The sequence below is a fragment of the Falco rusticolus genome, chromosome 13 (genome assembly GCF_015220075.1).
Source record: "Falco rusticolus isolate bFalRus1 chromosome 13, bFalRus1.pri, whole genome shotgun sequence".
In the NCBI taxonomy this organism is placed as follows: Eukaryota; Metazoa; Chordata; class Aves; order Falconiformes; family Falconidae; genus Falco; species Falco rusticolus.
The window spans coordinates 10,476,574-10,547,876 of NC_051199.1; the positions used below are offsets into that span (position 1 = coordinate 10,476,574).

Below are 71,303 nucleotides of genomic sequence, written 5' to 3' on the forward strand. Positions count from 1 at the left end.
AGTGGGAGGTAACCTCTTCAAGATGTTTTTAGGATTTGCTTATGAGCTATCAAGTGTTGCTTGGTTACAGTTCCACACATCTGTAGAACAGAAGTTGTATTTACATTTTAGAAGAGAGGAAAATGTTTCCCTGTGTAATATTTAATATATTAGAATGTACACAAGACTCATTTGTTTGGCTTTCCCAGGCAAATAATTGGGCTGGCTGATTTTGTCTGCCCACAACTACAGGCCTGGGTGAGTTGCATTTAGGTGATGCATATTGATTTATTTTATGTTATACGAATACAGAAGTGTTGGAAAATATTTATTGATTTAGGGAAGTGCCCACCCTGCTCCCAGGTTACTTGTGTACCTGAGAAGTTCTGCCTAAGAGCTCTTACTTTGTATGAAACTGTGAAATGTGAAGCTTTGCTAAAATTACAAGCAAGCAAAAGTCACACATCTAATTAATATTTTTAAGTATCATGACTAGGGTTATATTTCTGATATGTCTTGCTTGAACTGTCTCTGATGGGATGAAATTTGCTCACCGATGTGCTTTCCCTTCCAGTGATGTGAGACATCAGCCTTTATCTAAGCAGCAGTCTTGGTGGCGTCAGTGGGAATTTTGCCTGGTTTAGAGGATCTTTGTGGAAGCTCTTCAACCCATTTTTCAATGCTATGGTTTACCAGGACTGTTAGCATTCTGATATACCTTCCTGTCCACACACTGACTGCTGTCTTTCAGAGCCCCAACTTTCTGAAACATTTTTCTCCAAGTCTTCAGTATCTATCTGTACATAGATATGAACAGACAAGGGAGAGTGGGGGGGGTGGGGGGTGGGAAAGGAGAAAGTAAAACTTAAACATTGTGGTTTGGGTTTTTTTTCCTCTTTTCTTTTTATTTTTCTTCCCCCAAATGTGATATAATTGGTGGTTTTGGCTTATCCTGCCTGCAGGACCTAATGGCTGAAAACCTGGAGCAGGGAGAGACCTGGAGAGGTTTGCAAAGCCACTGTTTTCTTTTTATAAAGTACTAAAATCTTCCTGGTAAAAGAATGAATGTAACCTTACAGGAACTCAGCAGTGCTTTTGGCACTGTCTTGCCTGAGGACTTTCAGTTACCAAATAAATCAGTGCGCACAACAGCACAAGAGCAAAGTGAAACTTAATCTTTACCTGCTTGTTCAAACAGGCTGAGGCACTGCTGATTACTTTCAGCCCTGCAGTCACGTCCGCCAGGGCTAAGAGCAGATAACATATGTTTATTTGATAGCTGAACCACATTGTACTCTCATTAGCTGAGAATGATTCATGAGGTCTGAGAAGACTTTTCCAACTCTTTAAACTTTAGAGTAGCTAAACCCGTGCCTGAAATACATGTGAACCCTGGACTCATTTTAAAAACAATACTCCTTGTTCCATGTCCTGTGCCTCTTCTTGCTGAAGTTGCATTTATCATTTTCACTGTCTTTCCCAGTGCTGCAAATGGGGACTGATGAGCAGGGAGAAGCCATAGGAAAGTGTTCGGTGGCTATGAATGACATCGTGCTTCACGCTGGGAAGGCACCGGTGTGCCCAGCACAGGACTGGACAGCACAGCAGGAGGATACTGGCTGGATAGGAACATACTGCTGAGCAGTAGCGCACACACCCCCCAAGTTTGCAGTCCAGGATGCCTTTCTAGATCCTGCTTTCTAGAAAATGCCAAGGATGGAGAGCACCAATGGACCAGGGAGCGCAACACCCCTTCCCTCCCACTGAGGTGCCCACCATCTTGCTGCTGCATGAGCCTTGCCTCTCTTTGTGCACAGCAGGCAAGCTCCAGCAGGCAGGGCAGGCATCAGTCACTCGTCGAAAGCACATTGTGGGGTGTCTGCTGGGTCAGCTCTTAGCTTAGAAAGCCTTTCATTCAGACTCTTCCCGAACACTAATACCCATTTCTAGAGTGTGCCTTCAGCTGTATGTTATTTTCTACACACCGGTGTGTATTTCTGCCATGATCTCTTAAGATTCCTATTCCTAAATGTTTTTCTTCAACAAGAATAAACTGCAGAATAGTAAAAGAAAAAAGTCAGAAGGTAAGGATATGTTTTACTGATGAACAGAATAATGTAAAATTTGTAATTTCTTTTAAATAGGTACAGAATATCAAGGCTGTTTATGACATTACTAATAATTAACTGTCCTGCGTTTCCAGGCTTGAAAATTGAATATCGATTCTGATTTCTGGAAGCATTGTAAGATTGCAAGTTAATAAAGCTATAAAGCAGCTTGCAGTGTTTAATAAATAGATGTAATTACCCCAAGAAAATGGGATTACTGTTATAAAAAGAACTTGAAAGGCTATAAGTATCACCGGAGATCCTGGGTTACATTCTACAATAAGTCACAATTGGGATATCTGTTCATCTATAATGCTGGCATGTCAGTAAGGAGAAAACAGCAAGGCTTATAACAATATTTTCCTTTAGAATAGAGGTTTTCAGAAGGCAGCAATAACTTGAATCTGCTGTTACCTGATGTTTAAATCCATCTTTACTGAGAAAAACCTCTTGAAGAATTGTTCTTTTCTGGAGGTGAATAGAATATAAAGGTGTGGGCAAACTTTGTAATGTTTATCTTTTGCTAAAATGTATCAAATATGTGGTTCCCTTCCTTGATACAGTGGTAGATGACATTCCTTTCACAGAGGCAACAAATGGAGTTCAAAAGAGGCTGAAGATTGCTCAAGGCGATACAAAAAGGTGACAAAATTAACTGGGATGCGGGAAATCAGTGTTGATGTAAATGGTGTTGGACAGAAGGTTAGGAAGATGTTCCCATACGTTTCTGTGTTGGAAAGACAGACTGGTAAAATTAGGAACTTTAGTGACATGCTATGAAAAGCAAACATTGTTAGGGAAGAAATTATCAAGTTGCAGCACTAAAATTGGGGAAATGAAAAGATAAATAATTTCATAAAAATCTTCAGTTGTGTTAGGCTTTCCAGAAAAAAAGATCTGTTTCTCGGAGTTTGTTGAGTAGTTGGAGAGCTGTGTTCCACTGAACGTATATGCCTTTTCTACCCACTGATTTCTCAGAATCCAAAATGCTGGATAGCTATACAAGCTCCTAGGGCAGATTTAAAAAAAAAAAAAAAAAAAAATTACATGTCTGAACTGAAATAAGTGTATTGGTCATTGTCTCTGGAAATCGTGGAGAATCTGAATATGCAAGAAATTTGTCACTGTTCTGCATAAAAGGAGATATGGGTTTCCTGGGTTTGTATTTCAACGTGTATGCTCATCATTAGCCCCAGCTCAGCAGTGTCGTTACTCCTCACGTGTTAATGAGCACCACGCACTGTGTTCCTGCTTGCTCTCCTTGTGGCTGCACACCCCCTTATTTACCAGGTCCAGACTGGAGCTGCGCAGTCACATGGTGGTGCCTACAGCTTTCCAGGTGGAGCTTCACAGCTCCCAGAGGCCAGCAGCGACCATCTCAGAAACCCACGGCCACAAACGTGGGGGGTGACAGCTGCCCCCGCTGAGTGCTCCTGCACAAGCTGGTGCTGGGGGGCTCTGAAGCGCGTGATTCTGTTGACCTCTAGTGGCTGTAGCGAAGAGAGGGCCAGGTCTTCAGGTGGGTGAAGCTGGTGGAGCTCTCCCAGTCAACTTGCCCTGCAGAGCTAACTCGCTGATGGCACAGCACAGCCGCTCTCTCAATACATTACTCGTCACTTTCTGTAGGATAATACCTGGATGTAAGTGCACGTTTTGCAGTTAATCTGTTTCTGGTTTATGGAGGCTTTTCCCAGAAAGGATTTGCTTTCCATAGGAAATGTTGCAGCTGTCTGCCCTAGGGCAGCATTCTATAAAGGCTGTAAGTCACATCTTCGTGTGCTCCTTGCCCTCCATGAGCTTGCTTTAGTGATACCCCACAATGTGCTTTGGTTGTTTTGCATCTATGATGAACGCTCTTCTATCTTCAGGAGCACCTTGAGCAAGGCTGCTCGGGAAGCCATCCTCATAGAGGAGAAAGGGAGCAGGACGTGCCTGAGCTAAGCTCTCACCAATGATTGCATTAGAAACAGGAACTTGATGAGATTTGGTTTGCATACTTTGGGTGTGCGTTTCTCTTCTGATCAAGGTATTGAAGTATTTATTAGGACAGGAAAGATTTCTGACCATCTCACATGCTTCTGTGAAACAGCTCTTTATGGAGAGTTTTCCCTTTTCGTGAGAAGCAGGTAGCACCTCCTGGGGTTGCTGATAGTGCAGGCAAGCTCAAAGGATCATTTGTGGTCCTTTGTGGAAGTGACAGCTCTCCTACACAGTGATGACCTCAAGGCAGCCCTCAGCTGGGCTGAAGCTGGAGGTTGGCCCTGTCCTTATGTCGTGCAAGCGGACATTCAGCCTCACCAGAGTCTGTATAGACTGTCAGAGGGCAGCAACGTTCACCCCAACTTTATCTCATAACTCAGCTGTAATTGAATCCAGTCCTGAAAGCCTCAGTTTGGAAACTGTGAAAAATGGGCTGTCTCTCTCTCATCTCTAACCAAAAGTGGGCATAAATAATTGATAATAGATCAAATTTGCTGAAATATATAAAGGATGTCATCTGTCTTCTTGCCAGTTATTATGTTGAATAACCAAAAGGTTTTAGTGGAGACAGATGACAACATTTAACATCAGTCGCTTTGTGCACATTATCCTTATCGTTGCCTGTAATTTGAAAATTGTGCTGGGGGCTAAAGAAGATTAGCAATAGGAAAATGAATACCAGGGAAACCAGAACAGCTCTCTGAAATGGAAGAAAATGGAATAATGTGTCTAGCACATGTCACGATAGCCCTGAGGAAGCTTCACAGCTTGTCTTCCAGCTGGGAGCCTGCCAGTGCTTGTGCAGGGTCTAGCAGGGACTTCAAGGCTGCTGTGCATGCCTCGGCTGTGTCCAAGTTCCTCTTGTAAAGAAACTGCAGTGCTGGCATCATCACTCTTTTGAAGAGGAGGCAGGTCTTCACTGGCCTCCAGATACTTAAGGCTACAAAATAGATGAACTAGAGATTATATGCCTGATAATTTGGGGATTTTTCAGTTATATCATTTGGCTTAAATAAAATATTACCTCTTCTCGCACACCTGTTGTCTTAAGAAGAAAAGAGTAAGGTGTGGAAGACAATGGCAGTATCTTAGATACGGTATGAGTCTGACACCAGTTAATGTCAATGAAGTGATGAGGCAATTCCCTTTCTTCTTGTCAGCCTTTTCATGTAATTACTAGCTATTTTGTGACTTGATTTCCATGTTTAGTTTAGGTGCTCATGACCTTTAAACGGTAGGAATCAGGCATTGTGCATAAGCATTACTTTGTTATATTTGGTCTCCTTTGCAAATCGGTAACATGCATTTAGCTTTTCTGATCTTAATACATCTTTGAGTAAAGAGCTGCTAGTCTGGGGGTTTTGTTTGTGGTCGTTAGTATCACAGCAGCATCTCTTACTTTGAACTTATGATTTAATATATCAGCTTAGTCAGTGAAATCCTGTCTCTCTTGAAAACAATGGTAAGAGTCTCCTTTGCATTAGCTGGTTGGATTTCAGCCTTTGGCTTTAACAGCTGCTGTAACACATTTTATGATACACTTAACCTTCCATGCTCCTCCCGTTAGACCTCTGGATTGGAAGTCGAGTATGTCCAGCAATTGGTAAGCACATTGCTAAAAGTTCTTGAAAGCCTCTGAATTTAAAAACAGATACAAGAGGGCGATTGCAAATTCACCCAGCCAAAAAGCACATTTTAGGGATGGCACTAGTTTTGTTTAAGCAAGAGGCCTGCAACTTGTGTTTTTCTATCATCAATGGTATAATATTCTTGTTGCCTTCTGCTGTAAACAGTTTTGCTCTAATAAATGTCAGAGTTTGTGTTTACATTTAAGAAGAAAAGGAGTATGATTTTTATTGCTAAACCACTTTCTGTGGCCTGACTTTGGCAGACTGCCTCCCTAGTACGCAATCTGGGTTGAAACTAAAAACCTTGACCAATGTAACGAGGTTATTAACTTCTGCTTCCAGTACTCTTATTGCTTCTTTAAAAGGTGTGCAGTCAAATGAAAACAATAATGTTAATTCAAAGCCACAGCTGCTATTTTCAAGAGGAAGCTCAAAGATAGTTGTAAAGAAACCTGTACGTTCTGCTTATTATTAACAAATCCACAGTTCTGGAAAGCTGTGTGAAACTTCTGCTGAATTTAATCTTGCTTCTGAAGCTGTCTTCCTAGAATATGTAAATCCAAGAAACTGAAAAAGAGAAGGAAGGAATGGAGCAAGTCAAACTCATTTGTGGTTATTGTTGGAGTTACAGTTTGCAGGTGCTCTGATCGGAGAAATAGGGTACAGAAATGTCAGGTCATTGGTAAATCAGAGGTGTACGAGTACTGCTACTGCCTCTTAACTCTCCACTGCTGTGTTTTACGACTAGTGATGCGAAGCATAGATTTAACTAGGAGGAAGCTATATTCATCCCTTTGTAAACAGTAACACTATTACCAACCCTCAATTCAATATTGCATATTTGAAACTTTCCTTATGAATACTTTTTATGCTGAAAATAATTATTTCCTAAAGTAGATACAAATCACTTTTGTTCTTTCTAGCTGTGGAATGTTTCATGGGTGAACTGAATTCTCCATGTAAGGTTGAGCTACGCTTCTTTGTGATGTCACCATTTAGGGCATGCAAATGGCTTAAAGTATTATGCAAAAGTCTGTATTCTCTTTACTTTTTATTCTGAAATAACAATCTTAATAACCTCATCAGTGGCTATTACTATGTTTTGTGCATAACAGTCCCTTTGTGCATTATTACATTCAAGTAGAGCTGAACTTCCCTAGTCCATAAAAAGTGTTCATATTTATTTATTCAGAGCATCACAAATCATCTACTCTTGAATCTCACTGAACACACCTCTATTGGCCTCAGCTTGACTTAAGTTTTATTCCTTTTTTTTTAAAAAAAAAATTATTCTACAGTCTTTTTCTATCCTGATCTGCTAAATAATGGTCTAATAAGGAAAAAGTTGTGCCAAACAATTACTTGATTTGTTTAAAAAACCCCACCAACAACTGCTGATTCCTGGCCTGGCGTGTTATGTTACATTACACTGGAGCATTCATTTCTCTTCTTTCTTGTTTCTTAATTTTGTGGGCAAAGGCTGGAAGGAGTCCTATCTCTAAGCATGGTGCAATACATGTCCAAAGCAATATTCCCACCCACTTCAGTGGGAAGAGCCAGATGTTTAAATGTCTGCTTGACTGAGGTGGTAACACTGAGGTTGACTTCTTTTCCTTGGAGGGGAAGCATTTGGGGAGGAATCCAAAACCAGATGAATTAAATAGCAAATCTCCCATGGAGAGGCTGTTGGTATTTAAAGATGGGATTCTGTTGACAGTAACACAAGATCCTATTTTTTGTTTATTTTGAATACAGAAGTTTCAAATTTAATTGGTTCTGTTATAAGGTAGAGTTCAATTGCAGAGAGACATTTTGTTAATGCAGATGTTGTGTGTGTTTTTTATATCCATGTCCTTGAAATGTGGTTGTTATAGCAACCGGCTTAACTATTAAACAGGTTTTAGTCTTGTATCTGCTTCACAGCATATAGTGTAATTAGGTTTTTGCAGCATCTTTAAATATCATGCTAGCTAGGAAAGTATAGGAGTATCACTTACCTCCCTCAGTAAATTAGCTATAGGTTATTGTTTCCCCAAAGGCATTTTCTCTAAAATGTGTGCACTATTAGTCTGCCTAATTTCCTCCTGCCTAAGAGAGAATGTGAAAAATTAAAATATGCAATCTACATATGCAATGTTAAAATGTGCAAAAATGGTTAGATTTCAAAGGGCTCGCAACAATGACAATTCCAAAAACCAGATTCCAACTGTAGCCTTTTAGCATTTGAAAGTCTTAGCCAAACTCTGCATCTGCACTTCATAATTCCCTGCTCAGTGCCAGCTATCGCTGTGCCCGCATTGCTCCACGCCTGTTCTGCAGGCTGTGTTCCCAGCTCAGGACGGTTAGACAAACAGTCTGGTGGTGAAACGAGTACTTTTGAGGTGGCATTTCGGATCTGCTTTTCCCTAAAATTCTCTTGAAATTAAACTCTTCTCTGCTGTGCAAGCTTTTCAGCCCAAAATTAACCTATTAACAGAATTACTTGTGTTAGCATTTGGTGGTGGGAGTGATCTCAAAAATCTGTTTTCCCTCTCGGCCACAAATACACAGGAAGGGGAAGGTGGGGGAGTGAAGGGAGAAACATTCAATTTCTGTTTGCATTGACAGATGTTCCCCAGACCACAATAACGCAGCTGTGGCAAACTTTTGACAAGAGGTAGCTTGGTTCCCCAGGTTGATGCTGAGCTCCCCTTGCTGCCCCTGTGCAGGGACTCAGGTGGGGCTGGCTGCACCTCTGGTGCTGAGGTACCCTGGCAAAAGGGCAAATCCTGCACCTCTGGATATAGTGACAACCAGGGATGACAGCCTAAAGAAGGCTTTCCCGGGCACCGCGTCCTGTGATCCCGAGTCAGTGCCACACACGGGTGATGAGGTGGCAGGTATAGGGAGCTGAGCTGTGGTGAAATGCAACGTTCAACTATCAGAAAATGGGCAGTATGAGGTGCTGAAGTGATTTCTGGGGGCAGCAGCTCTCCAGGTACTGCAGCTCCTTGGGGCTGTGGAGTCCTCTTTCCATCTGATGTCCACCTTGCAGAGCACTGGGCTTTCTTCTGGCTTGCAGGTTTGGGGATATTTTGGTCTGTTGGGTTTTTTTTTTTTCTTCTTCCTTTGAAACCTCTGGAAAAGGAAAATACTGTTCAATGTGAAATAATTACTTGCAAGAGGAACTGAGTTTGTACAACAGCTTAACATATTGTGGGGCTTTTTGAGGCAGCTTTGCTGTTGTTCTTTCTTCGTAAGTGAAGCATTTAACTTCTCTGACTGCATATTATTGCAGCATCTTGACACCAAGTCTTGTGATTAAGGATTTGTCTTTTGGAGCCTGGATCCAAGGTCTGATGAATGCCATAATAAAAGCCCATTACAGTCCTGGGGACAGTGGGGCAAGCCAGATGGGGGTGGCAGAGTTTGGGGGTACTGTTTTTTAAATTAAGAAGCCTGCAGCCTAATCGTTGTTACAGTTTCTATTTGAATGATCACATCAACAAGCTTAGCAAAAGCAATTCTGCATTACGATCAGATAACTGCCAGTGCAAACAGAACAGCAAGTTTTAGCCATGTGAGCATTTTAGCATCTTATTTGCCTGTGGCACTGTGGTAATTGAGCATATACAAATGATCTGCAATTAAATTTGCATACTTTTGCACAAACTATTTTTTTTTTCTGGAACATATGATCCAGAACTTCACCAGATATTGATAGCCTTGTTATTAGGTAGTATTGATTTGCAAGAAAAATAAATGCTATTGATGAATTTTAATTAATTCTAATAAGTGAACTTTTCTTCAGTAAACTTCCTGTGTTAAAAGGTAGTAATAGGGGATCTATTAATGTAACACCTGCAGGACTGTATGCTTATGGCACAGTGCCTGCAATACATTTCAGTAATAAGGTTCCAAAATTAACAATTTTGCACGATCTGCATGGCTATAACTCATTTATTGCCATGTGCACCACCCAGATCTGTCAAGAGTTAAGTGCTAAACCTGCAGTCCAGTTTTTAGTGGTATGAAGGACAATCAGTCTTCTGAGACGATGTGTTTAGTTTGAGGGAAAATTGAATCTAGGATGAAAGAAACAACTTTTTTTTTTTTTTTGTCTTTCCATTTTACTTGTGTTAAAAATAGATAGGAAATCTCAGTCATGCCTTTAATGACTCTCTGCAAATTGATACCATAAGTTTGTAATTAGTGTTCTGTCAGTTTAAAAAGCAGCCATTGCCAGAACTCATATGACAAGTTGCACAATATGACCTTTTATTTTTAAAACAGTAGTTTTTCAACCCAGCCTCCAAGCTCTGAAACTTCTGGTTTCAGAAATCTGTTCGATTTGGCTTGCAACTCTCTCTGCTGCTCTCTGCCCATTACCTTACTGTAACCCATTCTACAGAAGAGTGTGGTAGTGGATATTTATTTTTCTACTCGTTAATTGGCTGTAGAAATCCGGCTGGTGTCTCCTCACCAGCCACCCCAAGCATGTCTGTGTGCTGGGGTCAGCAGCACAGCAGTTGTCCTGTCACCTCCACCCTTGGCTGATGGTGTGCTGCACGTCTTTGCTGGAGCAGCCTTGAAAACATGTGTGGCAAAGGCAGCTCACTTTTTTTTGGAGAACATCCTGCTTTAGGCTGCCCTGAGAAGCAGCCCAGCTGTTAGCAGCACTCGCCGTACCCATCTGGAGGTGTAGGAGCCCACCAAGTGGCACACCTCCCCTGCCCTGCCTCCTTAAGGCACCGCCTATGCATCCTGCTCTCCTCTCCTGTGCCCTGAGACAGCAAAGAAACATCTACCGCTGGTTGTGACAAGTGATTCAGCAGGAGCTCAGGTGACTCATTTAGCTACCGAGGAGATTAAAATCAGTTCCTGCTTCGGAAAACGACAAACTGCCCTTTTGTGTCACTCATTAATCTACAGCAAGTGCTGGAAAAAACCAGCCCGTGTTTGTTAACGTGGCCGCGAGAGGGAGCTGAGAAATCCCACGGATGCCACAGGGATGTGTGGCCATGGACCGACACAGGTATTTTGAATTCAATCATTAGGAAACAGCTGACTGTTTCTTAACTCAGATCAACTTCTTGTGCACTTTCTTAAGTTTGGGGATTTTTCCTGAAGGTTTCTGAAGTTGTTAGTAGATCTAATGGACAAGTTGAGCCAACCGTACTCAGGCTTCATTTGTGATTATCCTGTTTATTCTATTTCAGTTAAAATTTAACCAAATTCTGCTCTTAGAAAAAAAATATTATGAACTCCTGGAAAATACTGAAATTTCAAACAGGGCATATATTAGTCATTGACTCAGCATATACGTGTACCCTTTCTTTCCCTAGAATTTGGCTATATATATATAGAGGGGGACGTATGCAATGCTACTTCCATTTCTTTTAAACTCATATGGAGCTCCAGAGGAAGGGCAAAACTCAGGTGCCCCAGTCTTTATTTGTCTTTAGTAACACATTGCAAAACAACTATCTGGAGAGCACATGAGAAGGCAGCTCTTATCACCGATGAAACCAGCCACTGCTTGGTGGACAACAGAGATCTATTTTTTTTTCCCAGGCTAGCAGGCCTTCCTGAGCTGCCCGTGCAGAGAGGATAGACTGTCCTCAGATCTGTGTGACATAGGAAGCAGGACACAGCAGCGGTGCAGCGTGTAACCTGTGTTTCATCGCTGAAAGGACCTCTAGGCTGACATATTTTCTGTAAATTATAACTGAAAATTTAATCACACCTTAAGAAATTAAAAAACACAGTCATAAAACTTTTTGAATAGCAGAGAGGGTCTGTGCAGCTGGTATACTGGAGGGAATAATTTCTGGTAATTAATCAGCAATTTTAAACCAAGAGGGGTGTTTGTTGCGTTCTTTTTGTGGGGATTTTTACCTTCTTTTTTATGTGCTGGTGGTACAGGTTAGCTAACGTTTTTTCATCACCATATACATTTCTTGAGGGATGTTGGAAAGGAAAATGTTCCTGAAGCAAAAAGTGCGCTAAGTCTTCAACTTTTCATGTATGCATGAAACTCTGGAGCAATTTCAAAGGCTTTCTTTTTTCAACTTACATCTCTAAAAGACTAGTCGGCTTCACCCTGAGATTATTCTCATCTTTGTGTCTGATCTATTTCCTTCCCTGGCATTCCCTGTTTGCTCCTGGTTTGCAGTGCAGCTGAAAAGTTGGCTGGCTTACATGTGATTCCCAGCATGATGATGTTACTCAACCATCCTGTAAAGAAGGAACGGTCATGGTGCTATATGTCTGTTTATTGAACGATCAGGAAGATGCCTTAAAAGCCTTTATTTCCTCTGGCTGCAGCCTTGACACAAGTCAGTCGACTCATTAAATAACCATTTGAATGATACACACTTAGGGGGTGTATTTCCTCATCTCCTGCCAAGCCAAGAAGTTTCTCGGTGTGTTTTAGTTGGATGTGGCTGAAGGCTCTGAAATGGGGGTGGGTGGGTGGTGTGAATGGCGTGGGGGAAGGCAGAGTTCACCCACTGGCATCTTGAAAAAGCTGCAGCTAAAGAGCACTGGAGTTCAGCTGGTCCTCACATGTCCTGGTACCTAGGCCGCACTGTGTGCCCTGTTCTGGCAACAGGCAGGAACTTGGGTTGGTCTTACATCACACTGCCTCTGACAAGCGGTTACACTCACTAGATGTGTGGTGTCACTGTGTCCCGGGACCAGAATAGCCCTTCCTTTTCCATAGGCCATGTTGCCATGGTGAGAACATGGATACAGCTTGTTGCAACAGGGTACCCTGGCCCCCAACTCATTTATTCTTTCTCCTGTGCCTATGTGGTGCCTTCTCGTGACTGGTCATTTAGCTGCATCCCTGAATTCATCCCTCCATTAAGCAGATTCCCATACAGTTTCCCCAATCAGGTTTGAGGTCTGTACAGGAGGACGTGCTGGATTTGTCTTCAGCTGTGTAATCTGTAACTCCCATTTCAATGAACACGCCAGTGAGACTGGATGACATGGCACAGAGGATCCAGGTTGTTGTCATTTCCTCATCATCCAAGAGTGACTTCTGCTGATTAATGCCGGAGAAATTACATGAACTTTTTGCTAAGAAAAATGTGCCATGCTGATAGAATTTTCAGTCTTGTTCAAATGTCAGGCAATCTGCTTGCAGAAATTAGTGTTCTCATCGCTTGACTCCTCAGCCTTAATAACCAACATAAATATTGAACCAACCTTTTAAAACTGAGATTACTCATTTAAATCCAATTAGAAAAGATGGTGATGGTAAGGAGACAAACGTCAAGGAGTTTGTGGGGCTGAGTTATATGTCAGACACATTAAGCTTTTAAATCTGGTCATTTCCTGTCAATTACAAGTCTGGAGCTGTTCGTGGAGCAGTTGTGGTGGCCTAGATGTTACAGGTTGATGCGAGCTTTTGTATTTCCTTACGAAGTGCACCATTAGGAGAGAACATCTTGTGCTCCTCTGTTTCTGGTTGCTAAGTACCCGTTCTTCACAGTTGTACCTCGAGGGAGAAATTTAATAACGCTGCGATGTTTACTCTCTTTCCTACAGACCCACAAGATTTCCAGAAATGGGAAGGAATATATGTCTTTAAGGTCAAACTGTGCTTTAATCAGTCGAAGTTGGATAGAAGCGTGTTATTGAACTGGTTTCCCAGCTGGTCTGGTGATATGCATGCATTGAAATTAGCTAACATTGGCCAGTTAAGGTGTTGGACTAATATTAATCTGACCCTTTGGGAAGTACACTTTTGCAGACAAATACTGTATTGGGGGGAAATGGAACGACAGAGAGAGAAAAAATGTGATTTTTAATTCTAAATCGCTGTCTTTCCTGTACTAATAGCTTATATCTCTGAAGATAACTTGCCTTGAAGGTTAAGACCTGGGCAAATATCAACTCTGTTATGTAGTAACAGTGCAAAAAAACCCCCTCGTCTTTCTGAAAGAAAAACTTAAACTATTGCTATTGCAATGAATGTAAGGGATCTGTGCTTTTGGATCTGTGGAAAGGCTAAAAGCCAGCTACAATTTATGTTCTGTTTCCTCTTATTAAGAACTCTAATTCTGTTGACCGCGGCTGCGATGTTGTAGAATTTAACACTTTTACACTGATAACTTCCACTCTGACATGCCAAATCTTTATCTGCTGGTTTGATTTCTCAGTTACTTAGGGAGGTATGGAGAACGTCTGTGTGGTAGACAAAACTGGAATGTGTCATCTGAGTTTCCTGTTTGTTGGATGAAATCTTTGCCTGCTTTGACTGACACATTTTTTGTCTAGAGAATTTGCGAATTTTAAAAAGTTTACCTCTTTCCTGGATGTTTATGTCTTGCCCTTGTGTTTCTAGAGAGCTTACCCAAGAACCCCTCTTACAAAACTGTTTGAAATCATGACATGTTCACATCTGGAGCTGGCCAAGGCCATTTTAGTCTGAGTCCACCTTTCCTTACATTCTTGTGTATCAAAAAGGTGCAGTCCGTTTCTCCCCTACATATTTGCAGGAACAGTTATCGCTACTTCTCCAAATTAAATTAGAGCAAGTCTGTACTTTTTGGTTTGCCTCAAAATCTGCATGACAAAATAGCTCCCTAAAGGAAACAAGAGCTTTTTTGGTTTGTTTTTCAGGATGAAACAAGGGAACAAATGGCTGTCTTGCAATGCGGGGATCTGCAATGGAAGAGGCACTTATGGCCAGGAGGAGGGAAACGCAGTGCTCGGAACAGAATGAGACAATTGTGCTGGATGAACTGTGCATTTAAACATGACCGTCTTCAAGCAGAGTCAGAAACCACATGAGATATTTGAATTTCATCAGAGTACTCTTTTTTTTCTTTCTTTCTTTTTTTTTTTTCTTTTTTTTCCTCCCCTCTCTCTTGCGTATTTCATTTTTCCTCTCAGGGTCTCTTCACTCTCAGCTGAAGAGTTTGGGATTTTTTTAGAAAGCTGACAAAGAGTTCCTATTCAACTTTGTTATTGAGAACATCAGAACTATGTGAAACTACATAGGAACACTGTGCTCCTTCGCTTTGTGTAGGTAATTAACTGCCTCAGCTATGTTTGGACTTCTTTCAAACTCCAGAATTATTTAAGATATGATAGATGATCAGGTATTTTCACCATTAACAATAATGTACACCTACCAGTAGCAATGAAATTCTTAATTTCCTAGCTGGGTTGGTTCAGTATGTCTGATTTTGCTACCCAAAGTAGGATATTGTGGTAAGCATGTGCCCCTTCACAAAAGGGCTGTGTTCAATACCCGATTTAAGTTCTAAGAACCCTGTCCTAGGGAACACTGCCAAAGCCTTTTGCAGGGCTGTCCTGTGTCCCAGAGGAAGGGAAATCCATGGTGCCTTTCCTTTTGCTGAGCAAGTTCTTAATCTTGGGAAATCTTTGCAAGCATTTGTGATAGCTTGAAATGGTCCCACTTTGGGTGATTTGATGAGATGTTTTATATTCAGAATAGGTTGAGCACTTCCTTTCCTCTGAAACAGCATCTAAGCATCAGTTGGAGATGAGATAATAATTAAGGTGATCTTTTCCACTCCAGCAGTCAAAACACCTTTCCAAGCCCTTTTTTAAAGTACTGTCTATAAAGCACTTAAAAGCTCATAAACACAACAAAGACTTAAATATAACCACTGTTGTCTCCCTATTGCTTTTTTCCCAGTGTCTTGAATTGCATGTTCTAATCTTCTGAATCTCTCCTCATAAGCCCTTCCCACAAATGTCCTTTGCACAGTTAAAAACAGTCTACTGCTTTACCATCATATCCTTACATCTTGCTGTGTATTAGCTCATAACTGTAATTTACAACTGATCTTTTAGGCTTCCCAGTGGGATCAAAGACTATTTCCTAACTATCAAAATAGTTTCCCAAAAGCTTCCTTGCTTTGCTGTGAATTCGATGCCACCATAATGAAACTGGTTTATTATTTCATTTCTTTTCCATTTTGTGGGATTTTTTTCCAAGTGATCTATGTTGCTTGTCTTACGGATGCAAATGGCAGGCAGTGCGGACCTACGCTTCACTTGTTGTATGGGTGTGTACCTCTGCAGCTGGGAGAATGAGCAGATGTATGGGTCCTGAGAAGCTCGCGTTCACTTATGCCATACCTTATTTTCAGCATAGGCCTGGATCAAGGGTTGACCTGTAAGTTAGAAACATGGTGTCCTGAAGAAAATGCATGTCCCAATGGGAAAAAGGGAGAAGTAAGATATTGCAGCGGAATGCCTCTTTTGTATTCTCTGTGTTTACCTAACTGTTGTGCAAAAGCCAGGCAAATCTACAATCTAATCCTTTCTTGAGAGAGATGGACAGAATAAAGATAGGTGTTAGGCTGTGAAGAAAAAGAGCAGTGACTTGGATCAATCCAAAAGCATTTACCCACTCTGAACAGCAGAGATAAGAACAAAAGTGATAAAGAAACCTAAATCCCACATCAACAGCACGGTATTAGAAGGGTGATTAAGATTATGGACCTAAGGGAATGTGTACATTGCAATACTGAACGTGAAGTACCTAAGTTTTAGGCTACCTAGAAAAACTGACGGGCTTGACTGACCTATGCAGGCTCCGTGTAGTGCACTGATGAAGCAGAGGACCACAGATCAATAGCCATTGGTGCTGGGATGTGCAGGTCACCATCTCTAGAGCTTTGCGTTGTGCTGGAGCAAAGCTTGCATGGCAGGGCTGTCTGGCAAGCTGCTCTTCACTAGGCTGGACAATGATCAATTTGCCTGATGGATAACGGGGCAGCCCCACAGCATGCGACCAAGCGGCAGCAGCAAAAGGACACTGCTCTGGAGCGAAGTTAAGTTTGGATTTAAATTTTGACTCTTGGTTGCAAAATGTGCTCTTTGTGGTAAAAAGGATGCAAGTTCACTTTTGATTCTTCCCCCAAATTCTATACCGTATCTGTAGAAAATTTTTGCTTGTAATGAACCTGTGCAAATTCCACAGCCAGGTAATACTCATCAACTTCTTAGATCCTTTATGCAAATGTACATGTACCATACCCTGGTTGGATCTATTTATAAGCTAATGCTGCTGCTTTGTACTTACATGCTCAGATATGGCAGCCAAGTGTAATGAACTGATTCATTAATTAACCAGAAAATTTTTACTTCTGGTGACATACTTCAGCTTTGCTGTGGAAAGAGAGAGCAACAGAAAATTGTTTCGATTTCTAAGGAGGCTGGAGTAAAACTGTTCTGAAAATGTATTTTCTAGCATTTACTATACCCTTGAATGATTAATTGAGGCCAGTTGGCAGTTTTTTCTCCAAAGAGATGACAAAACTGATAAAATTTCGTAAGCTCCCACTTCATATTTCTGATTCTTGTGACTATTCTTGGAATGAAGGCTAATTATACCATTAAAATGTCAACTATTTCTGTCTTCTCGAAGGAAAATGCTGTTATCCACACAAACTCACTAACATCTCTGGATCCCAACGATGTGTTATTGGGTAGGTGTGACCCACAGTGAGCACACATTTGCAAGTCTGTCTAAATTAAGGAGAGCAGACTAAAGATAAGAGAATGCAAGCAGCATGGCATGGTCTCTTCTTCCTCCCCTGACTGGCCAGGCTTGAGTACACTCTCGGTGTCAGTGTAGGGACCAAGAGAACATTCCCTGAATGCCTAGTCGTGTGCTGTCATGGAAAGATTAAATGTCTCTTGGTGTGCTATAGTGCATGAGTACATGCGAGGGCCACAACTTGAAGGGAGAGACTGAATGCTCTTTCCTTTGTTCTGGATGCAATTATGCAAGCACTTTTTTTTGTTCCTTGCACCACCTCTAAAATTTGGTGAAAAATAACTTCCCAGTATCGACAGAAAGGTAGGGCATGCTTCCAGTTCTTCGGATTGCCTCAAATAAGCCACGACATTGTGGCTGATGCAGTCATGAGGGTTTTGGCTTCTATGACAATGGGACATTCTTTGACTGTTAGGGAGGGATGGGATCCATCTGTCTACAAGAGGCAAGTGATCTTTGCTAGGAGGCTGGCTAACTTAGTGAGGTGGGCTTTAAACTGAAGGACTTGGGGGGAGCGGTCCAAAGTGGCAATGGTCACGCCATCACACCCAACCGGAGAATAAGCAACACCAACCAGAGCAGCAATATATGTTCCTTAGCTGCCTCCCAAGGTGAGTACCAGAAGGCTGGTCACCTGAGGGGTGTGCATGGCTATGGTGGATCCTCTTGCAGCCTTCCCGGGAGACCTGCTCAATTACTTCTCTGAAATGTCTGTACACGTGTAGCTTAGGGAATAACCAGGAAGAATTAGAGATCTGTGTGCAGCCGTAGGGCCATGATCTCACCGTAATTACAGAGACATGGTGGGATAGCTCGTATGAGTGGAACGCTGTCATGGATGGATGTGTACTTTTTAGGGAAGCCAGACCAGCAAGGAGAGGTGGTGAAGTTACTTTTTATGTGAAGGAGCAAATGGAATGTACTGAGCTTTCCTTAGGGGTGGGTGAAGAACATGTTGAGAGCTTATGGGTAAAGACTAAGGGGTAGGCCAATATGGGTGACACCATTGTAGGTGTTTACTACAGGCCACCTGATCAGGAAAAGGAAGTCAATGAGGCCTTCTACAGGCACCTGGAGGTAGCCTCATGATCACAGGCCCTGCTTCTCGTGGTGGACTTCAGCCACCCTGGTATGTGCTGGAAAGACAGCACAGCTGGGCACACATGGTCCAGGAGGTTTCTGCAGAGCATTGATGGTAACGTTTTGATGCAGGTAGTGGAGGAATCAACAAGATGAGGTGTGCTTCTGCACCGTGTATTAACAAAAAAAGAAGGACTTGTTGGGGGTGTGAAGGCTGGGGGCACCTGTGGCTGCAGTGACCATGAGATGGTGGCGTTAAGGATCCTACATGCAGGAAGCAGGGCCACAAGTAGGGTTACAACCCTGGACTTCAGGAGAGTGAAATTTGGCCTCTTCAAGCACCTGCTTGGAGGAATCCCATTAGGGGTCTGGAAGGTAGGGGGCTTTAAGAGAGCAGGCTAATATTCAAGCATCACTTCCCAGAAGTCCATCGGTGCATCCCTATAGGTAAGAAATCGAGCAAAGGGGGCAGGAGGCCTGCATGGTTAAGCAAGGAGCTTCTGGCAAAACTCAAACAGAGTAAGAAGGTTTATGGGATGTGGAAAAAGGAACAGGCCACTGGGGAAGAATATAAGAATGTTGTCAGAACGTGCAGGGAGATGATGAAGAAGGTTAAAGTCCATTTGGAATTATATGTGGTGAGGGATGTCATGGACAACAAGAAAAGCTTCTTCAAGTACATCAGTAGTAAAAGGACAACTGGGGAAAATGTGGGCCCGCTGCTGAGTGAGGTGGGTGCCCTGGTGGCAGAGGACACCAAGAAGGTGGAGTTACTGAATGCCTTCCTTGCTTCAATCTTCAGTGCTAAGTCCAGCCCTCAGGAATCCCAGACCCCGGAGGCAAGAGAGGAGGTCTGGAGAAAGGAGAAGTTCCCTTGGCTGAGGAGGATCGCATTGGAGATCACTTAAGCAAACTTGACACCATAAATCTATGGGCAGCAATGGGATGCACAGCAAGTGCTGAAGGAGCTGGCAGATGTTATTGCTAAGCCACCCTCCATCATCTTTGAAAGGTCATGGAGGGACAGGAGAGATGCCCAAGGACTGGAGGAAAGCCAATGTCACTCCAGTCTTCAAGAAAAGCAAGAAGGAGGACCCAGGAAAATGCAGGCCAGCCAGCCTTACCTCCCCCCTGGAAAGGTGGTGGAACAGCTCATCCTGGAGGTGATTTCTAAGCATGTGGAGGAAAAGGTTATCGGGAGCAGTTGACATGGATTCACCAAGGGGCAATCACGACTGTCCAACCTGATAGCCTTCTATGACGGAATGCCTGGCTGGGTAGACAAGGGGAGCGCAGTGGGATGTTGTCTACCTTGACCTCAGCGAGGATTTTTCTGCAGACCTGTCAGGTAAAACGGGTCATGAAACAATGCCATACAGCTACCTTAGTGTGGGCCAGTGAGGTGTTTCAGCTATTTTGGTAGGCTTAGGAGTGAAGCTGTGATTTACAACCCTGTTCGTGACACACATATCCTCTTCAGTTCCTGTTTTTTCTGTTTCTTATGTAGCTCTCCTGTTCTTACTGTATTTGCAGATGATATCCCTTACCTGTGTAGATGGAAACACACATGAACAAATGCTACATATTGATGTAATGAGGCTATTAAAAATAAGTTATCACCTTCGGAAGCCTGGAAGATTATTTGAATTGAGAGGATGGACCCAGATGGATGCAAGCTCCATCTTTTAAAACACAGGGAAGTATGTGCAAAGTCTCAGGAACAAAGAGCCTAAAAGGTAAGCCCATCATGTAGTGACTACTGTGAGGCTACTTGAGGGGACAAGTTAATGACAGTATCTGCATCTCTTGAAAGTGTTCGTGTTTTTTCTGTTGCAGTGGTACACAAGCTTGATTTCTTAAAAGCATGAGGTATGAAAAAATTCTGACTTGTTCTATCAGACACGTTCACATAATAATTGCGTGTACTTAATGACCTGCTCTCTCTTCCCACCTCAGACCTAGAGCAAACAGCAAATCACTGGGTGGTTTGGAGAGGCATGGAGAGGTACAAGTGTGCAGCCATTTGCTGTGCAAAAGCGGGAGTCAGGCTGTCCTGTTGGCTCTCTGCTGTTCCAGCTTACCCTCCCAGACCTGCTGCTGGTTTACGTCTAGCCGCCTTTGTGGTGGCTGCTGTTGCAATGGCACAAAGTGTCTTCTGTCACAGGCACAGAACGAAGCATCTGCTATGAGAGAAACATCAAGAACAGCATATTGAAACTCTGTGTTGTTAAAAACTGTTCAGCTGCTCTCTAGAAAGGTGCAAAGGGACCCTGCTCTTAAGGATGAAAGCAGGCACAAGGGCAGCCCGGAGAGGAGAAATAATGTCTTTCATTGATGTTTCTGGGTGAGTCATTCCCCCTCGGTCTGACTCAGCACTGAGCACTGCCACGCTCCCCAGAACATCTCACAACTGACATCAGTCACTGCCCAAGACAAAACATGCTCAATCTGCAGGGCACCATGGTGAAAGCTTAGTTGGGTGACTTTAGCCAAGCACCTGTGCAGGGGAGCAAGTGGCTGTGGACCCTGACATCTTTCTGCATGTAAGCACCTGACAAAGTCTTGCTGACACCTGGCTGAAGAGAGTGCGTAAGTACCCTGGTGTCTCATGGCCTGCTTTCCTAAGAAGAAAAGAGTGGGACACACGTTCCTGAAACCTTCTAACACAGGATCAAAGCCTAAACCAAACCATTACCTGGGTTTTCGAGAATTTGCTTGAACAGCTTGACAGAAAAATGCTCAAATGAGAGAGGAAAAACTTTTTGTGATGCATAAACACATTGCTGCTAGTTCCAAGGAGCGATCTGGATCTTCCCTATTTGCTGAAGGAGGCTGCATTGTGCTGCAAACCGCTACCCAGGGAGGCTGTGCCGGCTGCCCAGCTCCTGTACAGCAGGAGCTGCTCTCGTGCTTCAGCAATGCCGTTGCTATGGCTTTGCCCCAGTGTAAATGAGATCAGAAACTGGCTCCCTGCCACTGTGATATGGTTTTTGTGAGAACTGAACTGAATTATGCTTGTCATTGTTTGCTTGAGGTTTTTTCACTAGCAAGATTAGCAATAACGCTGCTCACAAAATCCTCACCTTGAGAAAGATTCAGTGTTGATGTTCCTTTGAAAAAGGAAAACTAAAGGAACTAAAATCAGAGAACCAAACAGTCCATAAATTTGGACACTGTGTCTCAGAGTGTGTTTTCAGTGCTTTCATCTTCAGTGGCATGTTTGATAACTTCCGTTATCACCTGGCTAAGCAGAGGGCTGGGAGGCAGGAGGTCCAAAATCAACCACCCAGATCTGCCACAGAGATCCTGGGTAGATGAGGATAAATGGTTGAATCTCTTGATGCTATTGCTCCCCTTCCAAAAAAAAAAAAAAAAAAAAAAAAATTAATTGTATGTAACTTCAGGTGTTTGGCTCTTTAGGTGGCATTGATGAGTCCCTGGTGTGGTTCTGCAAAGCCCTCTATCAGGAGTATTTAGCGCAAAAATCTGTCTGATTTTTAAATTGGTAAGTGTATGGGTGGAGGTAGGTGGTGTAGGTGTAGCTGTGTACAGTAGCAAGGAGACAGACGATGCACAAAGAAGTCTTTCCTATTGCCTATCCCCTTCTCTTATGAGGCTGGGCATACTTTTTGGAACCAGGCTTTTCCTTTCTGTGGTACTACATATAGCACTTGTATACTGTACACGGCTACATATGTGCACAACATTAAAAATTTGCACGCTATTATATAAATGATTTGGCTGTCTGAACAAAAGCCACTCATTTTAAAACATTGCAATGTTTTCTGAAAAAGTTAAAATTAAAACACATTCATAAATGTTTTGCCTTTAGCATTCTTTATGTGAAGACGTGTCTTCCTGTAAAAGAGTTATTTTTTTTATTTTCACTATCCTTTTATGGAGGTTTAAATTATCTTGAGTTATTCAATAAAACCCACAAAATTGCTTTGTATGCAATTACTCAGAGAGAGCGCTCCATTATGTGACAGTCACGCAACCACATAATATCCCTTTCATCTATAACTTTCTGTTACTTTTGCCCACTAAGTGTTTGAGAAGGTAAGGCAAGTTTAAAATATTCCAATAGACTCATGCAGGCCTGGGTGCTGCTGATGCTGAGGGAGAAAGTCAGGAGATCTCTGCATGGTCCAAAGAGGCCTATTTATAGGGTAAATAATGCGTATGCGCCCCATTGCCCTAAATGGGATTCTCTGACTTGATTTGCTTTCATCATTTCAGAGCATCTGACTTCTTTTCTATTCTGAGCATTGACCTTCTGATAAGTGATTTTTCCAGCAGAAGGTATGATGATGGTGCCAAGCATTTGAGACAAACTTTTGGCTAAGGACTCTGTGGGTTTTCAGGAACACTTGAACGTGTGAGTTTGAGGGTCTCGTTTTTGGAGTCTAATTCTTATGGATCCTGTATTTTCTGATGGGTCAGACTCTTTAGTCTCTCTGTGCCTCAGTTTCCAGCCTATAAAAGGAAGAAACCATCATTTTTCCATCCCAGTGCGGGTACTGTGAACAAAAATATGTTAAAAATCATGAAGAACTCTAATACTATGGTAATGGAAGCCATATAACAAGGATGGGCAGATAGCCAAGAAAGCTTTTAACATACTTCAGTTTAGGTTTTGGAGTCTAATGAGGCTGAGCCAAATTCTTGATGGTATAAATCAGGAGTTTCACTGATCCATTGACAATCAGGCTGGTTGAAAATTTTGCAGGCATTTCTATGATTAGAGCTTCCTAGACTTACAGATACGTGAGAGGAAGACTTTCCCATGTGACCCTGTGCATGGTGCTCCAACAGTAGATTTTCAGAGCCAGTTTTCTTATCCTAGACTCCAGCAAAACACTCAAATATATATACACCTGCTGTGCTTGGTCAACAGGAGCTCATAAATTTATTAAGTCTTGAAAAGCCCACAGGAAGGAAAGAAGGTTGAATATATAACTACCTCCAAAAACATGGTACTTTAAGGTATATCAAAGCTTTCTTTAAGAAGGACAGATTACACTTTTACTTTTTATGTCTGCAGGCTGAACTCTTTTCAGCCTAAGATTCATTAAAAGGCTTATTGTGCAGAGCTGGCTGAATGAATGGTTTAATGATAAACAGTCAAACATAGCACAAAAACATGAAAAGCTGCATGTGCAGGTCCCCCAACAGGGCTGTTTGAAGTCAAACTCAACTTTGAAGTGCTCTTCAGGTTTTTACTTTCACCTTCCAGCAAGCCTCCTGGCTAGCAAGGAAGATTTTCTATCTTGGAGCTGTCTGTAGCCTGGTTAAGGGCTGGCAGGTGGGTGGTGAGGGGATCTGCTCTTCCTTAGCACGCCAGGAAGGCTGCAGAAAAGCTGCTCTTTAGAGAAGCTCCAGAGTAGTTTGGAGTAGCATGGATGTAGAAGTTTTTCATGTCTTCAATACAGCTTCTTAGAAAAAATATCAAGAGATAAAAATTGGTTCTTCCCAAGGCATTAATAGATGGACTTCATTTTAGGGGGGTTTTGGGTTTTGTTTGAAGTTTCTAAAGCAAACTGTTCAATTTAACTGCCCGTTTAACCACTGGTTACAATATAAAGGCTCACGGCTATGTCTACCGCCTCTTTCCCTGCAGACCTGTGTCCTTTTAGCATGTTGCAGAAGCTGACGGACTTTGCTGAATGTGCTGAACAGCAGCAGACTGGTTTGAGCTGTTACGGAGCAAGCAGTTCTTGCTGAGAGGACAGACCCTTCCACTGATGCCCTCACCATGGCACGTGGGCCCTAGCTGCTTTGCTGCTCTGCTTTATGCAGGTGCAACAACTGTAGCTGTCTCTAAATAAAATGATGCCTGAGAAAGCGAGTGATAGATATGCAGAGGACAGTAAGAAGTCAGGCAGACATCAGTGTAATTTTTTTATTACACGCAAATACATAGTGTGATTGTCTGGTTATCAAAATCTCCAAGGAGTGAGATTTCCTATTTAGCGTGAGGTTTGATGCATGGAAGGGACGTTGTAAGCATCATCCAGCATGAGATATGCTCCAGTCATTGTGAAGCCCTATCAGTGCTGCCATGAATTAAGCTGTGATTTCCATCTCTTGAAAGGGTCAGAATTGAGAGATAAATAAAGTTACATCTGTGAGCCCCATTTTCTTTCAGCTTCCTTTCTGCTACTCAGGTTTACACTGGAATCCTATTTAAATTGTTTATTTGGTACTCAGCCTGTGGAGAAAGTTTGAGCCACGCGCACAGAAGCTGTAGGTTGCTGTGAATTTTCCCAGCGCTCCTATTGGAAATCAGTGCTTGACCCCAGTTATGATACCTAATCTGGTGGCAGAAAACAATGTGTTAGGAGGGCAAACGTCATCTTACTTTGTGATTAAGAAGCGTGTGAGATCTGAAGAGGCAGTGGGGGATCTCTCCTGTCTTGTGTGGAGACTTTCAGTGGAGAGGACTTGCAAGAGCTTGTCCCCTGTAGAGCTCTGAGAGGGCACCAGTAAGGTAAATGGGAATGGAGGAAAATGGACCTTGTTTTCATTCCCCCATAAAGATACAGCTCTTACCAGCTGGCATACCAAAGGAGAAAATGCCATTGTTGATACCTTAGGTGCCTGTAAGCTCAGAGAGCTTAGTGATGAAGAAGAAAAAAAAAAAAAGATAAAAGGGAAAAACTAGAACTCATAGAGGGGGAAGATGATTTTGTCCTGCCAGTTTATGTGCAAGCCAGGAATTATTCTTTCCTTGAGCCAGAAATATAAGGAATAAAGTAGTAAAGTGGTTTTTTCTTTTATCAGAATGAAAATGGTAGAAATTATTTCCAAACACACTCATAGGCACTCTTTTTTTTTATGTTTCATAGGAAAAAATGAAAACCAAACATTTTCAGGAGGCTGTGATCAGAACAAAGCACTAAGGCATTATGTTGGATCGTGTTTCCAGTTTTTTTCATTCTGTACATAAAACAGGTCTCTGGATTTTTTTTCTGCCTGCAGAAAACAAAGCTCTTGGCTCTCTCTGCCTTGTGCCTTCTTTGCCTGGCTCCCTGCGAGAGCAAGCACTGCCTTGGACACTCGTGGCTCTGCAGAGCTCCCTTCCTCCACAGAAACAAAGGTTTGCTCAGGTTACCTGCTGTAGTGGAGACCCCGGGGGTAAACCAGATTTGAAGGCAGTTCCATTTTTTTTAATTACTTGCACCTGAATGGAGCTACCTGAGCATGGGCCAGTAACAGATTCCTGGGAATTTAGGCCCTGCTCAGTCTTGTGCATCTTATCCTTATTGCTGAGGTGGCGGCATGGTTCTTAGGAAAAAAGAATTCACTTTTGACTTTCTGTCAAGAATATTCTAAGTCTTGAAGCTTTCTGTCTTTGTTGGTGAAAAATATGTTACAGTTACCTTTTAGCACGTTTGAATTTTTTCCATGTGCTTTCTATGTGTGATTACTCATAGCTCTGTGTGAGAATACTTGTGTGTGTTTAAAAGCCACTGGCTTCCTTTATTTTGTTCAGGAAGCATTCATCTAAAAATTTAGGTTCATGTCTTTACAGTAGGAGAAAATGGACTTCATAAATTGCAGGCTTTGATATAATCAAGTTTCCAAATGTCTTTGAGATCAAACATGTCAAATAAATCATTCAGTCAAGCCCGTTGCTCTTCAGTTTGGTGTTGAATGAATATGTTCTAATCTAAACCCTCTCAGGGCCAAAGACTTGGTCAGAGACATAAACAAACGCTTTCTCAACTTAGAGCAGAAATTTGGTCACTGGATAAAAGTTAGAAAACAATAAAATGTGAAACCAAAGTAGCAAACTAAAAGGAACAGAAAACTGTTTTCTTGCCTAATTGTAATTTTATATGTAATAAAAATTCTGCAGGTTCTGCGACCCATAATGATAGAAGTATTTGCTCCCACTGAACAGGGCAGGCTGGGCGAGTCGGTCATTCCCTCTTCCCTACAAGCCAGGTTTGTGAACTCAGGTCAGCTGCCTGCAGTTAATTATGTCCTGGTGCTGCCAGGTAAGCAGAGGAGAGGTGTTTGGAGATGCTGACCACCAGGGCTCGTCCTCCAGGTGATGATCCCACAGGCAGCAGAACAGATAATGAAAAACCTGGCAGGGAGGCTTGGAAATGAGAGTAGTGCAGGTTTACCAGTGAGTCACGGTGTAATGCTGGTAGCAGCACAGTGTTTGCGTGGTGTGTTTGTGACAGGATGAGTCAGGGAATGGAAAGATAAAGTTATGGGTTCCTTAAGCTGGGACTGGCGGTTACTGGCCATCTCAATATTTGTATGTGCATGTCCTTGTGCTGGCTCTTCAGAGAAGCTGCAGCTGGGGAGGGTTTTTGTTAGGACACTTGACCTCTAAGGTGGCTGGACATGAGCAGGCTCTGCAGGGGAAATGGGATATCACTGGCTTTAGCTTGGCTCTGGACTCTTGGTAAGATGTTTTCACTCCAGACCTGCTTTGAAGCACAGGCAGAGCCAACTTGCCCCTGTCTGCAGAGCAGCAGTCAGCTATTTCCCTGAAAAAATGGAAAATTCAGAGCAACACGCCTGCTGCTTTATCTGTCTGTCAAAATAAAGTTATTGGGAACAGAAAGGCACAGACCTGGGGGGAGGATGATACAGAAGCAATAACAACACTGTCCCTGATCCTTCACCACCTCTTTTGCAGCCTGGATGCCACTTGGTTAGGAATTTGATTAGGAATAAGAATATGCTAGCTTTTCTTGCCTGCATTTCCACATACCAGTGGTGGTACAGGGATGAGGGATTGCCCCTTAACGCATGCAGCACATCACAAATGCTACTGATTTTCTCTTTACAGCCTCCCTCCCATCAGACAGGCAAATACTGATTTTTTTAACCAGTAAAAGAAATAACAGTTAAGTGGAGATACAGCAGAAATCAGTGGCAGGAATAAAGACAGAGCAGCTGAGCATCAATCTGACAGCCGTGCTACCCCTAGTCTTAGATACACTTGTGCCCACTGCCTGCTGGCCAGTGAGCATCACAGAAGATGGCACAGGACGGGGCTGTGGTCAGGGTATTCCTTTCCCACAAAGCTCGCCAGGCTGTTTTCAGTGTCCTGAGCCATTCTACTTATTTCTCTCTCACTTAGGGAGAGTGGCTTCTGAGCCTGAGTTGAGATGCTCCAAATCTCATCCCCTCCCCACTTTCCTCTTGGCTCTTCTTGGCACCCACTGTGCCCGTGGCCACAGACATTAGAAATCACCCTTGGCATTCTGGGGCGGTACAGATGCAAGAAATTCCCTCAGGCGAGCTGGGTCATAAACCACACCATGAGCGCTTTGTCAAAGGCTGACTTCAAAGTGGCCCCAAACGGTGTTCCCACACAGCTGTTTCCCTCCTGCCCCACACCCCGATTCTGCTGGAAATTCTCACCTATTAGTTATGCCCTGCTGGAAAAGGTAAGCTGGGGAGGCAGGGCGCGAGGTGATGCGCCATGCAGAGGGACCCAGGCTGTCTCATTAATGCCTCTGGCTGGAGATGCTGCTGCTCTGCCTCCCTGTTGCTAAGGAAGGTTTCTATGGCAAAGGCCCACCAAGAAAGTGAGAATTAGAGAGTTAATGTTCAAAACAGATGAGCCTGACATTTGTCGGCAGCTGGCTTCTTCAGGGGAAATAAGCTGCTAGAAAGGAAGACTGGCCATCTCGGATGCTGTGCAGAGTGGGAGGTGCAGCTGGTGTGTTTACCAGTTTGTCTTGTTTTAACGTTAGTAGTTTGTGGTAAATGCAACCTATTAAATGTTGGTTGAGAAATACTCGTGTTATAGGTGTGCTCTCATAGGTTGATGAGCTGCAAACTTCTGTCACACCCCAAAAACTCTTGCTGCCTTCTAGGCATTTCCTCATCAGCTGGAGCAGAGAGTGGGGAGGTAAACATGACTTCCATACCCTCAGGAAAAATACACTAGTCAGGCTGGGACTGTGACTACACACATGAGACATCCAAAAATCCTGGCATCCCTGAGGCTTACCAATACCCAAGACCCATGGAGCACCTTCCTCAGCAGCCTGGAATGGTCCCACAGTGCTGCTGGTCTATTTTCTGTGTGTGCTGCAGAAACCCAGCGGCATTTGCATCTCATACCCAGTGCTCCAAGGTATGGGTGGTACCACCAGTGATGCCTTTGGACATGCCAGTCTGGTGTTTGGAGCACTCCACAGAAGACTGACTCTCCCACACCTGCACAGGGCGGAACACCCAGTACTTCTTCTCAAGAAAGCATTTCACCTTTGTTCCAGGTCGAGGTAATTTGGGAGGCACAGAGCTCCTGCACATGAAACCACGTTCTGTCGGCAGTGGTGCATCCCTGGTGGGAAAAGGTAAGAGAGAAGAAAAGGACACATGTCCTTCTAGATGGTGGGCATGATGTTCATGTGGGGTTTGGTCTCACTTTGGAGGAGTGTTGTGGTCCATCCTCAGATGGACCTGCCTACTGCATTTGTGGTTCACTGTAAGGACCTGGTGGTTGCTTATTTGATGAATGGGGTTATACAAAGTGGCTGCCTGGGACACCAGAGGACCAGGCTCGGTGCAGGAGGGATCCCCCAGTGCTACAGGTGCCATTGTGCGAGACCTCAGGCCACAGCGAGCGTAGTCTGCCCAACCAGCACCAGTGCGCTGGATCAAGGTCCAACAGAATGGCTGTTTACTAAACATTGTTATGTGTGGAAAAGGGCTTTAGAAACAGGCTTTCACGCAGCTAGGCAGCCCTTGCAAGCAGGAGCTAACCCCATATAAAGGGGGCTATCACAGCTTCTTGCTGGAGTGGGATTTCTGAGATTGAGGAAAGCTTCTAGACAGAGGTATATGAAATCTCGTGCTGCTGCTGCCAGTTTCCCTTCTTCCCGTATTTCTCAGCACTGTTGGTCTTCCACCTTTAACAAGCTTTATATTTGTCAGGGGGGCAAAATGCATTAGCAAATGATACCTGCCGCTTTCTGTGACTGCTCTGCTTGCCTGCAGCCTGCTGCTCTTTCAGAAAGCTTGAGCTAAGCTGCCAGGAGTTCCTCTCCTCATGTGGTGCTGCTTGGGTGATTTTCTTTCCTTCTACAAGCCTATGGATGGTGCTGCTAATTCACTTACGGTGTTAACCTGGCCACAGGTTGTCCCGCTCCTCCCTCAGGGAGGCAGAAGACTAAACTCTTGAGCTTAAATAAGTGACCTGGCAGTTTTGTTCAGCATTTCTGTCTTGCTCTGTGGTGCACGGATGGTGGCTGACCCTTGTGCAGCTGATTAGAAGAGAAGTGGTTGGAGAAAAAGCCTGCAGTAAATCTGGGTGCTATTTTTGGTGTGCGTGATGAGAGAAATACTGGCACTGCCACTGTGCCTGCTCTCCAGCCCCTCCCCGGCCAGGGCCAAGCAGAGCCACCGTGCTTCTCCCCGCCATCACTGCAGCCTGCAAGTCCCACACACTCTGTGAGAAGAAATATCCCTGTGGTCAAGCCCTTAGTTCTTCCCCACCATGCCAGTGTCCGTGCCCCACAGTGCTGGATGGCACTTTTGAGTTCAGAAACCCAAACCCCTCCAGTCCCTCACCCCAGTGGTCCCACCACCATTCTGTGGACCCAGCTCAGCCCTCACAAACTCTTCAGTAATACTGCTTTACTAGGGAAGCCTCTCCATCCGACCAGCCTTCTGCTCGCTCTCTCCTGTGCTGCCCTGGCCTCACAGGGGAGACGGGCTGGACCAGTGCAAGCTTGTACAAAAGGATGCACCGTGTTCCTGCTCTCACTGAAGTTTAGGGATACATGTGCCACAACTCTCAGGTTGACTTTAGCAACGTGGGAGTTGTTTGCACTTTAATTTGAAGGCTAAACTAACTTTAATTTTAAAGTGAAACTCACTGGCTTCTAGTAAATTTTCACATAACCTGGTGCTGCTCAGAGGTTTTCTTTCTCACAGTTCTTGCACTGCTGCAGAAATAAACACGCAGATATGACCCTGGTTTCAGAGGCACAGATGGAGGACTTTCTCTTGGCTGTGGGGACAGAAAGGAGATGTTATGTTTATCTCACATTGTCTGAAAATGAATTACCTTGCTATAAGATAAGCAAATCTTTGCCTAGAGGAAACAATTTTCTCAAAGTTACAAAGGACTCCCTTAAAATATGCATCCTGCTCATTTCTCATGTTCTCAGCTGCTCAGCTGTAGACTTGGAGGGGCTTAACTCAATTCCTAAGTGGAAAGATCATTGGCGGGAAGCACTTTGCAGCATGTTGGTTTTAAGAGGTGCAGTAAACTATTATAATGGGTGTGTCCATCCTACAAACTGTTCCATGGGATGAGGACAGACACTGCATTCATGATCTGGGCTCTAATCATTCTGACATCTTACCCAGAGATGCTTGCCACAACTAAGAGTTATGATTTTTTAATAAGCATTATTCATAATTTAAAGATGTAGCTTAAAGACATTACAGACTGCTGCCAGAGTTGTGATCTATGATCTGTAGAGGTTTACTCCCGGTTAGATATTACTGTAGAAGTGACTTAAATCTCCTCCCTCAGTTAAACAATACTCTAAATGTCATCACTGTTTACGCTATTAGTAGAGCACTCAGTAGCTATGATCTGTGCTCTGACAGTCTGCGAGCCTCGACAAGCAGCCGGCAGATTTACACTTTGGTGAAAACTGGCTCATTATCTCCAGCAGCAAATTCCTCTCATAAATACTCTTGTGTGCTCAAGCTGCAAATGGAGTTTGCATATACTGTAATGAAATCTATTTGCTAAATACTCTCCTAAGTGTTTTCATATCCGCGATTTGTTCTCCCTCCCAAAGGTGGGTGCAGCCAGGCACTGGTGGCAGCCAGAGGCACCGGTGTGCGGCCAGGCAGGCAAGCGGTGGGGCTGGGTGGGTTTGTGGCCACTTGTGCTCGTCCCAATGCACCGTAGGTATAACGGGAACATAACGATGAATAGGGCAATGTGAGGCTACGGCAAAGCGGGCCCATGGTCCATCTTGTCAAATGGCGCTTCAGCAAACCTGGAGCTCCAAGCACCTCCCAGGCAGGCCTGGGGAACCTTGCTGTTGGCTGTTAGGGCTGGTCTGCGTCTCTAATAGGGTTTCTCCTAATCCTGAATGGCTTTAACCGGGGAACATGCCATGTTACATCATTTCCACATGCACAAGGTCATTAACTATTAAAACTCTGTTATTCTTGTTATACAGATAATTGTTCAAATTTTGCTATGTCCTCGCCCTGAATGTCCATCCGCAGCGCTGTGTTCCTTCATCTAATTACATGTTCCTTGAAACAGCTCTTCCTTGCCCCAGTTCTGTGTTTGCTGCTTTTAATGTTGTTGATTGCTTGTGTGCTCTGGGATGGCAAGGACAGGAGCTCCTGATCTGCCTTCTCTCTGCTCTTCCTGACCTGCTGTGCTTTGGTTTTGTTCTTTCTTTGCTGTTGTCTTGTTTGCCTTTCCCCCCCTCCCCCCTCCCCTGAGCTGAAAACAAAAGCAGGCAGCAGAAAATCCAAGGGGGGGAAGATCACAGCTATTTCTATAAAGAGCTAAACCCTGTTTAGCATCAACCACGCAGTAGCGGTTTCCAGTGCAGCTGAGGTAAGCACGATTCAGTTGGGAGGATTTTTTTTCCTGTGTGATCCATAGCTCCCGGTTAGGCCTGGCCTCTTCCAGTCCCCAGACACCCTCTGTTTCCTTCTCCTGGTGCTGAGCTTGGGAATCTGCTGCCATTCCTCCTCCTGCCAGGGACAAGAAGGTGGCAGAGAGCACTGTGGCAGTGAGGCTGGCTGGGCAGAGCAGGAGCAGCCCATGACATAGGCTGGAGAGGAGGGGATGTGTGGGGCAGCACGGGTGTGATAAGCCCTTTTTTCCTGCCTTTGTTTTAAAGCACTGCTAGAACTTGCCCTCCCTCTGCCCAGCCCAGAGCCGAGCTGATGCTCTGGTGTCAGGGAAAATGCTCGGTTCCTGTTAGGGTACTCAGTGCTCCAGCTAATGGGTTTGTGTGTGGATGAGAAGACACAGGTCACAGCGCTCATGCATGGCTGAGTACCACAGGCAGTCCCAGAAGCTCTGAGAGAGCCCTGGGGTGGGAAACCCATTGCCGGAGCAATTCAGAGAGCGGCTGTGAGTAGCTAAGGCACTCCTGGAAGCCAGCTTTGGCAGTCTTAGGGGAGGGAAGCTAGAAATGCCTCTGTCTTTCCATTATCGGCACAGAACAATCGCTGGTGGTTGCACAGCTTCAGCGCATTAGAAATGAAGCTCCCCTTTGCCTGGCATGCTGTGCTGATGAGAGCGGTCACCCTGAGCCCCCCTTCCTGAAACAAAGCAGTGCTGCGCTGTATAAATTTGAAATTTCTCTCTTGCCACAAAAGTCCTTTTTTCCTGCACGTGTGTGAATGTATAGCAACAGGAACTTGCAGAAGGTATCAGCCCTTTTCTGGTAGATAGCTCGGATAGAGCCAGAATAGATGGAGCAATGTCAGACGCTTCCAGAAAAGGGCTGGCCCTTGGCTCTGTTGTTTATATAGCACAATTCTTTGCATTCAGCAAGGAAGGCACAAACCAATTATAGTTCAACTAATCTTACTAATCTTCTTTTAATGAATTTGTTTCAACAGAATTTCATTTCCACGCACACAATCAGCCTGAGAAAGGCAAATGGTTCTGCAGAAAGAAATCACCCAGCAGAAAAATTGCTCTCGAGATCAGGCCTCGGAGACATGAGACAAGCAAGCAAACCAGGTGAACAATGATAACAAAATTGGAAATTGAAGAACAGTTTATACTGCCATCTCTCCTAAGTTCCCAGAGTCATTCTGCACATGCCCATGTGAGTGACTAATGGTGCAGAGGCAGGTGTTGCTGCCAACAGGAGCCAGTATCTCATCAGGACTGGTACAGCACCAGCCTGCCTCTTTGCACATGCTGGAAAACATCAAGAGAAGGTAATGACTGCCTGGAGTCTCTGGAGGTGAGCACATATGCTGGGTGCCCTTTAGTTCTGTTGCTTTCCAATGATCCTCCTTTAGCTGTACCTCCCTACCTACGTGCAGAGAGCTTCCCAGGAGCCAGTCCTGGAACTGTCTGTGTCATCACATCAACTCCCACTTGGTAGCTGTAAGTGTCCTGATACAGCTACGTTGTTTGTACCAAAATCTTGAGCAATTTTTCTATTTTAAATGTAGGAACACAGCAAATTCTTTTCTAGATCCAAGGGTTTGGAAGTAATGCCCAGTTAAGGCAGATTTTAACATAAGATTTAAAAGCTTAGGAACAGGATTAGAAACAGGAGGGAGCTTTAGAGTGTTGCCTTAGGGACAGGACCTATTTCACAGGCATTGTCACTAAAGACCAGGAAAGTCCAGGAGATACTGACAGTGGTGGAGTCCCACTGAGCTCAGTGCAAGCAGGTTTTCACCATAAATTTCTCTGTAGACATCTATTAGCAGAGTACAGCTAGGCAAGTGATAATGGACTCTGCTACAGCTCTGCAAAAGATGAAAGAAGAACGTAATTAAATCAAAGTATTTTCCCAGTAACAGCAAATACTCTGAACCCCATCCAGAAAAGGACTTGTGAGCTGTCTTATGGACATGTGAAGTTGCTTTAGATATTGCAAAAACATTTGGTAACGAATTGACCATAGTACTTTTAGTATTTCCACCCCTGGAACCTGAACTGAAAAAACGAAGTCTGATGCAGTTATGATCCTATTTTTGTATTTATTGTGTTATATGATCTCAGCCAAGAACTGATCAGCCTGTTTCTGCCTGTGTGCATGGTGCATACCATCACCTCTTACTCAGTCTGCGGTCTCTTAGCCATTTTCTGACGTCAGCATGGACTGCAGCACTTTCTGGTCAGGCTGGTCAGCAATGGACCTCTTTCTCTCCTGGACTGACATGTATCCTCTGCAGTAGCCCACAGACTCCCAGATGCCGTTTTCTACTTGCCAGCGGAGCCAGATAGGGGGGGTGTTGTGGCTGGTGCTGGTGGGATGCATGGGAAGCCCATGAAGAAAGGGGAGAGCAGCACTTCGGGGTGCTGAGTCACAGGTGAGAAAAGCTTGTGTTCCTCAGGGCCATGGGGAGCATGGCTGGGAAAGCTCGTGTGGCCATGCATGAAGCTGACCCTGTGGGTTTGGTTTCAGCTGGGGTGTCATGAAGAAAACAACAGAGCAAAAAGCTCCAGATTTTTCTGGAAAGCCTCCAGCTACTTCTCTTTAAAGATAACACGGCCTGTTTACTCTTTGCTGGGTCATGTTTGCTAAATTATAGACTTGGCTTTTTAAAGGTAGGCAAGAAACATAAGCACCAGTGACTGGAACAGTCTGATAGAGCAGGACCAGATGGATAAGCTTTCCAGACGGCATTTCCCCCACCAAACTGCTGTGTTGCCCACCCCACTGAGATGGGATTCACCCGGGGCTTGGAGGAGCTGCTGAAGTGCCTGGGAAAGGGTGAACTCACCGAAAGGGGCCTCCGGCACTTGCCGGGAAGAGCAGAGAAGGGGAGGGATGCTTACCCAAAGCTGTAGCTGCTGGTATGAGTGGCTCTCAAGCCCTGTGAGCATGTTGGAGATGCTTCACCAAAAAGTCCCTTGGGAATTGCTTCACCTGACAGATACACACACGTATGTATAGATCTCCTGCAAGCGCTGTAGCATCAGGTTAGTCTCCAGAACACGCCATCCTTTGCAGACGCAGTAATCTGGCTCTGTGAGTCATTTCTCTCATGACTCGGTGCTAGCATCAGAGCGACAGCAATTTCAGGCCTAAAGAAGAACCACCCTATAAATAAAAGAATAATATACATTAAAGTAGCTAATTGGCATTTCAGCACTTCAATATATCCACTTACAATCTCATTCTGTGTTAGAGCGGATTATGTGGGGTCGCTAATGCCTCTGCCTTCCTCGTCCCTTTGTGCTTTCTGCAATGGCCAGGAAAACATACTGCAATCAGGGGGATGGTCTCTGCAAATTACTTGCTAGATCGAACTGTATTCTTGAAATGAGCCTTACAAGTCAGCTGAACTGCTCTCCCAGCATCACAAAATTGAAAATTACAGCAAATTTCAAATCACAGGTGAAGAAAGTGAACTGGCTTGTTCTGGGGAACAGAACTATGGCTGCTATATGCTGTAATCATTAATGATCCCTGTTGGACTTTTCTGGAATCACAATACTTTCCAGCAGGGGAAGATACTTTATTTTTGATGTAGAATGTTTTGTGTAGGGCTGTGTCTCACCATGTTTATATGATATTTAAATCTTCAGTAATTCTCTTGGAAGAAGGAAAGCAGGAAGCCTGTTACAGATGCTGTCGGCCACAGAAACATCTGGGAAGAGGATCCTACTTTCTGCTTCCTAGGTTAAAAGAGGTGGGTGATCTTTTCTTTTCTTGAAACAAGATATTATTTTTGCTGAAAAAAGGAAAGTCCTATTAGAGCAAAGCATTCTGCAGATTCCTGAAAAAGAAAAAAACCCTCAGAAGCTAAACAGAGAGGGAATTTTCAAGAGAATATAGTCCATTTCATCTTGATATGGTTCTTACCTTCAGCTTGTACTTCATTTTTATAGAAGAGCTTTAAAAACAGCTTCAAGATCTGTGTAAAAATTTGTGTTGTGTAAAATGAAGGGTTTGGGGTTTTGTCAGTTGGAGAGTCTTTGTGTTTTGATTCATATAGGCATCGGAGAAAATGTAACGTGGATGACCTATAAGCAAATCTGTCCTTCTGTGGCCCCAGCCACTTACCTTCTGTTTTCCCCAGACTTGGGTAATCATGAAGCTAATCAGGCTGATGAAGAAAGGCAACTTGCAGAGCCAGCCTGAAGGCAGTGACCCATGGCAGGGGAGGGCTGGGGCAGCAGCTCCGGTCCCCTGGGAGTGCTCCCCACCTCGCCGCACTCCCAGGTGAGATTCCCGAATCAGGATCCCAGGCTTGTTCTGAGAAAGACCAGCTCCCACAGGCTTCAGTGGGAATGGCACAGGTCTACCAGACGGGAGAGTTGGGCCCTACCTGTTTACACAAGGTGTATGAACACAGTGGAGGACATGAATGGGTTTCAAGGAGCCGTGCAAGCGTGTTCCTAGTGAAACTGTGCTACGTCTGATGTTTTCATGGAGACTTCAGCTGTTTTCCCCTTAGGATCTCCTCTTTCTTGGGTCAGGGAAGGTGGTCCTGTCGCAGCCGTGTCCCCATGCCATGTCAGTCATTGCTGCCTGCTGTTGGCGGGATGAGGGGAGGCGGCAAGCTGTCCTGGGCAGGGACGGGTGCTCACCAGAGATGCTGGGTGCACGTGCATTTGTCACACTCTGAAACATGAATAGACCTGTAGGATATTCTAACTCTGTGTAAATATTTGTCAAGATGGCCAAATCCTCTGTGCTCGATGAAGTCAGCAGAGTGCAGTAAGTTGCCCCAGTATGCAATGTCTCTATTTATAAGGAAAAACAAAGACTGGTGTTTTCAGCGTTTTCTTAGATATGCTGAGGCACAGCAGCTTTGAAAGATGAGCTGTTTTCATGTAGATGCCCAGTTTCAGGCGGCCCAATTATTTCACAGCTCCAAAGTTCATAATATTTTTGGGAGAATAATATTCCTAGCTATGGTTTCTTTTACCAGAAACCTGCATAAGTATTGGAAGCACTGATTAGCCAGAGGTGGTGCCTTCCTGGTGAGAAAGTCAAGCTGAAGACCCATCTGCTGCCCAAGTCACATCTGGTGGCAGAACAGGTCCCCCCACACCTCATTCCGAACCTGTGAATGCTGAGCAGGGACTTGCTTGCTCACCTTCCATCTTTTTTTCCCTGTCTGTAGCAGCACCTTAACTAAATCACCTGCTGTTTTGTACATCCCAATAGCCTTTGTTATAAGGGGTGTGTGTATATATATATATATTTTTTTTTTTTATACACACACGCATATTACAGTTCCTGTGCTCACCCAAGAATTGCTACAGCAATGCATTCCCCGTTACTTGGCTTTTGAAAGATGTAAAGTAAAAGAGGAAGCTATAAATCCAACTTTGTACTCATAGGATATGTAGGAGGACAAATAATCATATCTTGTCAAGCAAATGACTGTGTAAATTATTTTTCCATCTCAATGCATAGGAAGAAAGCCACAGCTACTGAAATATACAACTCAATAGGTAAAATATGCATCTAGCCTAGAAGTATAGTACATCTATTTCCAGGTGCCACAAAACATGTGTTCATCAAGAAGACTATTAAAACATTCATTTCCTAAGGACATTGGCATTAGAGTATTGAGGAGTTCGAGTACTGGGTAATGAATTACACAGGCAGAAAAGTGTGCACTATAAAAGGTGAGTTACAAGGCAAAGTCATTTCCTTAGGAAGAAGGCAAATATGCCAACACTCTTGGCATAGGACAACTAAATTCTACCCTGTCTTCACAGATTGATATGTAAAGTATGTATTTTTGAAAGGTCATGTCCTTTATATATTTATAAGACAGTCTGCTGCTGCTTTTTGCTACTTTTTTGGAAAGGTGCTGTAGCGTAGGAGTTAATTTTAAAAAATATCCATGATCCAAAGGCGAAATGCCAGTTTTTTTTCCATTCTGGATATTTGTATCTGTAGGAGGTGGTCAGCAAGAGCTTCATCAGCAATGAAATAGACTCAGAATTTAAAATGAAGATGATTAAGCCAGGCTTACTGAGTCATGTACTGAGCTTAGCCAGGAGGATAGTAAATGGAAGAAAAGGAAATGACACAACTCGGTTAACGAATGAGTTAGCCAGGAAAGTCACCACCAAGGTGCCAGCTCAGAGATGGAAGGCTCCCTGAAGCCTAAGGCTGTGCAAGGGAGCCGGGCTCCTCGGCGCTCCGCTGGGCTGCAGGCAGTCGCCGGTCCTGTTTCCCCTAGGCAAGTCCATCGGTCCGCGACACGGCCACGCTATTACTATTACTATTTATCTTCCCTGTGGCAGGTGGTGGTAGCCAAGTGATAGGGATGGGAGGCCTCCCCAGGCTCATTCATCACCTGGCTTTGGAGAGCATTTCGGAGAGCAACCAGTATTGAGTTAAAAATGTAAACGTTGCCTTTAGCAGGGTTAATGAAATAAGGCTAATCCAATTTTCTGGCAGTCTACTCATAGATCGGATGGATGGGAAGAGGTGTTTGAGCATAGTATTGATTATATTGACTGCACTTCAGAATTTTCTTGGAAGGTTGTCAAAATATTGTTCCTCAGGGACCTGATCTGCCTGCAACAATTTATCTTAGCATATTTTTAATGTCCAGGCTACTTGGCATCCCCTCTGTTCTCATCTCTGTGCTTGAACAGAGTTTTGTATTTCAGAGGTGATACTTCAGCCTGTTTGGAAGGCAGGCGGGAGGGCTAAGGGGGAATCTATAAATAGCATCTTAGTTTGGAGCCTAGAGATTTGGAGTGTGATGTGGCCATCTATGCGTGAAGCAGCAATCGGCTCCGCAGAGGGCATATTACACTCACCTTAAAGGAACTTCATGGCCAAAGCAATGCTGAAGAAAATCAGACTTGCTCTGTGGCTCCCTATGCAAAGTGGGGGTTTTAATTACATAGTGAACTATATGAGTTAGCTATGCGTTTGTCAGCATGTCTCAATGTATTTACACGGGTGTCCCTGATTATTCCCACGTTAGGGAGGGGGAGATGGGGCTGCAAAGGCTGCATGGAACATTGGTCCATCAGCAGTGGAGGCTGGGTTCGCAGTTTCTTCTCCTGCATCTTGGTTGTGTTGGGGAGGAGCTTCAGCTTAAATATGGCCTCATTATATGGGATATCAGAAAAATTACCGGCATAGGAACAAATAGCTCTATACAGTACAGAATTATGTGGAGTTGTTAGATTCACCTGCGTTGTGTCAGATATAAATAAGACTAATGTAAAAGGTGTTGCGAGATCGGGAAGCAGCTGGTGGCTTTGAATTCTTGCATAGGATCAGCAAAGCACGATGTGCTGACTCTGGAAGGGGCAGAGGAGAAACAGTGTAAAACTAAAACAAAACCTGTATTTTTTCCAACAAGTAAGAAAGACATTACAAAGTTTGAGGATTTGATAAATTGCCTTTCAATTCTTTTTTGTTGTTGTTGTTCATAGTTGTGGCATTTTCAACAGTATTTTTTTTCTAGAATAGAAATATCCATGAGCTCTTCCCAGCAGTTAAAGATCCTTTGGATGAAACAACTCCTTTGTTGTGAGGGGGAGGCTCAGGACTGCAGAAGACAACCTTGTGGTATTAAAGCAGCCGCTGTGCCCCAGCCATCCCTAAAGGTTTGTGTGACTGTGGTGGCACCAGCTTCAGCCCATGCACTCTGGTGAGGAGAAAGCCAGGGGGGCTGGTGGTTTTTAAATTGAAATTAGAAAGCCAAAAATACATGTAAACAAAGTTCAACCTGACTATTGTTTCTAGGAAAGCAAAGGCCAGGGCTACGGGTGGAACTAAAGGACCTGTGAGTTTGTTCAGTAACAACATTTCTGCTGTCTAAATTAACTGGTGGAATAGGAATGTGGTGGTGGTTTCAGACTTACATACAGAATAACATTTTCAGGTTTATTTTTTTTCTTAGGTCTCCTTCAGTGTGCTAGTCACTCATGCAAAGTTTCTACCTTGTTGCACTTGTGTTTGTAAGAAGAAAATCAATTGATTGTGTTTGGATCTGAGTAAATTTAACCTTGTGGGAAACAGTTTTCCTGTCAGATTACATTTGCATCCCAAAACTTATTTGCAGTGATTTGATGCACCTCCTCTTGTTATGCCACATGAATGACAAGCAAGGAATGCTGGGTTTATCCCATTTAATGATTTATCTTTATTTTTATCTTTTCTGTGTCTGTACATAGCGTTCCTGGCCTGGCTTTTACATACTTAATATGGGAGTACAAGTACTGGTAGTGTCTAAGTGGTTTGTTGCTCTGCTTTGACATTTATTTAGCAGGTGGCAAAACACACAGCCATGGTGGAAAATGTGGTCCTTGCAGAAATTTTATGTTGCATCTCATCCAAACAGTTTGACACCTCTTAAGTCAAAGAGGAGGCAGGGAAGTAGGACTGAGAGGTTTCTTTTTGTGCTTAGGGGCAACAGATTTACAACGTGAATCTAAATGGAATCTAAAATTCGAGCTGGAAAAAAAGTTCCACTTAAAGGAAGTATGGTTTTGGAAAGAATTTTGATAGACAGTAAAGAATGACCGTGTGTTTTACGTGGAAATCTCAAGACATGCACAGTGTGCCTCCTCTTCTGTGTGTTGGCACGAGCTTAAGGCAAGAGGAAAATAACCCAAAAAAGGCTCTACCAAGGTGACCCTGAGCAAAGTTCTGGCAGGGATGGATCCCACCATCTCCAGTAGATGAGATGCCCCAGTGGTGCTGACTGCAGTAAGCAGAGTAGTAGGACAACTGTCCTGATGTGGGTCACCCGCTTGAAAAATACATGCTCAGTGTTGGGCAAAGGCTTAGTTCTCATTTAAACATTTAAATGGGGTGGCACAGACTGCACCCCACAGCTACACCAGGAGAGGTTTACTCTGGTTTACATATGAAGCCAAACAACTCTGGTGTACTCAGATCTGGTGACATAATCAGGCAGCCACAAAGGTGGTATAAATCTCATTATTTCTTTTAGACCCTACCCTGTACCCTGCTTATCCAGCCCAGAGGTCTTGGCTGCTCTGCAGTACTCCCACCGAGCCGCCCCACGAGAGGCTGGCTTTTCTGCCAGGGTAAAGCCAGGGGCCCTATTTTTAGGCAGATGCCAGGAAGGTTTTTGGGAAGCATATCAAGGAGCAGCAATTGTAGGAGCTGGGGAGCTGCCAAACAACCATTTTCTCTCTCTCCTCCCCAGGCACGTAGGACCTGCATGGCTCATTGTCTGCAGGTTTTTGTCTTAGCAGAGGAAGGCAGAGCTCTCTGCGTTGGACCGCTAGTCATTACATAGCAGATCTACTGAATGTAAAATAATTGTCCTATAGTTATTCACCAGTGTATGTTACACTTGGAATCAGAGGTCACTTTTGTTTCCTTTCTGGGGGAAAACATTGTAAGTGAATCTGTAATTTTGAGTACGCTAATTCCAAGACATTTGCAGATACTGAGTGGTTTCCTGGAATAACAGCCTCTCTCAAGAGAAATGTCAAATGCATTTAATCAGCCACATTTAGAGCTCTGCAACATCTGCAAATGAATTATTAACAATCTCAAATGTTTTTGAATGATCCAAAAGTCAGGAATAACGTAGCCCTTCAGATAATCAGCTCTGATTCAAGGCTTCTCCTTTCCACTTTTTATGCACTAGAGGCTGTGCACCTGCCTGCTGCTGCTAACGGGAGTTGCTTGCAGCTCAGATAAGCCTCTCTGGAGGCAACTGGGTGGCTGAACAAATGCAAAGTGCAGCTGGAATCCAGCTGTGTCTGTACAGATTTATGCATCATGTGGTAAATACCCACTGATTGGTGTTGTGTGCCTTGGGGGGAGGTAAAGTATGCCCCAGGGAATGCCGTTCCCACATGGCAGTCATCACTGCACACGACTCTTGTCCACAGAAGTCCTCCACTCCCACAATGCTATATTTGACCTTAATTAATGGAAGATTGGTCTGGGTAAGGTTTGCTTGGAGAAGCAGGTTTGAGCCACAAGTCTTCTCGTTAGCTAGCAACAGCAAGAATAGCAGAATAAGGCTGTGAGGCAATGCATGGCTCAGGTCGCCCAGGTTCCAGTCTCGGCTTGCCCTTTGCCGTGCTGAGAAAATTATAGATGGCTTATGTCGCTTTGTCTGCAAAGCAAGGTATCTTGTAAAGTGCTTTGAGAAATACTAGTGACTGTCATATTGCATGTGACTCAAACCCCTTCCACTGCAATGTGGAAGTACCCTATTAGAAAAAAAACAATTGCAACAATCAGATTTTTTCAGATGAGGTAATGTGCTTACATTAATTTTTGAATCAAAAAATGTTCTCATTTAAGAACCCCAGCTGATAAAATAATGGAGCCATCAAGATGCAGATGTAAACAAAACACTTGCAGTAGCATGTGAATTAATGCAAAACCAAAAAGATATTAACTCATGGTTGCCAACACAATGAATTCTGGTATATGTAGAAAACCAAAATCCTTTGGGTTTTGAGGAAGGTGTTCAGCAACTTGTTATATTCAGACCAAATGCAGAATTCCTGTTCAATATGCTTGTTGGGGAGGACCTGAAATATGAGGATGCAGTCAAGCTTACTGTAGGTTTTAAGAGGAGCAGAAACATTTTTTTTTTTTGCTGGACGAAAGCCACTGATAAACAGAGAGAACAAGCCAGCTGCATCTGGGATGCTGTCAGATCGTAGCACAAAAGAGGAATTAAAAATCTGCTCCTTACTTTGCCTGAGTAAAAATTGCAGGGTGGCCACTTTATTTTGTATATAATTATAATAATAAGCTTGATAGTGTATCTGTTACAGATTATGTATTCTGTTTGTATTATTAACATCATGACTGTTTGTCCCACTACACTCATAAGGAAAACAAAACACAAATGAAAGCAGAAGTGGCTGTGGCTGTTAAGAACAATTAAGCACCACACAGCCTCTCTGCCAGGGGGCTGCTCTGGAGTGCTTTAATGGAGCAGATCTCGTGAACTATGTAAATTTTGATAATGCTGTCTTGCATGTTCAGATATAACTATCTGCTCTTCTGCAGGAGCTTTGGTTACATAGCAAGAGGCAGCTATAGCCGCCAAGGGGCTGCTGTTTAATATTTGCTCATTTCATTTCAAAACGGGATTGAAGATTCATTTGTTAGAAATAAGGCACTTCACAGGGAGGTTAGCTGTCTGCTTTCTGTGACTAGAAGAAGAAAGGGTATTGATGTCACTTTTTAGCTTGAAATCAGCTTGAAACTTCCACGTAGTTCCGTTATACAACATGCAAATCTGTTATTTCAAGCTCCAAAACCCTTTTCTTATTTATGAAGATGAACCAAAACCAACAAAGTCCCTAATGGCTTGCACGCCCTGTAAGTGAGATGGTCTTCTAAAAAGTGATGTAGCTACTCATGCCAAGGTTTGGATTTTCCAAGGCTTATTTCTTCTTCTACGCGGTCTCTGAAAGAATCTGTCCTTTTATGGGTAAATTTGTACCTCTTGTTCCTCAGATGCAAATTCATTCTGGTATCCACGCCTTTCATTGAGCTGTTCTTGGGTAAGAGTCTGCAGGCAGCGTTTATACCATGAAGTTTCCCAGGGCGTTAGTCAACATGGGAGCCGGGGTGGCCCGGGGGAAGGGAGTGCTGTGGGCTGTGGCAGAAGGGAAATGAAGCTGAGAAATTTAAAACTACCACGCTTCACCACGTTTCTTTTGTGGGGCATCTCTTCTAGGTCCTCTGTATGCCTTGTAGATTAGATATTTTATTGCCTGGCATATGTTCAAGGAATAATAGCTGAAACAGGGACCTGTGAACCTCTGTCCCTTTGCTGGAATCATTCCTTTAGGAAAGAATGAGATCAGCTAAAGAGGTAGATTCATAGAATGGTTTGGGTTGGCAGGGACCTTCAAGATCATCCATTCCCAGCCCCCCTGCCATGGGCAGGGACACCCCCCACCAGACCAGGTTGCTCCCAGCCCCGTCCAGCCTGGCCTTGGGCACTGCCAGGGATGGGGTACCCACAGCTGCTCTGGGCAGCCTGGGCCAGTGTCTCACCACCCTCACAGGAAAGAATTTCTCCCTAATACCTGATCTAAATCTGCCCTCCTCCAGCCTCCAGCCATTCCCCCTGTCCCGTCACTCCATGCCCTTGTCAGAAGTCCCTCCCCAGCTTTCCTGCGGGCCCCTTTAGGCACTGGGAGGCTGCCATAAGGTCTCCCCGGAGCCTTCTCTTCTCCAGGCTGAACAGCCCCGACTCTCTCAGCCTGTCTTCCTAGGAGAGGTGCTCCAGCCTCTGACCATCTTCGTGGCTTCCTCTGGACTTGCTCCAACAGGCCCATGTCCTTGTTACGTTGGGGGCCCCAGAGCTGAAGGCAGCACTGCAGGGGGTCTCACGAGAGCAGAGCAGAGGGGGAGAATCCCCTCCCTCGACCTGCTGGCCACGCTTCTCGTGATGCGGCCCAGGATACGGTTGGCTTTGTGGGCTGCAGGTGCCCATTGCTGGGTCATGCTGAGCTTCTCGTCAGCCAACACCCCCAAGTCCTTGTCCTCAGGGCTGCTCTCAGTCCATTCTCTGCCCAGCCTGTGTCTGTGCTTGGGATTGCCCCAACCCGTGTGCAGGACCTTGCACTTGGCTTGTTGAACTTTGAGGTTTGTACAGGCCCAGCTCTCAAGCCTGCAAACTTGCTGAGGGTGCACTCAATCCTGGTGTCCACGTTGCTGACAAAGATGTTAAATGGTGCCGGTCCCCATACTGACCCCTGAGAAACACCACTTGGTCTCTACTTGGACATCGAGCCATTGACTGCAGCTCTTTGAGTGTGACCATCCAGCCGATTCCTTATCCACTGGGTGGTCCATCCATCAAATGCATGTCTCTCCAATTATAGAGACAAGGATGTCATGCAGGACAGTGTCAAGGGCATCGCACAAGTCCAGGTAGATGATGTCAGTTTCTTTTCCTTCATCCACCAACTCTGTAACCCTGTCATAGAAGGCCACCGAATTTGTTAGGCACAATTTGCCCTTAGCAAGCCATGTTGGCTGTCACCATGTGCCTCAGCATAGTCTCCAGGAACATCTGCTCTATGACCTTGCTGGGCACAGAGGTGAGAATGACCAGCCTGTAGTTCACTGGGTCTTCCTCTTTTCCCTTTCTAAAAACAGGGGCTATGTTTCCACTTTTCCAGTCAGTGGGAACTTCACCAGGTTGGTGTGACACCATTGAAAGAAAGGAGGGCAGCAAAACAGGAAAAAAATATGCAATCTTATGTTTTTCACAGTGAAAATTAAACTCATCTGTTTTAGCCATGAGGACAAAACCAGCAACGTGCACTGTACCATGGCTGTGTGGTGGCACAAGCAGTGCAAGGTGTTAGCTTTGATGGGTGACTTTACTCTCTGCCCAGAGCTGGGGCAGAGGGCACACAGACGCCCATGTGCTTTAAGGCTGCTGCTGCAAGAGGGAAACACGGGAAAACCCCTTCAGAGCCACCTTGGTGTCCTGCTCGTCCTGCGCTGTCTGAGCAGGAGAAATGTGCTGTTCAGGGCCTGTGCAAGGGCCGGGGAGGTTTGTTATCTTTGGTGAGCTTTGCCCAAGGCCTGCCAAAGGTATTTTGATTTAGTCTGGTATCATGATAGTGTTTGGAACCACTATACGCCTCCATTGAAGTTGTGAGTAATCGAAGGTGTGAGTGACCGAGGTCCTGCACAACCTCCTGCTGCTCCACAGTGGCAGCCCCACGCTGCAGCACGCAGGTTGCAGCATGTCCAGGAGATGAGATGTCTGGGCCTGGGAGGCTGCAGGAACACAAGTTCTTCTGTGTCAACATCATGGAGCCCTCGGTCCCTCGCAGAGCTCAGCCACGGGACAGCAGGTTGCTCCTGAGGGGCTGTTGTTCCTGGACAGCAGCTGAAACTGTGCAGCCGGCCTTTCCAAAAAAACCCCTCTTCTTCTGGGAAAGATATTTTGCAGAGATTGGCAAGCCATTCCTCACCTGCTATGTGAGATGAAGCGGTGGGAAGATGCCCTCACTACGCCCAGCAGAGCCAGACGCATGCACAGCCCACGCTATGGCACCAGCTGCTGAGTCCCCTCCCAGCATCTGTCGCCTGCGGAGCAACGCCTGTGTCGGCCGGGCATCTCGGGCTGTCTCACAGCCTTGTGCTGCCCGTTATTTCCTTTTATGAAAATATTTATATGAGTTAATTATTTTTCTCTCATAAGAAAAGAAAAAAAAAGTCATTTATCTACAGCCCTGTAAAAAACAGTGTCTAGCAAGTAGGCTACAGCGTTAGGCTTTGGCACTCTGTGTGTGGGTAAGGGCACTAAGTCAAGTCTCCTGTTAAAATATGCTGTTAGAAGGGAAATATAAAATTGTGAAACTTGTTCATTGAAAACGGCAAACATTCATTTAAGTCTCAGTACTCTTGGTTTTGTTACTCTTCCCCGGTTTTATGCATTACATGTTTAAGTATGAAATGTTACTGATTTGACCAAAATAAATTTTTCTGGACTATGAGGATTGCACGAGCAGTATTAGGATCAAGCAGGATAACAGTATTAAGAATCAAAGTGATAAAATAATATTATTTGTTTAAAGCACAGTTTTGTTTTGAGTAAAATGAAGTGATTCCAAGTTCTTAGTGTCACAACCAAGTGCGTCTCGAAGGGCAACAGGTTTGTCCTTCCCTGATGTACATAAGTGATTTTGACTCTTGTATTTTTTGTTTCATGTTTAGTGTTTTGACTCATCCATGCAAGAGGAAAATGAAGGATTTGCTGTGGCCCAGAGCAAGAGCAATGACAGAACTCCCATTGTCTGTGCTTGCTCGGGGTAACGGTGACACTGACGATGAAGTCTTATTTCTGCAGCCTTTGTACTTGGCTCATTAGACATTGCCTCACCGAAAAGCATCCCCACCCCACGAAGCTGAAGAATTCTACAGGGAAAGCCACTTTTAAACTATAATCCTGGAAACACCTATGTCTGAGCTGTCCTAGTGAAAGTCATGGCTGAGTCATATTATACAAGCACCGTTCCTTCTGTAAAAGAGCCGGAGCTTTTCTAGAACATCCACTGCAGGTCTTAACTGGAGCTCAGGAGACATCTCAAGTGTCCAGGTAATGTAGTGAATAATATATATACTTATGTATACATGTACCGGTCATTTCATGAAATGGGAAATAATGTTTTTATTAGACAAAAACGCGATGTTCCCCACAGGATGTGTTCTGTGCTTGCCTGGCCTTGGAGCCCATCCTGTCTTTGTGGCAGCACCGTGCAAGGTGCCCAGGCACCCAGGCACCCAGAGGCAGTGCTTCCCAGCTGCGCCAGCACAGCTTCCCAGAGCTGCTGCCGCTCGCCTGCAAAAGTTTAATTTTTAATTATTTTAGAGCTTCATCATAGAGTCTGTCTCAGCTGGACGGACCGTTTATCTTCCTCCCGCTGCCAAAAGATACATAATCATTAATTATGTGGGGCCTAATTTTGGAAAAGTTAATGCATTTACTTCCCTGGTTGACTTCAGCAAGCTCTTCATGTACACACTGCCCTAAAGGTGATGCCAGTCGGTGTTCTTACAGCGCAGAAACCCAGAAGTATATGCGACCAACTTATTCTATGGTAAAATAATACACTCCAGAAGAGTTGTCTGTAGAAGCAAAAATACATGTTTCCGTTCCGAATTAGTAAGACTTTATCAACTGCCACAAAGGAACACAGTCTATTGTCCAGAAATAATTTATTCATCAACAATAAAACACTGAATAGAAAAAGCCTTGTAAATAAAACTATATATATAATGCTTTATTTCTTTATTCAGTACTCCACAAAAAACACTACAGACAGTAACAAAATAATCCAATTAATCTTAAAAATTTCAACTTATAATTGTCACTCTTCATTTATCATGTTTTATTAACAATGCAAAGGTGGTTTGTTTACATATTGTAGTTTAACTTGATTTCATTAAATTGTTTCTTAAAACAGTTGAAGCAATTTGTTGTTTGCCCCATAATTTATGACATATATATCAATAAACAATATAACAGCTCTGAGAAAGGTATGCAGACTGTTCAATGGTAAGTAGTCTACCATAGGTTGTTTAGTGGGAGAGTGGGAATAAATCACAACTGAATTGGGATAGAAGTCAACACATTGAAGAGAAATAATATTTGGGGAACAATTACATATTTTCCATTGCCCGTTTAGTAATGTGATCTCTTTCAAGCTCTGATTTCTCCTGTTTTAGATACTCTAGCACCTTTGCTAGCATATCCTCATCCAGGTACTGCCTGTTCTGCGTCTCGTCAGTTTCCCCGGTCATGGAAAGCCTTTTGCTGAGCGAAGCCAACTTCGCAGCCTCCTGTGGTCCCAGCTGACTGAGGTGCTCTCTGATGGCCTTCTCCAGCTGGTCGTCTTCCTGCAGGTCGCTTTCAGAAGCTGGAACAGGGACACGTTTCATCTGGTTCATGTTGATAACTTCAGGATATTTTGCCAGCACCTTTGCCAAGTAATCAGCCAGCTCTTCATCCTTCTTGTTCAGTTTCTCATACTCTATTTGTTGCCTTTCCAAATCGGTCATCCATGTAGCTTTAGGAAACAGGTGTCCTTTCAGTCTTCTGGGAATGTAAGACAGTCTTGGCAAATCATTTTCTTGATTAAGACGATTTAGTAAGTAGGAGGGATTCTGATTAGCTAAGTTGTCAGTTCCCAGAAGACTGACGATATCTTCAATATTGAGGTCTTCAGGTAGATTATCTGGAATAACATTAAGAGGCTGCTTCATGTACCCATTTTTAGAGTTTATGTTATTTTTAAATATGTCACTCTGTCCTAGATTGGTTTCAGCGATCTCATCGAGGTCTTCTGGGAATTCTACTTCCTGCTCAGCTTCCAGCCTTTCACTCTGAAGCTGCTTTTTTTCGCCAGCTTTCAACATGTCTATCAAATCCTCAGGAGGAATTTGTAAATTCCTTGAGATTTCTATCAGCTGAGATATTGACTGAGGATCGAGTTGCTTATCCAAAAATGTGGGTGCTCTTTTTTCCTCAGGTACCCCACCAGTCCTTAATTTCCTATTCCCAGCACCGTCCATCAGCCTCTTCAGGTAGTAATTCATTAGCTTTGAAACATCCTCTGACATTTGATCTTTATTTTCTCTTCTTATTTCGTCCTCAAGGAAGCTGAGTTTCCCTGATCTTTTTATTTCGTCGTCAATCTCCTCTTCATGTTTATCAACTTCCTCTTTGCTATCTTTTATCTCTTCCTGGGTTTGACTTTCCACTTTTTCCTCTATGGGATTCCAATCTTCTCCTCCAACCACATCTTCATAGGCAATGTTATTCACTTTATATACATCATCTTCATCATCCGTATATAACTTCTGGTCTTCATCCAGCCTTTCTTTCTTGTGGTTGCTAGGTCCTGCCATCTTCCCCAGCTCCTGAAACACAGACTCCAGTGTCGCAAGGCTTTGGGGTGTGTATTGCTCTTCCACTATTTCATTAGTGCGCTTGAAAGGACTGTCTCTTGAGCTGTCTTCATAGTGCCCAAGTGGCATTTTGAGATATTTTTGCCACCTCTCAGGCCACTTGTAAGCCTCGTAATCGTCAGTTACTCCAGCTGGAAAGTTGTTATCCGAACTCAGACCATAAGGTTTATTCTCCTTTGGGCCAACTTTCGACTCTTTCTCAGCTTGCCGCAAAGCTTCCAACATTACCTTAACCCATTGGGACTCATCTTCAGTCAAAGAATCCCTTAAATTATCTGGTAGATGAACCTGATCTTTGCTTTCTTTCTGTTGCAGGAGATACGGGACACTTTGATAAGAGTTGTAATCAGGGCTGCTTTCTCCCTTGTTAGTTTGCTTGCGAAGATCTTCTATGTATTCCAAAGCTTTGATCATATCGGGATTTGGGAACCTTTGTAAGTTTTTCATTACATAGTCTGGATCTTTCTGAAGCAGCTGGTGCTGCTGGAAGGAAGCTGCATCAACCCAACAGATTAGGACAAAGAAAAAGGTGAGAGCGTAGGCTGCTCCAAGCTGGAAGGCTTTCGTTTCTGCCATGTTTAAAATATTTCCTTGAAATAAAGAAGAAAGAAGAAAAAAGAAGCAGTTAACATATGGAGACAGGCTTAGGAAACTAAGAAGCAAAATAGCAATTGTTATTTTAAACTGGAACTCCTCATGAAGCATACCACCAGTGCTACACTTGTGTATTAGTTATGGAAACCTAATATTACTCATATATGGAAGCCATGTATTTTGGTGGAAATTTGAGATTTTCTGAATTGTTCCTATGATTCCTCAGTTTACTGGAAACTATTTGTTTCCTATGCTATAAATTGCTTGTCTCTATGCTCAATGTACTTTATGAACATCAGTTTTCCAATGGCAGTAGGAAAGTATAAAATAGAAATCCATTATAGCTCATGAAATCCCCATAAAGGAATCTGGATGACATTTTTATGATGAAAATGAAGGACCCAAATGGTAAAATAAGTATATCCATATATTCAAATGGTGAAATCAGTATATCCATATATTTAAATGTGGCTCAAAATATTAATATTAAAACTGCATACAAAATTTTTTTGTAAGATTATTCCATAGGGCATCTACTTTCATGCCAGGGTGATACCGCTGAATGATGCTAGACTGCAATGAAATTAATGTTATGAAGTGGAGAACATGGCATATAAAATGACTTGCAAGTTTATCTGTTGTTAGTGTTATTACTTCCTTTTTTGCTGTTTTGTAAAAAATAATACATTATTTGTATTATAGGTGAATTTTACTTAAGATCTTCTGTGAGTGAACCATTTTCCTAAGAGCAATGATCTCCTATATAAAGGACAAACTACAATTTATCCTAAAGGTACAACATAATTTTATTTAATCCTTTAAACCCCATCTTGGAAATAAGCTCAAGTAGGTAGGTTCTGAGTGATGATTTCATTCATTCGTTCACTTCAGCAGAAATTGAATCAGGTCCCAGGACAGGCAGAAACGTGGCCATTGGCAAAAGTGAGCTAAATTCAGTTAGAATAGATCAGTAGAAGCCCATGCCTAGTCTGTCTGCCCAGCTTATGGTAGCCAACAATAAATTCTGGAACAGAAGTGGGAAAAATATGCCTGTGGCTGAATGAAGATCACAGCGCTGCTGTGTGTGAGTATAAAGCCACACAAGCCCAGTCTTGCGGGGAGCTGAGCACCCTCCACCCAGTGAAGGGGAAAATTGCCATCGCACATCTCCTAGGAGATGCTCAGGCACTGATACGCTGGCGCCGTGAGGCAGATTAGACTCTTTTCTGATCCAGTTACATTAACAAATAAAGTACAATAATGAGAAAGAAATGATAAAGATATAAACTGCTTTGATTAATTGACCTATTTGGGTTCCTTGGGTTTTGGCTCGGTAAAAGCATCCTATTGAGATGCTGGCAATTCATGACAGACTGAAAGAGCTATGTATACCGCTATTTGCACGTTGCTCTAAGTAGAAAGTGAGGGTGGGTACGGTCATTTCAGCTCACTCGTAGATTTTTTCGCTTAGTTTTCATTCCTAACATAATGTGGCTTAACTAAATAATTAAAGCAGTATCAGTTCAGAGGGCTGCTTTTTCCCCCCTCGGTATGCCTGGGCAAGCTAACAGCTGTAATAGCAAACCATTTCCCCAACATTTCTGACCACCCAAGCCCAGATGCGTTTGAGCATTGATTTCACAAAGGATTAGTTTGGAACAGCTGATTAGAAGGTCCCACCCTCCAGATCTGAGTTTGCCCTGAAACAAAGCCAACGCATCGCTTTATTTTCTGTCACAGAAAAGGCACCAGTCCTATACAGAAATGTATATCTCCATGGGGGGGAAAAAAAGCCCTTTGCTACTTATTGTAGCAAATAAATGAAATTCAGACTTTCTTTTTCCAGCAGAGAGACTGGTTATTAACAGAGCTAGTTTGATTAGTGCATGAGAAACTGTCCTCTCGGAGGGGTGGGGGAAGGGAGAGTTGTTCCATAATTATCTGCCAGGCACCTCCCACTCACAGAGACCAGGAACTCAACCTCCTTCGCTGCATTCTGTATTGTTACAGCCTTTGTAAGAGCTGTCAGCGTCCCATTAAAATCAAAATGCACATCTCCACGCAAAGTTTAGTTTTGTGTTCCACAAGGATGTTGCTCAGCTGGGTATTTCCTTTGCAAGGATAACAGGTCATTGGGTTCTCTCTACATATTTTGGGTGCATCTGTCTCTAGATCAATATTCACATCTAATTTAGTGGTAGATGATACTTGAAAGCCTTGACAAATGGGTTTGGGAATGATTCCTTTTAAAAGCTTTGATTTCAGGTCATAAAATCTTCTCATTAAACAGAACGTGTTATCTAGGGTAAGAGGACTCCTCCCTAGTCTTTCAGACTTTCCTTCCATATTTTGGGGGAAACAAAGGACATTTTAGACTACCTTTAGGACCTGTAGTAAAACATTCTCCGCTGTGCCTCTGGGGCAATACGCTAAAATGGCTGTTTTGTCTGCAGATGGGCGACTGTGAAGCTAGCCTGGATGGGGAGTGTGGTTTCTCTTCTATTAGCACCTAACAAATGGGAAAATCACCTTTTGGCCAACAAATGTAGAAGTTCCTGTTTATAAAATGAGGCAATGAAGTTCACAGTTTCGCATGCACAAAGACAATGCAGCCTGACAGAAGTTCCCCCCAAAAGAGACAAAAAAAATATAAATCTTCTTTCTGGGATGTTTCCATGGTAGCAGTAATTGGCTCGCTGAGTCTCACTCAGCAGTTGTCTCTGATGTGAATGTAATGTTTCCAGGGAAAACTGGCAATGAAAATTCAAAAGCTTTCCTATGGATGAGTCCCTGCCCTAAGAGTTTGAGGGGGAATCCGACAGCAGTTTTACCGTAATGAAAATAAAGAAATATATTCCATGCTTTTCCTCCCATTTACTTTTGCAATAAATAATATGACTGCAGTGTATATATATATATATACATATATATATATATATATATAAATATATATATAAAGGGTCAACCCTGTGCAAGGAACTCAAAACATGAACAAAATAGCAACGGGGTGAGGAGAAGGGAAAAAAGAACCCTAACCCCCAAGCAGTTCTGAACGAATCTAACGGTTGGTTCTGTACGTATACATCCAGAAAGTTAGTCAGGTGGTGTTTGCACCCAAGGGAACCTCTCAGCCGGTATTTTGACGCGCCTGAACACAACCGCAAGCAGGAGGGCTGCACCTGCCGGCTTCAGCCAGGAGCCGTGCCGGTACGCACACATCTGTCTATACAGTTACAGGGCTGTACTTCACAGACAGGTATTTCGTTGCAACATCAGCTACAGCCCCAACAACTTTCCGCCGTAACTCGTTGTGTAACCGAACCCCTCCCGCTGGGCTGGCGGCCGAGCCCCGCCGGGCAGCCGAGGGGGGACAGCGCAGGGCTCCCCAAGACCCGCACCCCGGCCGCGCCGCACAGCCCGGCGCAGCCCCTCCCTGCCCGCGCAGCCCCTGCCTGACCGCGTTGACCGCGCATCCCCTGCCCGACCGCGCAGCCCCTGCCTGACCGCGCAGCCCGGCGCAGCCCCTGCCCGACCGCGCAGCCCCTGCCTGACCGCGTTGACCGCACAGCCCCTGCCTGCCCGCGCAGCCCCGCGCAGCCCGGCGCAGCCCCGCGCAGCCCCCACCTGCCCGCGCCGCTCCCGCCGCCGCCGCTGCCGCCTTCAGCACCCGGACAGCGCCCGCTTATACCGCCCTCGCCGCGCCTGACGTCAGCCGCGCTCCCCCGCCCCCCGCCCCGCCCGGGCGGCGGAGCCTCGGCCGGGCCCGGAGCCGGTGGCGGCCACCGGGACCCTCCCCAGGTGCGGACGGAGGATCGCCTTCCCCGCCCCGCCCTTCCCCGCCAAGGGGTGGGTATCAAAAGGGCAAATGGAAACTGGGGGGCACGCGGGGGAGGGGAGAAAAGGGGAGAAAAGGAGAAAAGACGAAAAAAAAAGATGGGAAAAGGAATACAGAGGAAAGGGGGGAGAAAGAGGGGGGAAAGGAAAAAAAGGGGCAAAACCGAATTAAAACGGGCAGGCGGGGGCCAGGCAGCCGCGGCTCAGCTCCGCGGGGCGGGGAGCAGCGCGAGGGCTCGGTACCGGGCTGGCCAGCGCCGCGGGCGAGGGGGTGCCGGGCCAGCCGGGGGGGCACGGAGCCCCCGGCGGGCAGCGTGAGCCAGGCTGCGGGGCGCAGTCAGCGTGTGCGCGCCCGTGCGCCCGGCTGCGCCCCTGCCTTGCGCGGGAGCTGGACTGGCCGCTCGGTGGCTGCGGTCAGCAGCGGGTGGGGTTTTTTTGGTGGGTTTTTTTGTTTCTGTTTTTTTTTGGAATCCATGGAACGAGCCGTTCTGGCCTTGTGACAGGGTAGGGACAATTCACGGCATCCACGGCCTCCTCACCAGGAGGCCCAGGAGCTCCAAACCTGCTCATGGTTGCTCCTGCAGATGGGGAGCGGCCGAGGGGCAGGACACCCCCTCCATTGTACGCCTGAGATCAATGGAAAAAACTGAAGCACGTCAGGGAAAGATATGGCAGAAGGATTCCCCCCACGGTAGGTCCCTGCCCCAGGCCCGTGAGCAGCAGTACAGGAGGGGGCAGGCACCCCACTCCTCCAGCACTCCTGCCTTCGACCCTGCTCCCCCGAGGGCCGAGGGACTGCCCCCGGCACCACTGCTGGGCTCCGCTGGTGATGCTCTGGCAGTTATAACTCCAGCCTCAGCGCTCCCTGTGCACACCTAGATCACTAGGGTGAGTAAATAGCACTGTGCCATACATCAGAAAGCACGAAATGTAACACATTGCTGCTTCAGCTGCTGCTCTCGGTTTTAGCTCAGTCCTTTGCCCTCCTTTCTATTCCAGAAAGGTTATTTTACTTGGGCTTTTAAAGAAGGATTCTTTTTTCCCCAAAATAAATCTTTCCTGACAATTTTGACCTTTTACAGCACAAAATAATAAAAAAAAACCCAACCAAAAACCAACCACAAACCTACGATGAATGTACCTTCCAAACCAATAAATGTTACAAAATTAAATTGTCATAAGAACAGCAAGGTAGAAACGATTGCAGCCATGAACAAAGATAAAAGGCCTATCCTTGCTGCATTTGTTGTAGTTGAAATGCAGATCTGGAAGCCTCTTGTTTCACCTTACATGGACTTAAGAGTAAAATGTAAGACCAGTTTTTATGGTGAAATTCAGCAGCAACCGCCTTATTCAGGCCCCAGATACCATCCCAAATGCCCACTTTCATCACTGGACCCAGGAAGAAAAGACCCAAAAGAAAGGTTACACTAGGACCTATGACAGCATCCCTGAAGAAGGGAAACAGACGGGTATCTAAGCAGAAAGCAAGGTCCAAATTGCCCTTGAGCAGCTGGGAACTGTATTGCTGAACACCACATCCCCCTTCTGCAAGGCTCTGAATGCCCACAAAACATACAGCTGCAGGCACTGTTATCGCTAGTACATCTTAGTCCATAGAGAAAACAGTCATCATGATCAAAACACAGCAACAACAAAAAAACAAGAAGAAAAAGTGCTCAAATCAGCTTCTCAGGAATTTTCTTGTGCCTCTGCAGGTATTTCCAACAGACTCTTGTTTTGTGCATTCTGCCACCAAATGCCTAACATTTATCTAGCAAATTCTTTCCCATGAAATCATCCTGCTGTCCCCATCCGTCTATCCCTGATCTTCAGCATCCGTGCGTATTTCAGACAACCCAGATTAATTGGCACATCAGCACGATTCCTTCCTCTGCTCCTGAACCACTCACTTGAGATTTACAGCTTGTGAAGTCAGGCGGACACTTGGCTTAGGTCTCTGTCACGGCTATTTTGGGTTCAGTGGCTAAAATTTACCGAAGGGTATCCACAATTCAGCTGCCAATTTTACTCTACATCAAAAAGTGTTGCCTGGACTTTGTCCTGACAATTGATTGCATCCGCATAGTCCTACAAGGAGGGCCTTAGTGAATGTACTTTTTTTTTTTTTTTTTTTTTTGAGTGTATGGCATTCTCTTCCTCAGAATGAGTCATGCAACAGAAAATTTGATCTGTTCTGTCATTAGAAGTTCCGTGGCATTTTATACAAGAGTAAGATCACATCACGGCATCTCTGAATTTTAGGAAATTGCATTAGAACTAGCTCAATATCAACTGTTTAACCAGAGGAGCTTGGTAATCTCATTTTTCTGAGTGCATTTTGACCATTCTGCATTCTTTTTTGGATCCTGGGAACAGACCAGCAATAAACACAATGGTTTCTCTGAACGGCTTGTCCTGCCATGTGCTCTGCCTTACGTAGTTATGCATCATGAGAAGGTAGAATTTAATCAATCAACCCTGCATCTTGCATGCTAACTTAAAAGTAAAGCTTCAAAGAAATGTTACTTAATTTCACCTAAGACAGATGGCATGGGGTGGGTGGGGGAACTTCACTGCAGCAAACAGAGGCAAAAGGACTCCAGCCCACTGTGTTGTGGGGCCATGCCCAGCTAGAAGACCATCATCCCTAAAGTTAATGGAGAAAGAAAAGCCAGACAACTTGACTTCAGGAGATGGCAAGGTCTGGCGTGGGGCTTGGTGTTGTTGCACTTGTGCCCATCGCCGAGACAGCGACAGCACAGGTAGGGCGATGGTGACGAGAACCACCACCATTCATGGACCGTGGTGTCCCGGTGAGACCTGCCTCCCACCACACGTGCCCAACTCACGTGAGAGGATGAAACAATGCTGGTGGTGGCAGACCCATCCCAGCAGGAACGCGCAGCAGCAGCAGCAGGCAGCACATCTGGCTGCCATGGCTCCTTCTCTAAACACAAAAATAGTTTGCAGTTTGTGCAGTTCACTTCAGCTCCAGCTCTCTCCTCCTCTAATTGGTGTCACCAGAGACCAGTACTGCTTAAAAACAAAGTGGGGTTGTGTCAATATTGATTATCCCTCCCCCTCGCCCCCCATCCATTTCCAGTGGCAACTAAGAATAATTTTGAATTCATTACAGACACGGCCTTTCTTGCAGAATAAGTGCCATTGTCACATTTAGAATTCAGTCCATATCTGACTGGAATATCTGCATTTATTCATATGTAATGAGAAGGAGGAGGTTTTCTTACCTCAGAAAAAGCTCATCTACCATCACAGATATAGATTCTTTTAAATTCTTTTAATTTTAAAATACTTGAACTCTGCTTGCGTCCAACATTAGACTTGTTATTTTGTACTCATTTTGCACACTTGAAAGATCAAACATATTTGTATGCAAATACTTTTGGCCTCCCTAAATTTAGTATGTAATAAATGGCTCAAATTTCATTACCAAAGCTGTAAGGGGAGGGGAAAATTTAAATTTGTAAAGAAGAGTAAGGGCTTTGCAGTTTGTAACTACAGTCCTTTAAATGCATGGATGTCAAGGCAAGCGCCTGGTGGACATATCCTGTGCCGCAATGAGATGAAGTCTGCTCAGCACCAGCCTGACCCACACGCCTACCTGAAGGTTTGCTACCCATTCTGTAGGGACATTTCAAGAACAGATTTAACTAAGAATAAAACAAAACCCACAACCCAAACCCTGACTTCTACCCAATACTTACATGTTCAGGATTTCATTCTGCCTGCACGTGGAAAAAAAATGAACTAGGAAGAGGAGCCTTCGGGCAAGATGTGAACACTGCCTCTGGGACACACTCACACGTCCACCTTCACCAGGTGGCCATACCGGCAGCCTCGTGCGTTCCCGTGCCGTGCCGGGGGCTCACTGGCCATCCCGTGCCATGGCAGAGCCATGCGGGCACCTCGCCCTGCACTGCAGCCTGCCCGCAGGAGCCACCTGGCTGCCCAGCTGCTTGTGGCAAACTAAAATTGGTGCTGGCTTGCCATGGACAACCCCACAGCGGCTCAGCCTTCCCGCACCAGGGCTGGGTCACCTTGGCTCAGCCGTGCCTCCTTGCCAGTCCTGCCCCCGGGCTCTGTCACTCCTGGAAGCACCTCCTGTTTTCTCCGGTGACCCGGAGGTCTCGCTGTCCCTACCTCCCTACCCAATGACCTACGCTGACTATAGGACGCCTCAATCTTGGGATACCTGGGGTGCACCAGAGCGCGCAGACCCTCTGCTGGTGGCAGGTGACCGGGACCCACCGGCCCAGCTGGGGCAAGAGGAGGAGAGAAGCTGCTGGAAGGCACCTGGAAAAGCAGCAGATGGATCGACAAGGAGAGTTCACCGTTACGCTTGTTCCAGCACAGCCTCCAGTTTGAGTACCACAAACAGGAATAGCAAAACACCAACAGATTAAGGAATAGATGTCTTCTCATATAACCACCAAACTATTTTTATCTCCAGGCCTCTCCCACATACGTACTCACATATTTTCTTCCGTGGAGTTTCAAGGCTTTTCACAAGCCTGTGACATCTGCTTACCAACATTTGGTGCAAAAATATCAGTATCTGCTCTGCCTAGCTGTTCCGAGTGCTACATTTACCAGCCAGTAAAGATCAAGAGCCTCCTGGGAGCTGGCTGGATCAAACTGTCATGATTTCAGCACTGCTTTGCGTCAGACGGCAGAATTTAAAGTCAAAACACAGATAGTTTAGGGAGGAAGACAATGCGAAGCCCTGAGTCATCCCCTGCTGAGGGTGAGAACAGATTAATAGACAGCAAACATGAATGAAACCAACGGCTCATTTTAGTCATGCGGCTGCTTCTGAAACCCAAAAATAGGATTTATTTTTAATCGTTGAGCATGAAAAGAGGATTTCTTTGCACCTTGCCAAGAAGAAGTTGAGAAAACAGTTTTAATTAGCGTGGGGCAGGCTCCCCTTTCCTTGGCACCCAGCGGAGCTCAGCCGTGGGGCTCGCTGTGTTCAGGGAAGTTTTGCTGCTCACAAGCTGCTTTAAGGATGAAAGATCTTGCCCACAAGATTTTGCACAACCCAGCAACTTTTAGCGTCATCCGGATGCAGAAGATGAAGTCCGTACTTCAGCCCCAGCCAACTCTCCTTTGCCAAAGCTGAGTCAAAAGAAATGATGATGGTTTATAACAAGGTCGTACCTTTTCGAGGAGCTGCACCGCACCCCACTGCTGGCTCACGGGGGAAGGAGAAAAAGCGACAGTGGTTTGGCACTTGGATAAACTGCACAGGTTCCCCCAAAATCATTGGAGATTACTTAACCAAACCTCTGAGCCCTTCAGAGCAGCTGTGGCAACGAGCAGCAGAGAGCAAAACTGGTTTACCCCTGTTTTCCTGGGTGAGGTGCCGCCTCCCATGTCAAGCTCCTTGGCTCGTGTGAGGGTCTGACCTGGGGTATGGGCCACCTTGGTCATCTGGGTCAGCCAACCTTCAGGGATGTTTTCTTGTGAGAGAACACAAAGGTTTGACATGGGAGTGAAAAAAGTTGGCACAACAGTGATGCGTACACACATTTCTGTGATTTTTCATTTAAAATAAACAGAAACGATCTCACAGCTGTGTGTAAGGTTAGTTACATTGTGTAACTGCTAAATCATTTCAGCAATTCTGCTCTGCAGAAACTTCACGATCTTGGGGCTAAGCCATTTCTATCCCTTACTTACATTACAGACTCATTAATTTTCACATTCATCACTCAAACATGAACAAGGTCAGTGATTTTGGATGTCCCCGTGTCTGGCAGAAAACCTCAGTTTTGTTATCTGCTGCCTTGTCTGGCACAGGGTAGGACTCAGAGTAGCTAAAGCATGAACTAGTGTGCTTGCATCACTTCATGTGGGCAAGTGTTCTTCCATCCTTGAGTCATTAGGGCAACAGGTCCCTTAGCAATGCAGCGAGTGAGAACCGATCTGCTGAAGCCAGGAGGGCGAGAAGCCGTGCTGACTCCTGGCCATAAAGCATTTCCACAATTTTCTCTTGCATCACCTTTGCTAGTGTCATTAGTTCCACCAGTGCCATTACAGCCTTTTTTGTGGCCATAGGTTTGCCCCTCTTTGCTTAGTAAGTCTGTGCCTACATAGGTTCAAACCCTATCACTACAGTAACTTATACAGATCTGGGTCACAACCAAATTTAGTATTTGGCCATGAATGTGACTAAAATAGAAAAAAAGATGTTCACTGCAAGGCCCAGCACAGAGCTAACATTACAGAATTTCCTCCTGGAGACAACTTCTATGAAGAAGAGGGCAAACAGTTTGATTTGGTGGCTCACGTGGACAAGGCAGAAGCACTTAGTGTCATGCCCTTTTTAAAAAATGTATAGTAAATTAAAAGTTAATTCAATATAAAAACGAGAGATTGCATCAAAACAAGACCACAATTTATATCAGCCCACGCGGTTATAGCTAGTAGTATCTGCCACATCAGCATTAAAGCAGAGAGCTTATGTTTTTAGGGTTGAACTGTACTGACTTTGAATTTCAGGACATACAGCCAAGGAGAGTCATCTGGCTTCCACGTCAGCTTCACTGGTTTAGCAATTGTAGGGTCAATGCCAGTCCAGAACCTCGGTGCAAAAAGCAGAAGAGATACAGGGTTAATGATTTACCCCCAGCCTTGCACCAGCCTCCTGCCCGGCCAGCATTGCTGCTCCAGGTATGCCCTGCTACTCATACCACTGAGCAGAACTCCAGCATGGCCCGTTTATCGACCGGCAGAGGCACTCCTTGGATGGTGAGGATTTCATGCCATCGCCTGGACATGCAGGAGGCATATTCTGAACAGCAAGAGACAGAGAAAGCAAGCAACAGCATCTGGGAGCACCAAGCTGCCTCCCTGTGTAAGTGCCACCATGCCATCCAGTGTGGGATGGGGTGGGAACCACAGCTGGGGGACATGGCACAACATGCCCATCCACTGAAAAGGTTAAGAGCTCTGTCAACATCTATTATTTGCTTTTTTTTTATCACCCAATCCTGAAAAGTTCTCTTGGGCTAGGAAGAAAGTGTTAAGTAGGCTGCCCCCTTCTCTAGCAAAAGTCAAAATGCCAGCAGTGACATTGTTTCCCCAAGCAGGCTGCAATCTACATGACAACTAGTAACTCCTCTGCAAGCTGGGAAGAACATTTGCTTGGACCTGGAAACTGTTTTAGATAGCAATCCTGCATCTCTCCCTCAGCTATCAGAGCCTTGACTGGCAAGTAAAATCCATATAATCAGAAGAAAATGCTGCGATTTTCCCCTAAGGCAAATCCTTTCTGCCTGGTACACCTTGCTGGCAAGTGCCTGAGAAGGGCCCAGCCCCAAGGCTGCTGCTTGGCACAATACATTTTCCACCAGGCTTGCAGCTTTCACCTTTATTTTGCAGTAGCCCTGCTGCTGCACGGCCACTGCGCTGCAAACCACCGCCCCAGGTCTGCCCCAGCAGCAGTGGCTCTGCACACACGGGAGAGCCCAGGGATGCTCACAGATCCAAGCTGCATCCCCCAAGGACTCGGTGGCCATCTTCTGAAAAATGACAGGTATCCTGTCATCTGTACCTACTACATTGGGCACGATGCCGGATCCCGTAGAGGCGTTCTGGTTCACCCAAAATAAATTGTTTGAAATTCAAGGCAAAAGCAATTCATTGTAGCTGTTTAAAATCAGGGGGCAGAGCACGGCAATGGATGAGTGTCAGCCTTACCCAGAGCGCGCCTTGCCTATGCTCCTGCACAGCCGTCGGGTCAGCAGGAGCCGTGTGGCTGCCTGTGGTTTTCCACCAGTGTATCTCAAAGCTGAATCAAAAAGGCCAGATACTACGTCTGGCACTGAAGATCTTGTCTGAAGAACTAAATGGATTACTCGTCCATGCAGGGAGGTTTTCACCATCTCTTGCAGATGTGATATTGATGAGGTTTTACCTAACTGTCTCACAATATTATTATATGAAAAAAAAACCCCAAACAAAACCAGACAGAGCCCTTCTGGGTTGACGTTTTTTGCTCCTAATCAGGAAGCCATGCCTGCCTGTTCGTGGAAGCGGTGTCTTCTCAGCTTCTCCTGCTGTGCTGCCGCGTGTTGCAGTGCTGCACAACCTGCCCCACAGCCCTGGCATCTCTCAGGCTCCGGCTGGAGCAGCTGTCCCGGTGCAGGGGCCGTTTGTACAAGCCCCCACTGGCTGGCTTCCACCCTGGAATACGAAGGTCCTTTTCTCATTCCTCATCCTCTCCTCTGCGAGGAGCCGGTGGTGGCTGGTGGGCACAGATGGGGTGCTGTGTAGGAGCGCTCCTCCCCGAGCTCCGGTGGAAGGGCTCCCTTTCTCACTGCCAGGCATTGCCAAGGATGCCAATTCCCGTCTTATTACATTTTCTGGAGAACCAAGGTATTCTGTACAGAGCAGGAAGAAATGGGAAGGAAGAACTGCAACATGTGAGGAGACCGAGCAGAAACGGGGAAGCGAAAGTTCAGTTGCCAGACGTGAGCCAGCACAGCCGAGGAGACACACGCTCCTCCGGAGGGAGACCAGGGCCAGAGGCTTCCAGCTGGAAAGGCCAGATGGTGCAGGAGCTGGGGCCGGAGTGTGGAGTCTCTTTCTCAGGGTCTGTGCCAAAGAGGTGGGACCAAAGGGTAATTAGGCTGATGAACAGTGATATTAAATGTAGGAAATGAGGCTTACAATAGAAAAGAAATCTTAGGAAAAATAAGTTGAAGTGAGAAGCGTAACAGAGCAAATCCCAGCACAATTAACCTTCAGGGAAGCAGAAATGCAGAACCTGCTCCCAAAAGCAAATCCATACGTACAGCTGCAGTTACGTTCCCTGATTTTTACCCACCAAGTACATCTATGAATTACAGTAATTTATTTGATTTAAAAAAAAGCATAAAACAATAGAATTCAAAGCATATGCCTTGGTTGTAGTAAGACCAAATAAACTTGGAATATGCACAAAATTAAAAATATACATAAGTGCTTTGAGCAGCAGTCAGTGTTTGCTGAATGAGAGCCCTTAACCGTGATTTTTAATTACTATTGACAATTCTTAATTCTAAGGTTATGTTGTTACTTCTCAGAGCTGCTTAGCCAGCCAGGGCTCAGAGATCCTCTATAGACAGTCAGCAGCATCCAGACTCTGTCAACTCGGACACCAAAGAGAACTGCAGAGGCTTTTCTGTGCCAGTGGCATTAGACAGAACAAAACCAAATATCCCTTTTATCATCATTACAACCGAGTCCTACCACTCCTTTTACCAAACAATTACACTTAAGAGAAAAGATCCCAAGAAACAACCAACCAACCAACAATTTTCAGGCAAACAGATTGTACAACAAGCCTGCAAATCTGAATGCTACATTAATCATCGAAAGCAACATCCTCCCATGGCTATATTGCCTATTATCTGAAGTCTACTCCGACCTACAGAGCAGCTGTTGAATTTGTGCTTTGCATTGTGCTGATGTAAGTCCTAAGTTCATAAAGCAATGTGAATTTTAATAATGCTGAGCAAGTCTTGCCTGACATCAGCTGCATTAGCTTAAAAAAGATGGATCATCAAATACCATAGTATATAACCACACATGCAGAAAATTATATATGCACCAAAGGGGTTGTTTTATCAGGTTTTTTAGACAGAAAAGCAATTCAGCTCTGTAGTTTTCTAAGTCCCTGAATCCTTGCATAGTGCACACAAAAGTTCTGAGATGACCCTGTCTCTCGATGAGGTCTCAAAGTACTTCATGCTGTAAATCTTGCCTCTCCAAAACTTATTTTCAAGAGTCTTGCAAAAGCAGAGCTGTCTTTCAAAGTAGTTGCCATACCTACACATTCCTTTCTGCCTTTTTTAGAGGCTACCAACAACCCTTAAAAAAAATCGGAAACAGCTGTGATATAAAACCAAATCCAACTCTAAAATAGCATCCTAGAAAGAACGAGGAGTCCTTGTTTTGCTTGGTTATAGCAAGTGTATCCCCTCCATTGTGCAGACAGGGCAGGCAGGCATGACTGTAATTAAGAACACTTGACAGGGGTGTGCATGTTAAACTAACATTTCACAGACCACCTTAACATGGATACTTCCTAACATATATTTTCTTTGCAATCTTAACTCTCTATCATGTTTTTATAATATTCTCTACTGTATCTAACAGAATGAAACCCTGGTTGGGACCAGCAGAATCTGCTGTGAATTATTTGTATTCCTGCATTGCTGTTTGCACAAGGATTAAGCCATTATACTAGTCTGTGGGAACATACATCATCTTCTAGTCTCATTTTCTTCTGGTCTGACTTAGTTCAGATTAAAGAATAGACTCTCTATATGTAAATAGGAATCTGTCTGTTTCTTTCATCCTGATTTGCAGCACTTAACAGCATCCTACTACAATACGGCATAAGTCTTCCTATGGAACAGCTTGCAGAGCAGGAGGAGCAGCTCCCATCCCTTTTCTTACCAACCTTTCCATGACCTTCCCGTAGACTTCTTTGGGAGCAGTCCAGGGCAAAAGTCAAAGTCTTGGTGGCCTAGCTGCCAATTAACAGCAACTCTGGGACCATCCTATTAATATTATAAGAACAAAAGTTCTGTAAGATACTTGCCAATACATTTTACCTTCAGGCATTTTGAACAGCTACCTTCACAGAAAAGTTGTATCACTGTTACAAGAACATTTCCTTGACTTTCCTTGATTGTTTGTTATTCTCTAGTGCAATCCTGAAATATTTGAAGGAGGCTTGCTTATGACTTAAGAAAGGGAAAAATAAGTAAATAAGAAGAAAGCAAAGACTGGAATCAAAGATTTTGCAATTGATGCAGTTGGCTGGCATTCATGACCTCTTGCACTATTTTAAAACTTAGACTAAAGGTGCACAAGAGAAAGGCAGACAGACAGCTAACTTGCAAGACTGACGAGTGAAATAGAAGTTTCTAAACCTTGTGTTCACTTTTGTACTGACGTATTGGCAGCAGAGCATTAGTCAGACAGCCAGAGAGTTTTCATCTAATATAGGTATATTAGCATGCAGTGCCTGACTACATTTTGATTTGAAGCTGAGCAAGGCAGGCTCATTCTCTCCAGCAAGCCAGACTGATGCATTCTCCAAGAATCATGCCTTACAGAAAAATAATCATGAAATATTAATCATTTCCTATTTAGAGCTACAACTGTCACAAATGATGTAGCTCTCTCTTGTACAACCTCTTGCTGAAAAACTGCATAAGAAACACAGCAAACATTGACTGCTTCCCGGGCAGAAACAAAGCCCGGGCTGTATGAGCGTGGCAGCCCAGCCGTGCCAGGGGCTGCCCGTAGGAGTGGCGACAGCACCCCAGGACAGCTCAACCCACCTGTGGTGGCACCAGCAAACCCATACCAGGTCATCCACTAACCGCTGCCACGTTGCTCGTCAGTGCAAACGTGTCTTACTGCACCAGTGTCCCCTGCTTACAATCCAGAAAACGCTGCCAAAAAGGACTCACAAAGCTCATCTGAAGACAAGAACTGATCGCCCTACAGGCTAAGCGGCACTCCCATTCCTTGGTGGCAGTGAACAGACACGGACAAGAATTCCACACGGAAGAGGAAAGCACAGCAAATCTGTTTGCACGAGGGTTTATGCTCGGAGCGTGCATACGGCGCTATTGAAAGATCAATCTTGAAAGCTCCAGGTGAGTTTGGAAGCTACTCATTCAGGGATCAGACTCAACGCCCCGTGACTTGCAAGGCCTGTCATTCAGCCAAAATAGCAAATAATGAGAAATAATTTCTCTGAATAGCTGATAGGCAATCCAGAGCATGAAACCTATTTGCATAAAACTGTCATTGTCATTTCACACACGCAGATCTCCGGCAGTCAAAACCTCACAGTAGCTCATTCAGGAACTTAAGGAAAGAAATTAAATCAGTGGTTCGCTACAAATAATTCATCCAGTTGTATCCAACATGGCACTGCCTCATTACTGGATACTGTCGATGTGCCAAGCTGTGACCTATAGCCAAGATCCCAGGACATAAAACCCAGTGCAACATCTTAAGATACATGCTTTGCTGTCACATGCTGCTACAAATGGGCCAGGAAAACCAAACTGTTCGCATGGAGCAGAGGGGGAAAAGCACTGCCAAACTAAAGATAATGTTTATCAGATGGAACTAGTGATCAAAGAAGGGCACTGAATATCTGTAACTGGGACACTTCTGGTTCTGGTGACCATCTTTGCCTCTTACCATCACCAGGAACTTCTTGAAGCCAGAGAGTGAAGCCATTTTAATGGAGCTGGTTTCCATACCCATGAAAAGGTTCCTAACTTGCAGTTTGAGTAATGGTTGCAAAACACTATTGCATTGCAATACCATTTATTGGGCTGGAAGACCTTGAAAGTACTTGCTAGGACACCTAGCAGTTGCTCTCTAACGTTTGAAGCCAAAGCCTAGAGTTGTTCTCCATCAATACTCACCCATGTCCCAGCCAAGGGATTTGGACTGGATGGAGACTTTGCAGAAACTTAGCAGCAATTACAGCCTTTCTGGTTGTGCATAGCGTCTGTGCGTGTAAGGTCCAACCATCCCGAGTACCTACAACCATCCTTCCCCAGTTATCTCCATCTCAGTGGAAAAACAACTCTGCTAAGAGTTGCTCTTGCTAGGTCTCTGCTAGCACATGACAGTCTACCAGAGGAAGAGCCTAGGCAGAAAGCAGGTTCTCCTTTGTAACACAGACTACAGCAATACATTTACCCAGTCACTGAAAATAAAACAGATGAAAATAAACCACAATGACCATTTGCTCTTTCCAAAGTGAGATTGCGACGGGGCTCCAGGTGCTGCTCCTTTTTTTGCTGGCTGTGAGCGTGCAGCAGCAGTGCCACGCTGGCTGTGGAGGCTGCGCGGGCACCCAGAAGTATCTCTACCTGGGTGGAAAGGGGCACCCTGTCACTCTGGCACTGCATCTGAAGGCGCTTCCACCCAAAGTCGTGGGGTTTCTCTTTCCAGAATGTGTTGCATTTTGCTTGGGCATGGGGCTTGTTCCTAGTAGCAGAGCACCATGCTTGCAGCACCAGGTATCCTTAATACACAGGTCCAAACAGCAGGTTTGAGAGCAAGGCTGGCCACGCCGGGTTAGCGGGGCAACCAAGAGCAATCCTGATCTGCCATGGATTTCCTGCAGGGGCTTCAGCAGCTCAGTTAGCCTCTCTTCTCCTGGTTTTCTTCTCTGCAGCTCATATGTTTCCCTGCCCATCACAGCATTGGGCATTCAAGACTGGGGGGCCCTTTAGGACAACAAATGGCATAAAATTTTCAGCAAGTTTTGAGGGAGGTAGGAAGGAAAACATCTCACAGGGTAGAAAACTGCTCAAAATAAACCACAAAAACTGAGAAATGTGACAGAATAGCCCCCTGTACCATGCCTGAAAACAGCCTTTTATGGTTTTGGGCAGAAGTTACCCGCAAACATTTCTGTGTTGTATGGCGCTGTGGCATTAAAGTGCATTCCAGCTCTGAAGCATGATGAATTTAAAGCAATTTAAAATACGGCAGTTCATAGCCTAACTAAATTAACTTCTGATAATCTCCTATCACAGGCTTTACATCTTAAGCTATACCATTAAACTCAAATGGTGAGAACAAAACGGCCAGGTTCAGCTATTCAGAGCAGTGAATCCTTTTCTCCTGATGTGCCATACAGTTAAAGGCATCAACACTGTAACGAATATTAAGAAATCTGTCACTAGCTGTCATCTGGTTGGAAAGAACAAGGTCCCCAGGGCTCACTGTTGACAGCACTGAAAGGAACAGCCTCACCTGGAATCACGCATTAATTCATCCTGGTGAACGCTTCAGTGTGCAGCCCTTCTACTGCAGATATGGTCGACAAACTACTTTGTGCACTAATTAAAGGATGTTAAAATGAGACCAGCCACTCCTTATTGCCTGTCTCACATTCTGTTTGCAATTGTGTTCAAGCACAGCTAGGGGTGACTAATTAACCAAGAACAAGTTAAAAAAAAGAAATCAATAATTTCTAGATTAGTTGCCTTTTATTTCTCCATTCTTGTGATTAGACTTTCATGTGCTATTTTTTTATTCACAATTCATGGCTGAAGCACCTTTTGACCTAACGAATATCTGCACATCCATTTTTTCCCCCTAAATTAAAGAATTTATGGGAAATGGAGACTTTGACCCCTGTGGGCAGGTATAGTTGTGTGTTTGCCGAGCAGCAGCTCCAGCACAGTGCTAACACAGCTCTGAGGATGCTGGACTGGCGCTGGTTCGGGTCCACCCCACCTGGAGTGCACGGAGGCTGGTATGGGCAGGTCCCCAGCACACTCTCAGGTGCTAATATTCCCCTCACTCATCACCAGGGTGTCTGAGCATTCCCTCCTCCCCAGTGCCCCTTCCCTGGTGCAGCAGGGAAGGGAGCGAGGGGAGAGGACAGTACTTTACAAATAGCTGTGGCTTCACGACAGCCTAAGCCCCAGGCACCCGATGTGCTCCCGCATGGTGTCTGTGGGGGACTCAGAACCGGTCCCACTCTGCCCTAGCCCACAGAAGCATCTTAGCCTCTGGACCACCCTTCACCCTGAGACCCACAGACCCCCCCCACAACACACCATTTGCCATTATGTTTCCGTATCAGAGTAAGTCACAGCCTTTCTGAACCGCAAACTCTCCTAGAGAGACAAAAGCACACAGATCGTCAAAATCATGAGGCCTTCAGCTACACACAAAATCTGAACCAGAAAGGTACCAAAAGAAAAAAAAAAAAGCACAAAAAACATTCCCATCAGCAAACAAAATCATCCACACATATTACTTTGCTATGGCCTTATTGTCCACAAAAATCCTGGCTGAAGTTTGTTTCTCTTCAAAGCATATTATTGAGTTCCAGCATCTCAACTCTGTGAAAACTCCCCCTAAAAACACACGTAGGAGAACACAGAAATTTAGGCTCTAGCCTAGGAAGAGTGTGTGGTGCGAGCACTTGCTGCCTCCTGGTGTGCCCGCAGTCTGATTTCTAGCCCCAGGGAGCGGGCAAGGGGGAAGGAGCAGGGGGGCAGGTGCTGCCCTCTCACCACGGCTCGGCAGGGAGCTTGGGGTACTGGTGCTTCAGCCCCATCATCCCTCCTCAGCCCCAGGAGCAGCACTGTACTTCTTGTTTCTCCTCTGGAGCACCCAGCGGACTGCTGGGCGTTTTTGTACATGAGCACTTACGTTACAGTTTCCCAGGCTGGTCTGTGCCCAGAAATAAAACTGGAAGCACAAGCGCAGGGTTACTGGCTCATAAGCAAACCACCACAACTCGCATGACTAACGCATGCCAGAGAGGTACAAAGCTGGGCTGAGAATACACGCCGTCCCCACTGCGTGACACGCCAGCTAGCACAGCGCAAGGCAGATGGGTATTTCCTCGGACAGGCACCAAGAGAAACCATATTTCAGACAAGTCAAATCCATCCATCCTAGTGAAACACCAAATCACCCCAGTTTGCAAGCTCCATCTCCTTACTGACAGCAGCGAAAGAAAACAGCTCAACTATCAGTGGCACAACTTTCTTTTTGCTGCTGGTGAGTTAAGAAAGCATGTTCAAAACAGCAGTAAATAATCTGCCTAAACAATTCAGAAATATCTGCATCGGTTTGTGCCTCTGTTACAATATAAATCTCCCTTGGGATCTTCCAGTGGCATGGAGACTCCTAGGAAAAGCAGCAGTGCACAGCACCACGTGGCACACAGTCGGTTGTTTATCACACGGGCTGCTAACTGGAGCCAAAGGTCTGAAACGCATCAGGAGAAGACATGTGGGAAACAAGATCTGCAACAGCTTCTGTATTTGCCTGATAGGAGCACACATCATGTTACTGAATAAGGGCAGATTAAGAAACGCAGGGACTGCATTTGGATACGTCGCAGGAAAGGCTGTATTCGCAGCAAGTTGTCATCTGGATTGATTCTAATGCCTTACAAGCCTCTGCTAAGGTCACAGAGTTAACCCACCCGCAAACAAGAGGAGAACACAATCTCATCACTACCAAATACAAAATATTTCTAGCTCAGATAGTTTTTTGTGTTGATGACAGCACAGATGCAAAGATGCTTGGGCTGCTGCTGTGCACAGATTCAGCGTATGCAGCAGCTGCTGTTGCAGTCAACAGCCCCGACCTACTCCCAGGCTCCCAGAACTGAGGGCCAGTAGTTACAGAAACTAATTGCTGCTGCTGGAAACTGGGAGGGGGAGAAGGTGAAACCCAGAGTGTTTCTTGCTCCAGGGGAATTCTTGCCTTTATTACCAGCTAATTTCACAAAGAGAGGCCACTGCAATTTAAAATCCTCTATCTATGCCTTAACCTCTGTTCCCAAGTGAGGTTTTCTCCACGGCTGCAATTGAAAACCGTGTTGCTCTGTCAGTGTTATTAAGCAGCACACTGAACATTAGAAAGCCATCCTGGTGGAAATAATGCTACGCGAGACACCACTAAAACCGGAGGCTGGGCCCATCTCACGCAGCACCGGCTGCAGGCTGAGCGCAACGTGCTTTCCAGGCTGCTTGCAAAAGATGGCAAACCAGGGCAGTTCAGCCCAGCCAGGGCTATGTTTGAAAGAGACGTAATGAATGACCCGTCAGAACTGCGCCTCCTGCTCTGACTGTAGAAGGCTAGGCTGGCTCCACATCCAATTTTAAGACAGCTCAAGCTGGATGAGGGTGGACAACCATCCAAAGCGATCACATTTGAAAAACCATGTCAGCCCAAGTGCTGGAACGTATTAGTAACCATATAGAAAATTTCTGCACCGTAGCATCTGTGAAAGGGTGACACCAGGTAAAACCAAATGCGCCCACCACACCCACGCATTCCTGCCTGTCAACTCTTGCTGCATTTCAGGCACCTTTTGAAGAAGGAAATTGAAATTCAGCAGCCCATCAACCTCAGAGATTGATTCCATTCTTAATTAAAAAGAGCACTTTCAGACTGAAATGGCCTTTATAATTTCCCTGTTGCACTAGAAGGAGATGAGAGGTGAGGAACTTCCCTAGCTACTGTTGCTACCAGACTCTGCTTTAAGGCACCCTGTGCAAGGAGAATGTCAATATGTGGACGCAGTGTTTAAATCTAGCAGAAGCTTTAGAAATACTTGAGTTCACATGAAGAAATACCAGCAGTAGCATTAACCAGCATCATCCCCAAATCATTTTTAATCACTTCTTAGTCCATCTTTACTGTAATTACATGATCCTTCCTTTGCAATAATTGCATGTCATACTATGGAAGAATAACTTCTGATTAAGCGATCCCCTTCAATAACTAATGGTAAGATTAAGATGGTCCTTCATTTAGCATTAATGATGAATAAATCAATACATCAAGTACCTAAAGATGTTAGTTTCTTCATATTCACTTATTGTTCACAAAGACATCTCAGGAGGGCCTTGGTACAACT

The 71,303-nt window shown here is 44.7% G+C and overlaps 1 protein-coding gene and 4 long non-coding RNA genes across 6 annotated transcripts; 4 read left to right on the forward strand and 1 right to left on the reverse strand.

Annotated features, from left to right (window-relative positions):
• Positions 1-10,013: 10,013 nt before the first annotated feature.
• On the forward strand, positions 10,014-17,078 carry LOC119156959. The gene is made up of 2 exons (XR_005107327.1): positions 10,014-10,709; positions 14,309-17,078. It is a non-coding gene; the product is annotated as an uncharacterized LOC119156959 (long non-coding RNA).
• Positions 17,079-19,330: 2,252 nt separating this feature from the next.
• On the forward strand, positions 19,331-25,934 carry LOC119156960. Its single transcript, XR_005107328.1, has 2 exons — positions 19,331-19,653; positions 19,839-25,934. It is a non-coding gene; the product is annotated as an uncharacterized LOC119156960 (long non-coding RNA).
• A 1,528-nt stretch (positions 25,935-27,462) lies between these two features.
• Positions 27,463-52,871, forward strand: LOC119156929. The gene is made up of 7 exons (XR_005107318.1): positions 27,463-28,416; positions 28,559-28,639; positions 32,904-33,027; positions 35,563-35,666; positions 46,664-47,045; positions 50,714-50,804; positions 52,465-52,871. It is a non-coding gene; the product is annotated as an uncharacterized LOC119156929 (long non-coding RNA).
• SCG2 (secretogranin II) lies at positions 47,650-53,695 on the reverse strand. 2 transcript variants are annotated; one of them, XM_037407385.1, is made up of 2 exons: positions 53,636-53,695; positions 47,650-50,007 (listed from the first exon to the last, which is right to left on the reverse strand). In XM_037407385.1, the coding sequence occupies exon 2, from the start codon at positions 49,991-49,993 to the stop codon at positions 48,110-48,112; it is 1,884 nt and encodes a 627-aa protein (XP_037263282.1). In that variant the 5' UTR covers positions 49,994-50,007; positions 53,636-53,695; the 3' UTR covers positions 47,650-48,109. The 2 variants fall into 2 exon arrangements, with proteins under 2 accessions (XP_037263282.1, XP_037263283.1); XM_037407386.1 differs by lacking the exon at positions 53,636-53,695 and adding an exon at positions 53,587-53,605.
• Positions 53,696-53,743: 48 nt separating this feature from the next.
• Positions 53,744-59,443, forward strand: LOC119156930. The gene is made up of 2 exons (XR_005107319.1): positions 53,744-53,857; positions 54,430-59,443. It is a non-coding gene; the product is annotated as an uncharacterized LOC119156930 (long non-coding RNA).
• The last annotated feature ends 11,860 nt before the right edge of the window (positions 59,444-71,303 follow it).

What these genes read in the sequence shown, in the direction of transcription:
- SCG2 (XM_037407385.1), bottom strand. Translation starts at nt 49,993, where the DNA reads ATGGCAGAAACGAAAGCCTTCCAGCTTGGAGCAGCCTACGCTCTCACC.